The following is a 72,089-nucleotide window of genomic DNA, read 5'->3' on the forward strand; positions in this document are numbered from 1 at the left end:
GCATCGCCGCTAAAGGCCCGGGAACGAAGTATGATTTCATTGATTGGAGATTTGGAGATTAAGGTGTAGCGATGACGTCACGGGAATCAAAGCCTCGAAGGTATGATTTCAATTCGTTTATGTTAGTCGACGAGTATGACCTAATTTTCTTTTTGCAAAATTTAATTTGGTTTTTAGGCATTGTTTGGTATGAATTCTGCACAAAAGTATGATTTCACTTTTAAATTCTTCATTGAATTTTTTTGTTTGTCGGTAGTTTGATGATGAAATTTGTACACTTCATTTTTACCCAGACGCTTTTCTTCAATATTTAAACTGACCATTTCTTTGGAGATTTTTATTATTATTAACTGTTTTTGAGAGAAAGTGTTTTGTGTTTGTCTATAAATTGCTGTCTTAATAAAAATTTAGCATATTGGTAATGATATCTATTGAAAACGAAATATTTGAAGTTATGGACATAAAAACATGATCGAGAGCTTTGCTTCAAGGCTAAGAGGGCCTTAAATTTCGATTAAGTAGGTTCGATCATTTTGAATTTTGATACACTACTTTTGTTTTGTTTATTATATAACAATTGTATTCGTATTGTGGTTTTTTGATATATAATTGACGAATTTATATTATAAGGAGGAGGCCCTAAAATTTTCTCGCACAAGGCCTAATTTTTTTTTATCATTCTTTGGGACGGGCCTGCATCAGAGATTCGCAGTCCACTTATTTGTAGTCACCGGATGTAATTCCGTCGGAATTGTCGCCGGATCATTAGATTTTATACGTTTTACCGGTTCACCGGGTCCGGTCCGATCACAAACTGTAAGAACCGGCTGGGTTTTTAGAAAACGGCCAAATACCATGAACCGGATCGGTGCTTGTTCCGGACCCCGGTCCGACCATTGTAGTACATCAACCGACATCGACTCATCCCCATCTTTAAGGAAGAGATCGGCGACCACAAGTTCTTTTACTTCATTCAGAAAGTCTTTTCTGCCACCATAAACAATATGAAATATCATTTACTCTTTACTGGCTAAATATGTGTACCTGCCACCACCATTGTAGATCACCTCTCCCCTGTATATACGTACTCTTGCCACCTTCATTCATGCCACCTTCATCTTCTTATCACAATACGTCCTTTAACATAAGCTATCATAACTTATAACTCATAACATAAACATATTCAATTCTCTGTCATAGCCATGGAAAACCAAACAGAGATCTGCATTGACAGCCACTGAAGAATAATTATGCTCCCGTTGCCGTATGGTGTGCTTGAAGTAGTTATAAAATTATTAACAAAATTAACTAAAAATAAACACTAAGTAATAATTCTAGACTCTTAACTTAACTAAAACTACTAACCGGCAAGTGAACCGGTCGACTCTAGTACAGCTAAGTAAGTCCGGATATCAAATCCACGAGACTCTTTAAATTACGGTTATTAGCTAATTAGACTCGACTACAAAACACGACTTATTATTTATATTTGTTTTGGGGGTTTTTATTTAAAATACTAATTTAATACTATAATTAAAAACTAATTAAGAAAGCAAGTAATTTAAACGAAAACGAAGTTTGTTTATGAAAATAAGATGATGATGAGAAAACTACCTAGGCTAGACTCCCCTAAATTTCAGTAGTGAATTGACTCGGGAAAGTATTTATTTATGGACTGGGATCGTAAAACAGACACTTAAAAGAAAAAACCCGAACAGGACCCCTGACCCTTCTCAAGAGAAACCTATGGATTTCTAACAAGTTTTAACGCACACCAGTATTAAAAATCAAGTTCGCTTACGGTCACCTAATTAATTACAAACTAATTCCTTTATACGAAATCCTATCTTACAGCGCGGAAATCAAAGGCAGTCTAATATATTCAATTGACTCGATAGACAAAGTTAACCAATCAAACCTAGACGGACTCCTTACGAAGAACTAAATCTAGTAATCCTGATCAACAAAGACCTACCAATAACCTAGCACCTTACAGCTATTTAGGTTAGCAGCACACTTAAGTTTATTTAATTAATAAGTATTATTCCTATGATCTTAGTGCACATCAATCATAAAATAATCAAAAACACAAAGTAATTTACCTAATAGCAACATATCATAATGACAAACAATAATCAAGGCAACTATGGAATAATAATAATTAATCAAACAATCCTAAATATCCATATGCATCAATTTAGTATAAGTAAACCTTTTACTAGTTCATAAAACCATAACGATAAATAAATCCCAAATCAAAACACAACGTCAAAGTAGGTTCATCATAAGCCTAGACAGTCTATAAAGTTTAGCCTAGCATCTTAAAATTGAACAAAACAATAATAAACGAAATCAAGGTGAAAATAAATAAGAACGGAATAATAAAGGTGATAAAACCCGGAATCTTCGTCCTTCAATATTAAGCACTTCGCCGGCTGATTCCTCGAATCCAAAGCTGCCGAAAACTGACCTCGGACGCCTCAGAACTCACCAAATTCGTCTGGAACTTCAGGGTATGATTAAGGGTGAGTTTAGGGGTCTTTTTATAGGCAACATGGGTCCAAAAATAGGTTAAGACGGCTAACACATGGAAGATTCTAGAAGTTGGGCACCGCCATCACCACGCCGCGCGGCGGGCTCCCCCCTCCCCGTCGCGCGGCGCTCCGGCCTAAGGGGATCTGGTTCATCCTAGCTGGTCCGGTTCACTCCTGGTTCGGTCCGGTTCGTTTTCTGATGTGTCGGTTCTCCGGTTCGGCTTGTTTTTTATCGTTTTTCGCCCTCTTTAACCACGAACAAATCCCGGAACCTACATTATTCAACTAAATTAGTAGTATACAAATCCTAACAAAAACCGAACATAAACGTTTAAAATATTATATAAAATATACAAAGGATTAATATATATTTAGCCTTATATCACCGTATCAGGACCATATAAACCCGATGATTCAGCCGGCAAATCTACTCCACTCAAAAGGCCTTACCATCACCATCCTTGCCACCAACTACCCTCACTTCACATTCAAATTTGTCCTCGACAACAAGGATACACATGATGAACAACGTGATTCCAAACCATCCTTAGATGTCTCAGCTGCTTTTTCTAAGATGAAGTCATTAAATCAACACGTTGAAGTTCAATTACGCCACCTATTAGAGCTGGAATTGGCAGCGAAAGACGAACCACCCGTTGCATGTTTAATAGCTGATACACTCTTGTACTCAACTCAACAGGTCGCGAAGAGCCTTAAACTCCCGGGACTTGTTCGGAGGACAGGCAACATCTTTTGTTTTTTGATGTATGCCGTAATACCTTGTCTTCAAGATGCAAGTTACTTTAATCCTTTAAATAACATAAGTAAGTTTTGAAATAAATGCCCTTTTTCCTTTGTAAAAAACAAGCACACGTGTGCATATGCAACCAATAATCTTCATATAATCTTCTTCTAAATTCTAATATATAATTATTTTTTTTAAGATACAAAAGAACAAGTGGCGGGTTCCCGGTGCTAAACACAAAAGACATCGTAAAGACGATGAGTTTCCGAAGAGGGGGCGATGACGCTGAACGGGTGATCCATAACATGGTTTAAAAGGGGTTAAACCTCGTTAGTATATGCTAAAAAATAAATGTACACCAACACTTGTATTTTGTTAATGGATTGATTTATCTTTGGTTTCTTTTTTGGTATGGTGTTGGTATACATTTATCTTTTAGCATATACTAACGAGGTTTAACCCCTTTTAAACCATGTTATTGATAACCTCTTCGGCGTCATCGCTCCCTCTCCGGAAGCTCATCGTCCTTATGATGTCTTTTGTCTTCAGCACCGGGAACCCTTCCACTTGTTCTTCCGTATCTTAAAACAAATAATTATATATTAGAATTTAGAAGAAGATTATATGAACATTGTTGGTTGCATATGCACATGTGTGTTTGTTTTTTAAAAAGGAAAAAGGGTATTTATGTTAGAACTTACTTTTGCTATTTAATGGGTTGAAGTAGCCAGCATCTTGAAGACGGGGTATTGCAACATACATCAAAAAGCAAAAAATGTTGCTCGTCCTCAGAACAAGTCCCGGGAGCTTAAGGCTCCTTGCGAACGGTTGAGCGGAGTATAGGAGTGCATCCGCTATCAAACATGCAACTGGCGGTTCATTTTTCGCCACCAATTCCCGCTCTAATAGGTGGCATAATTGAACTTCAACCCGTTGATTTAACGACTTCATTTTTGAAAAAGCTACAGAAACATCTAAAGCCGGTTTGGAATCACGTTGCTCATCATTGTGTGTATCGTTGTTGTCGAGGACAAATTTGAATGTGATTTGAGGGTAGTTGGCGGCAAGGATGGTGATGGTAAAGCCTTTCGAATGGAGTAGGTTTGCCAGCTGAAGCATCGGGTTTATATGGCCCCGATACGGCAGCCGGAGTATAATTATTCTTCGGTGGCTGTCAATGCAGATCTCTGCTTGGTTTTCCATGGCTATGACAGAGAATTGATTATGCTTATGTTATGAGTTATAAGTTATGATAGGTTATGTTAAAGGACATATTGTAATAAGAAGATGAAAGTGGCATGAATGAAGGCGGCAAGAGCATGCACATATAGGGGAGAAGTGAACTACAACGGTGGTGGTAGGTACATATATTTAGCTGACAAGGAGTAAATAATTCATATTGTTCATGGTATTTTGACAAGACTACAACGGTCGGACCGGGCCGGAACAAACACCGGTCCGGCTCATGGTATTTAGCCGTTTTCTAAAAACCCGACCAGTTTGTGATTGGACCGGACCCTGTGAACCGGTAAAATGTATAAAATCTAATATTCCGACGACAATTACATCCGATGACTCTACAAATAAGCTGGAATGCAAATGATAGGGGTGAAAGGAGATGGGGAGACCGATTGAGTCATAAATCTTACCTAAGGTGTGAGATGAAGTTATGGTGCACTCACTCATGGAGAAAAAAGAAGAGAACCACGCTTGTTAGCTTCAGGTTAAAACCATTTATTTTTTATTGCCTTTGGGTAGTAATGCAGTATATTTCAACATTCTATTTATTTTATTTATTTATAATTTAGATAAGTTCCAGATTCAAATCCATCCGTTTCTAATCAGCATCCTAATTCTAGTTTATTACTTATTTATTATTATAAATTGTATTAGTTTTATTTATATGTGTATATATATATATATATATATATATATATATTTATGACGTCATCCAGGTCAAACACCCGTCCATCCTCTCGGGTCGGTCCGACCTTTGAACCGGTAAGACGTCCTGGTCGATGTCCGGGCCGGGTATGTAAACATTGGTAAATATTATTTGTACACATTTGTTTATTAGTTAATCTACCTAATATAAAATAAAAATCAGTTTGTTGTTTGCCAACTGTTACGTATCCATTTATTTAGTGTATTATTTATTAATTTTTTTTAATTTAAATAAGCTTTTAGTTTTCGCTTCTTATATATGAATAACATTTTTATTGCATAGAGATATTCTTTTCTAAAACTCCAATCGACTCGACAATCAATCGTCTACCCATTCATATGGACTAACCAAAATGTAACCATAAGATTTTAGTGAAAGTGATAAAAGAAGACTTCAGATTAAACTAGCGACCTACATTGATAATTTGAAAGGAACAATTTGAAAACTTAAGTGGTTTATCAAGTCTTGAAGTACGTGAAGTTTGATTTGCGTTATCTGATGGGTGATTTTAATTTAAACGGTAATTGTATTTGCTTCATTGAGAAATACTTAATGAATGTCAAACGAGATGATGTTATGACTAGATTTCAAAAAATAAAAACCCGTAGAGAATAACTTTGTATTGTATTCTAATTATGCATACTTAATGACGTTTCGCGTACTTTTTTTAGTTATATGGTATTTTATTTGAATATTTTTTTGTATAACCCGACCCGATTTGACCCGACTAGAAAGGCCGAAATGGATCCAAAAAGAGAAAATTATATACCAAGTTAACCTTACCCGAACGGTCGAACCAAACTGTGTACCAACCTCAAAAAATTCTGACCACTGTAAGAAATTTTGTTGGGTACGCCACTATAGGGGAGGGGAGAGCATACATGCAATGCAATTAACAAAAGGAAGGAGGTAGATATGCTGGCAGCTTTTTTTTTTTAATTGGAATGGAATACACCACTTTCAAATCCAATTTGTTGGAAAAATAGCTGGTAAGTTATTTGTTGTTTCAATTCAATAGTCTTATATGGTATATGATTTATTTTAAGTTTTGTTTGCTGCATATATGTATTTTGGAGTTTGAGCTTCTGATTAAGATGTTGCTGATGGGCTTTCTGGTCTGATGGGCTTCGTGGACTATTGGGCTGAGTCGGGCCCATGTTTGTAGCTGCTAAAATGCCTCGAGGCTGGTTTGGTGGTTATAACAAATTGAAAACTATCAAGTCTGGAGGGTATATTAAAAAAGGGTGTTACGTTTTTGGCCATACAGTTTTTGCAATCAAATTTATAGCATCAACTGTATATAATTTCTTTTCTAACTAGACAAAGTATCAATTGCAGTCGTACATCTTTTGTTAATTAACGTTGTGTCATTAGGTCTGGATCTATCAAACTATCACCATTGTTGATTTGTTTCCTTAAAAGTAGAAAGTATACACTTAGAAAGAGATATATTCAGTCGTACAACTATTATTGATATGCAAAGTGTACATTTCAAACAAAACACTGTGGGTAATGGCATACAACTATTATTGATATGCATCTCTATAAAAACATTTTATATTCAGTCGAGTCGACATCTGTAATGCGTGCATACACTCAATTAATCTACCAGCAAAGAACAAACACAAACTACATTGTTAAAATCTCAGTCATATAACAATGATCAACAGAATATGACAGCCACATTAGCTGGCACAAGCTTGTTCATATAAAAAAACTAACATTAGAAACTGCCTTAGCTTCTTTGGAAAGTCATCTCCTTTCGACCTTTTGCCTCAGTAGGAAGTGCTTCATAATGCTGAAAAAAATTATCATCTTGTGATAAAAAGTTAAACGGTAAATAAATTTATAAACCGATAAAAAAACGCATAGGTTGTTTTTCATATTTATCGGTGTTCTGGGTTGAAACTTGAAAGAAGATATTTGTATTCGTCAAGAATCTGTTTTTAGGTAAAAGAAATAATAATAATTAGTGATCTGTCACGAAACTTGATTGGTGATCATTCACGCTGTTTTAACCGATGCACATATACTATCACCAGCAAAATCCCAAATCTGATGTGTTTCTAGTTGAGGTGAATAGAAATGGTGAGCTTGACAATATTGTTAATAGCATGCCCATTATATTATCTTTAACACCAACATTTATCAAATATATATTGTAGCAACGAAATTATAAACAATTGAATAACCAAAAAGAAATACAGAAGGTAATAGTAATAGTAGTATACCTTTTACATCCAAAAAAACCGCATATCAGGCAGGCCCATGCGTTATTGGACGAGCCACAAACTGCACTGATTGGCTTACCGTCCCGCTGCTGACAAAATCCATAGACCTAACACAAGGAGCATCAAAGATTTCAATTTTTATTTTGGATTCGGTTAAAGGTTTTCTGTTTTTATTTTATTTATTTTTTTGATTCGATATTTTCATTTGTTGGGTTTGTTTCAGCATTCTGGATTTGGAATTTTCGTTTTGGTTCGGTCTCTGTTTATTAGGTTTTTAGTTCCCATTTCAGTTTATTGGTTCTGTCTAGTTTCATTTTAGTTCGGTTTTAGTTAATTTGGCTTTTGGATGGTTGTTTTGTGTCAGTTCAGATTTTAATTACGTTTCGGTTACGTTTTGATTTTTTGTTTCGCTTTGGTTAAAGATTTTCAGTTTTTTATTTCTGTTTATTGGTTTTCGGTTCGATTGTTTCGTATCAGTTCTGATTCAATATATTCGGTTTTTGGATCGGTTCGGTTTTAGCTCAGTTTCGATTTTTTCGGTTTTTTGTTTTGCTTCGGTCAAAGGTTTTCAATTTTTAATTTCTGTTTTTTTTTTTGGGTTTTCGGTTCGATATTTTAAGTTGTTGGTTTTGTTTGAATTTTTTGGTTTTTGGAACTTTTGTTTTGATTCGATCTCGGTTTATTAGCTTTTAGTTTCGGTTTCGGTTACCGTCTTTTAGTTTCATTTCAGTTTGGTTTTAGTTTATTCGTTTTGCGTGTCAGTTTGGTTTCAATATATTCGGTTTTGGATCCGGTTCGGTTTCAGATTTTAGCTCAGTTTCGATTTTTTCGGGTTTTGGTTTCGCTTTGGTTTAAGGTTTTCAGTTTTTTATTTCTGTTTTTTTTTTGGGTTTTTGGTTCGATATTTTTCAGTTGTTGGTTTCATTCAGTTTGGATTTAGTTATTCGGTTTTTGGTTTTGGTTGTTTCATGTCAGTTCGGTTTCAATCTATTCGGTTCAGGTTTTAGTTTCGTTTCGTTTCGGTTGAGTTTTGACTTTTTTTCAGATTTTTGTTACGCTTAGGTTAAAGGTTTTTAGTTTTATGTTTATGTTTTTTTGTTGGTTTGCGGTTCGGTTTCAGTTCTTTCGTTTCAGTTCAGTTTCAATATATTTGGTTTTTGGATCCAGTTCGGTTTACCTGGAGGTGCGTAAAGCTGAAATGAAGCCGTCTGGAAGCGAGAAGGTGGTTAAGAAATGATACCTGCAAGATGGATTCAACAAAACATATTCATGAAGTCGATCACAATAATATTCATCAGATCTGAGTAAAATGAATACTAAACAATGCTTAACAAACCATGAAAAAGAGTCTTGAATCCTTGCCAAGGGTGATAACATGAGCCAAAGTATAGCAATGCTCCTTGCAAAATCAAAATATAGTTCAACATAATGAAACTTATGGCAACACAGATATCATTACGTGTAACTCTTTATAAAACAGCAAAAAAAATTATGAATTTTGAAGAAATAAGTTGAAGACTCAAAATCCACAAGTTTACTTACACTAAACAAATAAAATAAATAAGAAAGTCCAAATCAAAACTTAAACCGACCAGATTAAGATTTATTCGTTTAGTTTCATAAGTGCATCGTGAAGAGACGTAATCATTCAAAAAGAAGTTGATGTTTGTTGAAACCATTTTATATGTGTACACCCCTACTTATAACTTATATTTACTGGAAAAAAAAATAGAGAACAAAAGCATATTTTAATTATACTTCTACTTAAAAGCACATTCCACAATCGCAAACCTCTATAAATCTCAATTGGCATAATAACTTCCTACCACCGGGCACCAAAAAATGATGCAAAACTCGTAAATTACAGATATGCATGTGCATATACAACTCAAGAAGTTTGCATTAATTAAATGTGTTTACAAAAATCATACTGGTAATTACATGAATAAGGTGACAAATTTTTAGCAAAAGACATTACAGTATCACAGATTTGACAAAAAACGCCCAATAGAAAACGTAAAAGAAAACATAATACAAGAAAGAAAAAAACGAGTACCTGTCATAAAGTATCTGAGAGCAATACATTCTCGAGCGAGGGCGCCTCCAGATCATCAAAACCCTATACATATCAATGAAGAGTTAAAGAATTTATAAATAATGTTTTAAGAATAAGCTTCGAATTATCATCACATTCCCTTACCAAATGATTTCACATTATAAATCAAACTAAATCTTTGCCATTGATTTCCCTGCATTGCATTTGCTGCACGCCTGCGCCAACAAAAGATAATTTAGACAACAAGTTAATAAAGAATAAATAATCACATAAACACCTAACTATAGAACTGTTGGTGGTGGGGAAATGACATAAAACATGAACATACTTAAAAACCTTAATCAACACGAAGCATGAACACAATAAAGAAAATAGATTACTTGTGGGAAAAAAACCCACAAAAAATAGTAATATTTGCATAAAGAAACAAAAATAAACAGAGATAATTTCAGTGAGAAAATGTTAAGCATTAAAAGGTACCGTTCAACCCGAATAGATAAAACATGACCCGAAACAATTAGGAAAAGAGGGATTGTAGCATGTATGTTATTTTTATTTTGTTAGCATTTAAAGTTATTATCATTATCATTATCATTATAATTGTAAGTTACAGTCTAGGAAACAAACAGCTTCAAAAGAAGAATCATACCTCACAAATAGTAGCTTGGAACTGCAAAATCGTCTCGCTCAAAGCTTCCGTTGTCTTCCCTGTTTCTTGAAAGTTCAAGGCAGGTTCCTCACTTCCATTCACAAACATTATGTGCAGCTACATAAAAGAAGCAAAAAAATAAAATAAAATAAAGAAGATTATCTCCTAGTGGATAGGGCTTAAATCATCCAAATTTTCCTCAACAAAAACTTTTACTTTTAGTATGTTGCTATATATCAATGTTCAAAGTTCAAATCTTATCTGCTAATTTTGGTAATTGCAATAGCTTATTTTGCTATGGTCGACTTTCAACTTGTTCAAGCTACTTCACCCGTCCCTTTTAGCCAAGTATTATGATTTGACAGTTGAAATGGAAAAATATCAACAATGGTGAACCTGAGCGTCAAATAAAGCTATCAAGCTTGAGCTCGAGCCTTGTGCTTTAGTTTTACTCCTTTTAGACGCATATGTTATAGTTTATATTACCTAGTTGAGCATGAGCCGAGCTTTGGCTCGTTTATGGTAGTCGAGCTCGAGCCTAGTCAAGCTCCAGCTTGGCTCGCTTACAATACTAGTGTGTTGGACTTTGAAGTTGAATGATATATCTAAAACTGATCCTATAGTAAATGTTAGGCTGCCAGAAAGTTTACCTGCACCCAATGCTTTCAATAATGATATTAGCTGTAATGTCACACAGTCAATCCTATTAAGCGATATTAGGACCTGTAATATAAAACCAATTGAATCGGTTACTCCAAACCTGATAATGCAACATTTAAACTTGCGAGCCAGCTCGATAAGTGAAGCTCATGCTCGGGCTCTATTTAAACCGATGAACCCTAAACTGATAGTAAACAAAAAAATGTGTAATTAATTACCGTTATAGTCATCCAACGGTACGTGCCGGTTTCTGCTGTCTACCAACACTGCAGATGACAAACTAATTTGTTTTATCCACGAAACTCATACAATATAAAATAGAATACTTATTATAATCAACTCTAAACTTTACCTTGTTGTTTATGCTACTAAAACAATTGCTATAAGCAACAAATTCAGCCCCAAAACACTCCAATAGGTTTTATGACAGAACAACAATGCAGTCCATAAATCTTGAGACTAAACTGCAAAAACAGTTGACGGCACATAATGGAAGGCCCTGGTACAATGCCAACTATGTCAACAAAATCTTTTATGATCTAACCAAAATCAAGATGAAAATACCTACCAATAGTTTGGCCAATCTGCAGTCAAAATATCAAAGTCTAAAAATCATTTTGCTTCTCTTGTGATTGCAGCTGCAGCTGGAAATGACAACAAACCTGTTTAGATACTCCGTAATAACAATACCTACCAACAATAATAGCATGGTTAGCTGACCAGACCCACTACCTTTATATAATTGTTTTTGAATGCTATGTAACCTCCATTTGTGTAGTATAGGCTTACACCTACTGTTAGTTGTGTACTCTATATACCAATGCCACCAAATGTTTTTAGTTGAAAACATTATTGATTTGTAGATGCTTATACCGGTCTTCAAACGGGTTGCAAATATTCTTGACTTGTTCTGATTACTGAAAAATATTGATTTGTAGATGCTTGCAAGTGTGAAAATACGTGTTTGCAGGTTGGCCTAATTAACCAAAACCTGTAAAATAAAACTAAAATCAGCCTAAATAACAAATACGCTTATAAAATCATGTAGAAACAAATGTGAAAATACGAACATTGAGCTAAGGATGTAAGCTCGTGTATTTGTGGATCGTTAGGTTGTTTGGTCAACGCCTGGCGTGTTAACGAAAATTTTCCATTCTTGAAAGTTTGACACAAATGACTTTTGTCTGTGAGTAAAGCTTCTATGATGTTATGATCATACTGAAAATTGCAGTCAAAACTTATTTGTGGTCAAGTTTGAGAATTCATTACAGATTGTTATGATCAAATTGCAGTAAGGGGTATTTTCGGGATTGAGAAATCAGAAGTTTTAGCTTAAGTACAGATTTTGCTGTTTATGCATATGCAAAATATTTATATATTATTTATTTATTTTTATCATATTTTATATATAAAAAATAATAACAATTTTAAAAATATGTAATTCATACATTAAAAAAATACATAAATAGCATACTCGTTTAGGCTCCTGAGCCTACTCGAGCTCGATAAGTAAAGCTTGGGTTCAGGCTCGATTATTAAACCAGCTTATCTTTGTTTAATCATTACCTTCACGAGTATGTTCTCCAACACCAGCAAATACAGAGAAGCCGCCTGGTAAACAAATAAATAATGGCCTATAAGAACTGTCAAGTAGATCATGGTCTTAAAATGTATTGCTATTTCTAAAATATTAAAGTTACTAACCATTGGCCTTAGCAACATTGTTAATAAGCTTCATAATCCATAACAAGAACAAGTTTTCCAACACCAGCACCACCACACAGACCAATCTTTCCTCTTTGAATCTTTGATATGGTGCAAGAAGATCGACAACCTACAAGAGATCAAAAAGAACTAGTATGTTTGAGGTCGTGTTCGAGTTCAAATTCTTACACGGTTTTCGGGTTCGGGCCGTGTTCAAGTTCACATCTGGTTGAACCCGCCAACACGAGCCATTTAACTGATGATAAGCATAAGCTACGGGCGTCGCCAATGTCAAAAACACGTAACACTCGATATTATCATGACACAATTTTACTAATATATGGTAAAATAAGGACACATGGCAAATGGTCCTAAAATTAGATGAACCAAAATTAGATGAAGTAAAATTTCCATATATCTCGGGTTGATTTTTTTTAATATAATAGTATTAAGAAAGAAAAGCGCCTTTTCAAGATCTCGACTTTGAAAGTTCTCATCACTATTTGAAGATGTAAATGGTCCTAGCTTCTCTTTGGCAGATTCATAAATAGAGTTGAAAATAACAAGAAATTGTTTGTTTGAGAAATCAGTAACAATGAAAAATCTGAACAAACACACGGATAAGATCACCTGCTGGAAAGGCATCCTTGCATCATATATGCCCATGGTTTTTGTATTAGAATCATCAGTGACCAGAAGTATATCACCTGGAGGAATAGCAGCCCTGCTAAGATTAGTGTGTTCTCAGTTAGCATATAATCATTTTATGCTTTCTAGACTACATAGAAAAGCTAATTTTAATTATAATATATCAAATAGCATTAATCTAACTTGTTGAAATAATATGAAGCTTAGCTCACTTCTTTAAACTTGAGTTATGCATTTACGCTTCGGTTAAACTTCGTTGACCAAGATACTTCCTGCACATATTGCAAAACATAAGGTTAGTTGATGAAACACATTCATCATATTTTAACAAAAAACTTTATACCAACTGTGTTATAGCAACTATTAAAAAAGAATGAACTAACATGAAATAAAAACACGTTGAGCATTTCAAGATCCGTATCTAGTTCCAAATTAACAAAATTGAAAAAGAAGCAGAAAAAAAAACGAAACATATAAACCAAAACTCAAAATACAGTTTACCAATAAACAGAATGCAAAGCTTCACAAACTGTGGATTTATCTCAAACAGGCCAATTAAAAAGTTTAGCTAAAAGGGACACGCTCCATGTGCATATGCAAACATGGATAAAAGATTTAGTCTTGAATGGGCCATTTTCATAGAACAGGTCAAACTAACATGGGAGATTTTCTTCTTTTTTTTTTAAATCAGCAGAACAGGTTCAGTTTTCTTAGTTTCGTTTCAGTTCCGTTTTACTATTTTAGTTTATTTGGTTTTCGGTATCGATTTTTTTTTCGTTTCATTTTTGGATCGATCTGTTTTCAGTTTATTCAGCCATTGTACACTATGCTTCAATTGATTGTACCTCAGAGATTTTTGGTAAATTACTATTGTTATTGTTGTGCCGTTCCTATATGTATTATAATTATAATATAGTATAGATATAGATATAGATAGGCATAATTTAACCATCAAAAGAAGTCACTATATACATACTCATTTATCTTACATCATAATTTCTCTAATTAGTCACCACAAAAATATCAAATATAGCCATGCATCATAATACACAGTACACACACGCACATGTTGAAACATATTGAATTATTGAGTCGTGTTAACTATGGGTGATCCATTGGCGAAGCGTCTTTAGGACCAGGGGTGACCACACCCCGGCCATGTTTTTTGCCCGGTATGTAAATTTATCAGTATTTCATCCAAGAATTATTTTAAATTAAATAAAATTAATTATAAATTAAATTTTATCATTTTTCATATAAAAACTAACTTTCCAATTATGAACAGACAGATTGATTCATTCACACTCTCATGTCACCTCTTATTAACAAATAGAGTATTCTTACAAACTAATAGCTGGATACCACTTTCTTTCATTTTTTTCCGTTAGATTGTGATATACCCTTAACATATTCAATGATAATTAGCAATAATTTATCTGCAATATACTGGCCTCTTAAATTGTTAAACGTGCATAGTGTTTTGGATATACTTTCATAAGGTCAAGCAATTTAAGAAGTGGATCACATTAAGTTGTCTCAGATATCCGAAAATCTGAGACAAATATTAGTTGTGGCGGAAATAGCGATTAGATGTTGAAGAGAAGAAGGTGCATGTCTAAATAACAATGCGCGTACAATACATATTCATCTTTCCAAAAGTTCATAATTTGACCATGCAAAAGTCAAACAACAAATCTTAAGACAGTTTTTAATTTAAGGGCAGTTTGTAAATTTGGCTGTAGGCAGATTGCTTCAGGTTTATGACATTTGTTTACAAAAAAAAGTATTGCGACTTGCCAGGATTTTTGTTATGGGCTGAAACTGAAAGGTACACGTCAAACACTGAGGCTTTAACATACAAATCTGTTGAAGATTTGATTTTTTTAAAGTCAAATAGCTTACTTTTAGAGTTTGCTTTTGAATCAGCATTGGGTCATTTACCATAGTCGGTCAATTGACCTCTGTAACGGGCCAAATTGACCCATTTATAAAAATTAGATTTAAGAGGCTATGAACATTAAAATACACATTGGGTAAAAATAGAGGCATGCTTGATATAAATAAGATTGTTGTCACAAACTTGGTTTTAACTCAGAAATGCGCGCATCAGAAAAACTCATTTTGACTCATAAAAAATGAAGCATGAAGAAAAATTATATTTTGAGATAGAAATACCTACAGCACATCAGCAAACCGTCTCTTAATTTCTCTAATATCTTACTTCTAAACAATGCAAAACTTAATTAATAAATATTCAGTTGTTTTTATTGATCAATAAGTAAAACACATTAACTAACCTAAAGCACTTCAATACCAGATTTTGGTGCTGCAGCATCTTGACCAAACTGCCCCTAGAACCAATTTTCTGTTTTAACCTGTATTCTGCCGTTTGACGAAAATACCCTTGCATTTAGTTTTAAATAGTGGATATATATTCACTTGTGGATAGTTATTAGGCTATTAGCTATCACATTTGCTTTTAAATACGCAGTTTTATATAAACAGTCAAATTAACAAATTATAAAACTTAAAATTATGTTTACTAAACTAAAATAAGAAAAAGTAAACAGGTCAACCCAACCCATACAGCAAATGTCCCGTTGCGCAACCGAACCAACCAGAACCGACCCTGCGTAATATGCCATCTCAAGCATGATAATAAAAAATTGTAGCTTCTTGCCATGAGTCAAGTGAAGCAGCACCATGGCAGGCTCAGGCTCAAGCTCAAACTAAAACCTGCTAGCTCAACTTGTTTATTTTAACAAACTGAAAAGTCGAAGTCGAGCCAACTCATGGCCCGTCGAGAAAGCTCGTAAATTTCTTTTTGCATCTTTATTAACTAATCATCTTTATAACTGATATTATATTACAAATTGTACCTGAATACCCATGCGCGTAAACCAGCAATTATGAGTTCCTTGTACATGAGAAGCATTGAGCTGTCCGATACTCGCCGCCTATAACACTGTAAAGACAAAAATGCCCCTTCTTCAGCCAACTTCTTATGATTGGTTGGGTTACCCAAAACATTTTGTGTCCAGATTTTTATAAACAATTGATGTCATTTATGATTAAAAATGAAAGTATTATTTCAATCATTATCATTTTTTAAAGTTATGAGGTTTCATTTCTTAAAAAATTCCTTTTGAGCAACCTTTAACCAGCTCAAGACTTTTCTATTTTATTAACATTTGATAAAACATAACCCAATTGACCCAATTCACATTAAAACATTACTAAAACTTGAGAGTTTAATACCACTTTGCACAAACACAGTTTTTACTTTACCATAGAAAATCAAACAAAATAGTTTAGCCACTGTTTTAAAAAAAATAAGAAAGCTAACTGTTTTTTAAAAGGGTCATTTTGGTTAAGGTTAAATGGCCGATTAAAAGGGTCATTTATAACTATTTTTATATATATTGTTAAAAGGGTCGATTAATCGGGCATTTATAACTATTTTTATAACTATTCAGGTTAAAATGTCGCTGATTAATCAGGCATTTATAACTATTTATATATATATTGAATATAACTTTAATAGATAAAATAGCATATAGTATTTAGTTACTTTTAATAAAGTTTTATATATAATATTAAATATTACAAAATATATATTTAATAAGGGCTCATTTAGGCTTGCGACCCAACTTGAACTCCATAAGTCAAGCTCGAGCTCAGCTCGTCTATTACGTATTAATTAATTTATGTACTTTTGTATCTTACTTGTTATATATACTAAGTATAACTTTTATATATAAAATAATATATGTTATTCAATTATTTATAACACAATTTTATATATAACATTAACTATTACAAAAGCATATTTATAGTAAAGCTCACTTAGATTCGCGAGCCAGCTCACACTCCACAAGTAAAGTTCAGGCTTAGACTCACTTAAAAAACAAACGTATTTTGAGGCTTAAGCTCGTTTGTTTTGATGTTTGCATTAAACATCAATAACACAATATTAAACAAAACAAAAACATAAGTTACAGTTGAGAAACATGAGTTAGTTATTTTACCTGTTTGACAGAGGATTACAATGAATCATTGGTGAGAATCCGAGGTTTCAGGTACGGGTTTTCACGGGTTAGGCTTCGGGTTTCGGGTAAAAGTGACAACCCTAGTTTGCTACTTCTACATGTAGATAAGCAAAACAAAAGCAGCGTGCAGAAATGGAAACTGATTCCACTATGTTATCATCTCAAAAGACTTATATTATTTAGATCAGTCTACACATACGAAATTTAATATAACTTTTGTAGGTATGCAATATACTTATATATACAAATGTTGTACACAAAATATATATTTAGCTTTGCAAAAGATATCTAGCAACCGCTACCGTCATCACACTAGCTTCCTTTGTCTTGCCTATGCCATTGTTTTCGCCTTTAGGCTTTTTGTTGGTTTTGTTTCCGTCATGTACAATGTGGAAAACAAACCGTTTTTAAGTTAGACCTGAACACCCAACTATTACTCAATAACATACAGACTTATAAACTAATAACATCACTATGTAGAAAAATAATGGCTTTTTTTAGATATGGCCATTGCCAACGGCTCTTTTTTGAAAAGCGAGCCCTTTTCCAACGTTGTTTACACAATGTTTATCATCAAAATGCAGCCGAAAACCCGGGGGGGGGGGGGGTTCCTCGGAATTTTGAGCCAAAAACGCCTCCCACAACGTCCCGACTACGCATAGTCTAGGTACTTCAAGATCCAAGAGTCCCCAACTCCCCAAGAAAATACCATCAGACAGCCCACAAAGTCCTAAATTACGACAATCAATAGCTGTAGTCCCACAAGGTAATTATTACCTCTACCTACCACTTATATATTCCTTACCTAGAAATTGCTAAGTGCTAGCCACATACATAGAATAGCAGTTTGTGCTTTGAATACTCAAGCTGGTTTAAAACTCGACCCAATTTGAAAAAAAAACATGCTTCTTTTTTCCTTCACAATTTTGTGCATGGATTATGAGGAGTTTGATATTGGCATTCATCATTAAGATCATTGTTTGATCTAAGTGAGTATTAATCAATTATCATTCATGCATCATATGGTTTGGTCCAAACAGGAACCAAAACAAAGCTTTGCAAGTATTCATCATCAAGATCATTTCAATACTTATATTGCCATAAAATTGAAAATATCCCAATCTAGTGAAAAAAAACAAAGGAGAGTGGTACCCAAACGTTTTGTTTGTATAGGGTCTTGGGATTACCCTTTCTTTTGAATTGTATGAGATCTTAATTTGTAGTAAGAGGTTACGAGAGTTTGATTGAATTTACTTTACCCGTCCGGTGGACGGGAAAATTAATGCCTAAATATGGCTACTAATTAATTCAGTAAGGGGGCGAAGTGGCCTCGGGGAGGTGTTCGATGCTACACGACCCCTGCAGGAACACCATCCCACCACCTTCTGCCTTGAAAACAAAAACCCGATAGGGGTGTAAATGCCAAAGACACCGCTCCTCCAACGGTCATATGACCGTGTTAATAGTCAAATTTAAAAATTTTACCCTTTAAATGCAACCCCTCAATCATTTTTAACACAAAATTTCACTCATCCATCTAAGCTCCCTCTCTTAAAACTCACTTGAAATTATCAAATCAAACAAATAAGTGGAAGTGTTAAAATTGGTCAAAATCAAATTGTCAAAGCTGTTGCTATTTGTTGATGTAACCAGAATATTAGAAAACTTTTATACAGCCCCAAAAAAAACATGAAATATTTGTTGTACTCGAGTCATACGAACTTATGCAATTTGTCTTGATGCAATGTTGCTTCTCTTACATCCGAGCAAAGACCCCGCTATCACATACCGGAAATTTTATGTTGCAACACCTTCACATATCAAAGTATCAATTCCCACAAATGTTAATAAGAAGAAAATATTACCCGTTTCAAGGTTAACTTTTTCCCATTTAATAATACCAAACCTTTACATACTGAGATAAATTAACCCATTAATAACGAATGTTGTCTATACCTGTTACCCGTTAATGATACCAAATTTTATACCCGTTACAGGGATAATTTGACCCTTTAGCTAACCCATTAATAAATAACCTCTTTTTAGCGTAAATTTTACCCGTTAATAAAACCTTTTGAACCCATTTTTTAAAAACACAGTTGGAACCCGTTAATAATAACTTTTGACCCGTTCTTTATAACACAGCTTCGATACATAACCTGTCAATAATACCAAACCTTTAAACATTACCGGGATAATTTTGGCCCGTTAATAACAAATATTGTTATGCCTTGCAACCCGTTAAGAATACCATATTTCTAACCTGCTGCCAGGATAATTTTGAACCGTTAATTATTTTTTTTAAAAAAATGCCTGTTTCGGGGTTAATTGTTACTCGTTAATAAAAACCTTTTGACACGTTCTTGAAAAACACAGTTTCGACACATAACCCCTTAAAATACCAAACCTTTAGACATTACCAGGATAATTTTGGTTCATTAATAACGAATACTGTTATGCACTGTAACCCATTAAGTATACCAAATTTCTAACTCGTTATTGGGATAATTTTGACCCGCTAACTAACTCGTTAATAATTGAAAATACTACCTATTTCAGGTTAATTTTTACCCGTCACTTGTTCTTGAAAAACACGGTTTTTACATGTAACCCGTAAATAGTATCTTATTTTTTTAGCTTCACAGTTCCTTCTTTAATTTCTTTATCACATAAAATCACCGTCCATGAGATCCCTAACTCTTTGGTTTGGTCAAAGTGCTTGGTCAACCTTTTATTCACCATGAACTCTGATTCAGCTTTACATCCCAGCACATGCTCACCAGCTTAGTTGCTAAGATAAGTCATCCCCAAATATGCTCACTAAAGTTGTGTATCACTAGCTTGAACCATCTTAAAAACCACACAAATCATGCTATTGAGATTTATTGATTGAAATTATATATATTTGTAATTGCAAAAACAAATAAATTATTTAATATTGAAGATCTTAGACATATAACGTCATTTTTACCACAGGGCATTTCCATTAAGTACCAGAGACAGCTCCTGGAAGACCATGTTTCTCAGCTCCTTTTATCGGTGACTGGCGAAGACTAGTGAGCCCCTAAAATTTAAAAGATATATATTTGTAAATTAAGCCGACTTAACAATCAGTTAATAACGTGACAATGGTTGGATAATAATAATAATAATAATAATAATAATAATAATAATAATAATAATAATAATAATAATAATAATAATAAAAGAACTAAAGTACTAAACCTCCAAAATTTCACTTATTACATCTTTCCATCTTGCTTGCAATGGGGTTATCCAATGTAAAGACAACAATACCTGCAAGTATAATTTACAATATATATTTTAAAAGGAAATTTCCACCTATGCATTAAAAAAACATTATATTACCTGCATAAAGCTTCTGGCTGGAACCGACAAGAAATCTTTAATTCCAAATCTCACACTCCTAGCAAAACCCGTGGGAATAGATACAATAATAAAGTTGGATAATTATCCTAAGTGTCACCCTTACATGGATAAGATACTCTCCTGATGTAAGTATTTCATTTCTTAGCATCCATGGACTGCTTGAAAAGCTGCAAAAAGAAAAATAAGGCCCACAAGTGAGCATATAGCATTAAGCTAAAATGTTAAATAAAAGAAATGCAAAAAAAATGAGGAAGTAACCTTAGAGTTATAGTGACGGGGGCTACTTCAAGAACTTTAACGAATATTGTCTTCTGAATTCGTGCTAGGTGATAATTTTTCTGCCAAGGTGCTCTAATTGGCACAACTAATGGAAGCAAAGGGGAGGTTTGACTTTGACTTTCAACAAATGTAGAACAATCTCCATTTGACTTTTGAGTTTGATGGGTGTCAGAAAATTTCCATGCAATATTTACACTGAAATTTGAGGAGAGAGGATGCATGACTGAATCCTTACGTGGCATTGCTTAGCTATGGAACATTGAAGGTACTGTCTTATAAAAGTCAAACAGGCCTAAGATGACATCTTGCTCCAGCTCAAGATGAAAATATGTCATTCTACAGTAGAAAAATAAAATTTAAAATTAGTCATTCGTACAAGTGGAAATCTCAACCTACTTACGGATCAATTCGGATTATATTTATCACTACTGGGTCAAACATGCCGTAATGGTCAAACAGGTCAAAAAGCACCCAAATTGTAATTTAATGCAAATAAAACCTCATAAATAATTTAGCTTACTGTTAATATAGTGTTGCTTTAGTGATCTTATTGGAAACACTAATTAGCATAGAACTATAATTTTGGACAAAAATCAATTCTGGGCGACCAGGCCCATCACTCGCAAGTAGCAATTTCAACCCATTTTACTATCAAATAGTATTTATTATAGCACACACCTTAAAATTTTATGATCCAACGAAAATAACGCTCCATCTTTATTCCTCCACTTTTCAACGGCCAATGACAAGGCTCACATGAACTGTCGGATATGAACTGTTACATATGTCCGCATTTTACCCTCAAACTGCCATCTTTAGTAATAACCTGAGAAGTTGAGATTTGCTTGTATTCATCGTCAAAAGATACATAACAGGGTTAGGTGTGGTTAGAAGTTGGCATGGTTTAAAAAAACGCTGTGAGGCGGCGCCTTGAGGCGCACCTCGGTACGAGGCGGTTGCAAAACGAATTTGAGGCGGCGCCTCAGGGTTTAGAAATACACGTACGCCTCTTCATGGCCGAGGCGGAAAAAAACGTCCGAGGCGGAAAAAAACGGCTAAGGTGTTAAAGAGGCGGGAAACCCTAACTTTTTTGTGTGTTTTAATGTTTTAGACTTTTGGTGTCAGTTTCAAGCTTATGTCTTTTATTATGGTTTAGACTTTGTGTGTTTCTCATGACTAGTGAATCTGATGATGAAATTATTTTGGAAAGTTCTTTGTTTGATGTTAAGTATTTTTTTTAATAAGATATATAATTTTTATATCCATTTTTAAAATCTGCCTTGAGCTTACACCTTGTATCGCCTCGAGGCTTACGCCTTGAGAGGCTGTGGGAAAACGCCTCGAGACACGATTCCGTACTTTTAAGCCTTGGAAGTTGGTTATCAATTTGCAAAGAAAACATAAGAACATGACATCTAGGCAAGAACATATACTCGGGCCTACAAAATTGCAAACATTAGAGTACACCTGGTTGTGATAGGAGCCAAAGTGTACATAAAGTGGTGATAAATTCACTACTGAGAGTACGTTAATAGTTGCAATTTCAATATAATCAATAAGACCTTTTTTTAGTATCAAAATCTTAATAGCTAACATGTCAACCTCTTTACTAAGTGGGTCAACCCGAACACGGCCCATTTATTAAATGGCCAATCCGAACACAATGAAAAACCCGTTTCATTAACTGTTCACATGTTTGATCGTTTGTATGGTTAAGTTGAACAAACGAACATGAACATGTTCCATTCGTGTTTTTTCGGTTCATTTACATAATGTGCACCCACCTCTAGTATGGCAACAACTAAAATCCTAAAAAATAATGTACACAAGGGTTAAAGGGCTTAGCAGAAGAATATAACGTTTAATTCTGTTTTTGCATGATCACAAAAGAAACCCTAAAATATACAAATATAAGATATGATCAAGGTGAATAACATACCTCTTAAATTGAAACTACGGTCAGGATGCAAGTTGCTAAGAGCAATCCGAAGAGATGTAAGGGAAACGACTACTTTTGTATCAGTTGAAGCAGAGTTTCAATCACTAAAAATATCATACAAAGCACGTGCAACACATGGATCACCAACGTGAAGATAATCACAAGTAGATGTGCCTAAAAATTCCTCACAAAACCGTCTCAATGCTATAAAGACTGCAACTGAAGAATATCAGAAATCATTATATTTGAGATGAATAAAGGAGATTGGTGACACTTGAATTTTGGAAAAATAACCTGTATAATTATTTTTCTTGCCTATTTTATTCGATAATAGCTTGATCAAAAGAGTGTTCAATCTGCTATAACCTTCTCCTTTTCGGTTTCCTTCTTTGACAACCTAAGCACACTTTTAGCTGATCTAAATTGTAAGATAAATCATTTGAGGCTGGTAAAATATATATACTTAACAATTCCAATTACCACTCAAAACTTTAATTGATGTTTACTTTTGTTTGCTTACTAATTTAGAGAGATGAAGAAACACTAACCGGACCCCGGGCAGATTACGGGTAACCTGGGGGTTAGATAGATGTTTCCCACGAGGGGTTAGACCCAGAAAAGATGGTTCTTCTGATAACCTGCAAAACAGACACCGTGAGCTTGTCACTGAGAATGGGGGGGGGGGGGGGTTCCTCCTTGTGACCACCCTCCGGCGTGAGAATCAGACTAGATTGCTCTTTAAATATAAATGTATATTAAGAGATTGCTAGAGCAGATATCAGGTATAATATGATGATAATGTGATAAGATATGATGATCATACCATTTGGGGTATTTATAGCCGAAGGTAGGTTTCCAAGGAGGTGTGGCCGGCTGAATAGTATTCCTGTTCTACCAACTGTGGCCTACGCACGTGCCCTGCTGGTAGTTGGTGGGTAGGCAGCGGCTGATAGTGACCAGGCCTGCTGTGTACTATTCCTTTTCCACCAACTGCCGGCTATGCACGTGGTATGACAGGAGTTGGTGAGTAGGCAGCGGCTAACAGTGACATACAGTACAAGAGCATGCTGCTCGCCATACTGTTGTCAATAAGCTGTCGTATCTTTAGTCAGATCTTTTGCCCATACCTCGTCAGGTACAGTACAGAAGATCTTCCCGTATCGTACGGACTGGCTTATTTGGGCGGGAGTATTCCCCCTCCCGCCCTTGTGCGGGATTGTTCCCGGCTTTGCTCATTCCTTCAGGTGACACTGAATGATTTGAGAGCTAAGTGCCTTGTGCGTGTAGCCTTGCTGCGCGGGTGGCCTTCCCTGATGGCTTGTATCCGCAGCTGCGGGAACAGGCAGAGTACTTCACCATTGGGAGGCATTTCCTGCGGGAACAGCTTGCGTACTGCGCGTAAGGACGTCACGTCTCTGAGCATGGTGGGTCCTGCGTATCCAGTTGGTTTCTGCGCAGACGTCTCTTTTGAAGGTGAGTATTGCGGGTCCAACTGGGCTCTGCTGGGACCTACCTCTTCAAGTCCCCCCAGTCCAATGTTCTTCTCATGAGTGTTTAATAAAGTGAGGTGAACTTTTGGACTTAAGCAAAGGGTTTTGAAAAGGGTTTTTTAAGGTTTTCCATGGGGATTCTTCCCGCGGAAGTCCTTGTCACTTGCAGAAATTCCCGACTTTCCTGCTTGATCTTTGGGTATGATGCGGGTAGGTCTGTAACCTCCTCGCAAGTCAGGAGCGTTGAGTCCCACTTGTGTGGATTCTCCATGAGGTTTTGGTAGTTTTGAACATAGTGATCAATTATGTTAAAACCACCAATTCCATCCTGGAGCTTCAAACAACGTAGTTCTCGACGTTCCCGCTATGCGGGGATGTTATTTCCGTTTACGCAAGCATTGTCCAGAAGATCCTTCTTGGTTTCAATTCTCTGCGGAGCGCTAGGTATGTGAAGGGTTTTGCCTTAACACTGTACCCGCGCTCGTCTTACGGTTACTTTACTTCCAAGGTATTCCTGGCGTCCATTCCCTGCGGGTGCTAGGTATGTGAAGGGTTTTGCCTTAACACTGTACCCGCATCCGTCTTACGGTTACTTGGTTGCCAAGGTATTATTGGCTTCAATTCCCTGCGGGTGCTAGGTATGTGAAGGGTTTTGCCTTAACACTGTACCCGCATCCGTCTTACGGTTACTTGGTTGCCAAGGTATTCTTGGCTTCAATTCCCTGCGGGTGCTAGGTATGTGAAGGGTTTTGCCTTAACACTGTACCCGCATCCGTCTTACGGTTACTTGGTTGCCAAGGTAAGGGGTATTTTCCCGCTTACTTTTGAATCTTTTTGAATTTTGAAATTCGAAGAGTTGGTGAAAGGATAAGAACAGTCCAAACCTCTGAAACGTCGTGCGACGGTTTCTTCTGACTGTGTCAGGACGTGCAGGAAGTTATGGTGACGTGACAGTACATGGTCATTCCATACGCCTTTTCAGGCGCGTGGCCGCGAAATTAATGGTACGCGTCCTTTCAACAGCTGTTGCCAGCTTGCTTTTTGCCACGTGTCATAGTTTCATTGCACCTTCGATTTCTCTCTCTTCCGCATTAAATGCATCGCATTAATTGCGATTAGTATATAAAGGGGGAGAGGGTTCTTTGTAATCCACACTTTCACTTTTCTCTTCATCTTTAAAACGATTTCCGGCGAATACTCATCTTTTCAGTCGAGTCATTCCCTTGAAATCGTTTTCTTCTTTCATCTGCAAGATGTCTTCTCGTGATCTCGAATCTACAGCCCAGGAGGCTGGGGTGTTCGCCGATGACAAGAGTACTGCTGGCGAGTGCCAGTGTGCTCTGCCTGTCGATCTGTATCAGTACATCGTCAGGAAGTTCATGCTCGAGTCTCTCGAGCCTGAGTTTCCTGAACCCCATCAGACGGTGTATGATGCCCCCAGAGGCAAGATCGGGGTATATGCTGCATTCTTTGTTTATGGGAATCTTAGGTTCCCATTGACAAAGTTTGTGTACCGTGTCCTGGAGAGGCACGGTGTACACCTGACCGAGGTGCACCCGATGGCGATCGCCAAGATTCGCCACTTCGAGTGGGTGTGCCGGATTCTGGGCATTGAGCCCTATGTTGACCGCCTGATGACCTTCAACTCTTGGAGGTGCATCCAGGGGTGGTATACGCTGATAACCCGGATTAAGGGTTTGAAGAGTTGCGCAACCGAGCGCAGTCTTCGCTCGTGGAAGCGGGAGTTCTTCTACATCTCCGCTCGCGCCATCCCCCTTGCCATGAAATTCAAGAATGGGCAAGCACTTCCCAGCCGTCACGCCTCAAACTACCAGGAGGCGGAATGGTTCTCGAAGATATCCCGAGTCCAATCTCCGGTTTACCGGTTTGCGGAGTCCGGGATGGTGATGCTCGGGATGAGCCGGGTGTGGAAGGATGCGGATGCGCGAAAGATCCCGATCGTCCTCGAATACGGTTCGAACTCTGTTCCTTACGGTATGCTTTGTTTCTTTTTGTTGATTTAGAATCTCTTCTAACTTCTTTCCTGTTTATTTCAGGGGGGAACGACTTGCAGTCGCTCATGTACCCGCGGGAGGCTGACGGTCCCGCTCGGATGGGTACTCGCGCTCTAGACGAGAACGAGTTGCCCATCCTAGAACAAACGGCGGATCGGTTCGTGGAGGTCTACCCGTTAGGCCACGAGATCCTTAGCGCCAGGCGTCCAGGTAAGGCGCTATTCAACCCTCGACCCCTCAATATTGAAACCTCTGCTGGAATTCCTCTAATCTTATGTTCTGATGAGGAATCCGCAGATGGTCCTCCGTTGGTGCGGAAGAAGAAGGCTGCCGGCGGGAAGGGGAAGAAGAAGGTGGCCTCCACTGCCGATCCGGTGCCTCGGTCTGATTCGGAGACCGAGAGCGAAGAGGTGGCGGGGAATCCCGGTGGTGATAAGACCACCGCTCCGGAGGCTGCGACAACTGTCACCTCCGGAGATCCCAGGATGACAATGGTGAGCGGCGTGAAGAGGCCGGCTCCATCGGGTTCATCCCCGCCTGTCCGTACATTTAGGCTCAAGAAAACCCGTAAGTACAAACTTTATTTATCTTTTAACTTCATAGCTTTCTATCATTAACACTTTATCTTCTTTGTGCAGGCGTGGATGTTGACGCATTCCAGGGTGGAGCGCAGAGGAGTACCCCTCCGCCCATGACGGTAGGCTTGGTCAGCCTACCTGAGGCGACGACCCAGGCGGCTGCGCCTGCGCCTGCTTCCGCTGGTTCAGTTGCTCACTCCGTTGAGCCGACTGTTCCAGCTGTGATGACGTCACCGCCGGCTGTCAGTGCCATTTTTACCGCATCTTTCACTGAGCCGGCGGTTACTTTTGCTGCGGATTCCGCAGCGGTGACCGCGGCGGCTGTTACCATGACTCCGTCATCGGCAACGACGGCCGATCCTTCAGGTATGCATGGGGCTTATCGCCAACCTCTGCCTCCTTCCCATCTGCCTGACCTTTTGGATGGATTTCCTTTGGGTTCAGGTGATGGGTTCGGCGGCTATCGGCCTGTTATTGACCCTACAGGTGCGTAGGGTTCTTTTGGCCTATATTATTATTATTATTTTTTTTATATATATCATCTTTTCCTAACTGCTCTTTGTTTTTTGCAGTGTCGGATTCCAATGAAGTGTATTTTCCAAGATGGAACATCCGCCGAGGAACAACCCTTCGCACGCCTGTGAAGTGCGTGGACTGGGCTCGTCATGCAGCTCCCAGCGGTGCGTTGGGGGAAGCCATGGCTAGCTACCAGGAGGGTAGGCTAACCAATGAGCTTCGGGTTCTCCTGGCCCGGATGCAGCCGCGCGTCGAGCTGCTTTGTCGTGAAAACGACAAGTTAAAAGCAGCTCGCCTTCAAGAAGTAGCTCAGGCTCGGGCTGTCCGGGAGGAGAACAAAAGACTTACCGCAGTGGCTGCGGAGAAGGAGAAGGCCTTCAAGGCCCTCGAGGTTGAAGTTCAGGCCCGGCTCGAGGCCCGTTCCAAGGCTGCCCAAGCTGTTAATGAACAGCTTCGGCTGGCTAAGGAAACTGCACGGAACGCAACCGAGAGGGCCACCAAGGCTGAAGCTGTTGCTGAGCCTCTACGCGTGGAGAATGAGGAGCTTAAGGCCAAATTAGAGGCTCTCCAGCAGGCTCATGATGCCTTGGCGATGGAAGACGCCAAAAAGCTCCAGGAGATCTTGGACCAGAGGGGGGTGCTTGACCATACTGAGCGGAAGCTAAAGGGCGTCGAAGAGGCTGCTGCAAAGGAAGTGTTGCTTGCCAACCTCAACAAGAGTGAAGCCGAACGCGCCCGTAACGAAGCTCAAGCTACCCTCCAGGAGGCTCTGGTTGCCAAGGAATGGCTTCTTCGAGAAGCGTTGTCTCAGGTATGCTTTCCATGTCTTTACGCTTTTCTTTGTAAATAGAAAAGGTTCTAATACTTGTATATTTTCTTTTTTGTAGGTTGTGCATCGGGTCTTCACGGAGACGTCTTATGACGATGCTATGAGCGCAGCCCTCAACGCTTCTCACGAGGATGGGGAAAAGGCCGGCTTCCTGCTTGGTCTAGGGTTCGTTGAGAAAGGCATCCCGCCTTCCAACTTCCCTTTATTTGATGTAGATACTGAAGCTGTATACGACCAAGCAGTGAATCAGTATGCCGCCTTCCCGCATCCGGTGGTGGAGAAGGTAAACGAAGTTACTGCTGCTGATGATGGGCTAACTATCCTTAAAGCTTTCCTTGAACTGCCACGCTCTACTGATGGTGCTGGTCCAAGTGGAAGTGGCCCTGAAGCTTGATCCTGAAGATCCCTTCCCACTGCTAGGATAGATTTAGCTTGTATAGATTTATTTTCTTGTAGGCGGGTAGTTACCCGGCCATTCTTGTAATGAATCATTGTGAAATATAAATCTTTGTGCGGGTAAGACCGCTACTTTCTCTGGATTCCTTGCTTTATAAACGTTATATGACTTGCATACTTTAGTTTAAATTAGCAATTTTCCAAGTGTAGAATAAGTTAACCTTTGAACGTAGTAGATAATAGGTTGAAGTTTTGCTTCCTCTTTCGTGATTGTGCGGGTAGGACCGTCACTTGCACTTAGTAGGATGGCTAAACTTTACCTACATCTGACCTGCGTGGAGGTTTTCCTCATCTTTTTTGAAATTTCTAAGTGTTTAGGATAAGTTAACCTTTGAACGTGGTAGATAATAGGTTGAAGTTTCGCTTCCTCTTTCGTGATTGTGCGGGTTGGACCGTCACTTGCACTTAGTAGGATGGCTAAACTTTACCTTCATCTAACCTGCGTGGAGGTTTTCCTCATCTTTTTTGAAATTTCTAAGTGTTTAGGATAAGTTAACCTTTGAACGTGGTAGATAATAGGTTGAAGTTTCGCTTCCTCTTTCGTGATTGTACGGGTAGGACCGTCACTTGCACTTAGTAGGATGGCTAAACTTTACCTTCATCTAACCTGCGTGTAGGTTTTTCTCATCCTTTTGTTAGAAATTCTCTGTTTTGAATAAGTTAACCGTTCGACGCGCGGTTGTCAATAGGTTCGGTTTCCTCTCATGATTTGTGCGGTTAGGACCGGCACTTTCATTTAGCTGACCAAAGTTTACCTATGACTGACCTGCGTGAAGGTTTGCCGTTTTTTGGGTTTATGCGGGTTTTGCCGCCTTCCCCACGCAACGACTTTCCACGTAATTATGCGGTGAAAACCGGCATATTAGTGTTGAATAAATTAACCGTTCGACGCGCGGTTGTTAATAGGTTAGTGTTCAGTTTCCTCTATCATGATTCATGCGGATAGACCGGCACTTTCATTTAGTGGGATGACTGAACTTTTCCCCTTCAACTGACCTGCGTGAAGGTTTGCCGTTTTTTGGGTTTATGCGGGTTTTGCCGCCTTCCCCACGCAACGACTTTCCACATAATTATGCGGTGAAAACCGGCATATTAGTGTTGAATAAATTAACCGTTCGACGCGCGGTTGTTAATAGGTTAGTGTTAAGTTTCCTCTATCATGATTCATGCGGATAGACCGGCACTTTCATTTAGTGGGATGACTGAACTTTTCCCCTTCAACTGACCTGCGTGAAGGTTTGCCGTTTTTTGGGTTTATGCGGGTTTTGCCGCCTTCCCCACGCAACGACTTTCCACGTAATTATGCGGTGAAAACCGGCATATTCGTGTTCAAAGTTCATAAAAGTATAAATGTGAAATCATCAGCGTCGATGTTCTAAGGAGAATCATTTCCATTAGAAGTGGCTCTGGGCCTTTTCTTTACAAATTTGGAATTGATCTACATGCAAACTGTGTAATTGAGCTCCCTTCCATGTTGTTGGGATGGGAGTGCCATCGAGCCGATATGCACCTGGTTCGGGATCTCGTTCTTTACGCAGCATGTAGTCTCCACATTGAAGCTGGAATTTTTATTCGTGTTTTCCCCAGCTGGGGTTCTACATGGATCAGCCTGCTCAGCGTTCATTGCGCCACGAGGTGCGCGAGCGTCCCATCTCTGACGAATGCTTCGACCATGTCCTTTACGTCTGTGCATTCTTCAGTGTTGTGGCCTTTTGTCCTGTGAAAGTCACAGTATTTGCTCCGATCAGCATTGGGACGATGTCGGATTATTGGAGCCTTTGGCCATGGGAGCTCCTCGGTGGCGAATATCTCGGTGACGCTTTTGGTGAGTGGCGTCCATCTGGAGTTATGGTTCGACCGTACGTTATCCCTTCCGCCTAACCGATGTTGCAAGCCGGATGAGGTGTCAAAGTTTACCCTTGACTGCCAAATGCCTAGCTTCCGCTTTTTGTTTAATCGGGCGGTAAGGACGTTGTCTTCTCTTGTTTTCTGGGTGTAGAGGTTTGTGCTCTGTGGGAGATCTCTACCCAGTTGCTTCTCCGTTTCCGCAAAGCGTTTAGCTGCTGTCATGATGGCATCCCATGTGGATGGCATGCCATCTTTACCCGTTAAGGTGCGGATGAGCTCTGGGTCGTTCGCGCCCTGGATGAAAGCAGCGCGAACAAGATCTTCGCTGATATTACCCAGACTAAGCTTCTTTGAGTTGAAGCGAGTGATGAAGTCTAGCAAAGATTCATCTTCCTCTCGAATGCATTTGAGAATTGTCCATTGCTCCTCGGTATACTTTCGTTGTTGGCTAAGTGATGGCTAAACTTCTGTTGGAAGTCTGCCCAGTCGTAGATGTGGTTGACCGTTAGACGATCGAACCACGCTCTAGCTGGCCCAACAAGCGTCATTTGGAACATGTAACACCACGTAGGTTCCGTCCAATTGCTGACGGTTGCCCCCGCTATGAATCTGTTCAAATGATCGTCTGGATCAGATATACCATCATAAGTGCCGATGTTGGACATCTGTTTGGCACTTTTTGGGGCTATTGCTTCCGCAATGTCCCTTGCAAATTTGGACGTTCCCGCATTTGCCACAGTTGGTCTGAATGTTTTGGAGAAGTCACGTGGACTTCCACCTGGGTTTTTTGGTTTGAAGGCTTCTCCAAAACGCCTTCTCGGTTGGGAGTCCGTTTCCTTACGCTTCCCTTTTGCCCTATGGCGAGGGTTCGCGTCGGTGTCGGATTCCTCCGAGTCATCGTCCAAGTATTCTTCGAATTCGTCAGCCTGTTGGACGGAACGCAAGCGTTCGTCCAACTCAGCTTGGAATTCCTTCTGACGTGCCTCCGCCCATGCCTTAACTTCATCGAGTGTTTGGCGGGGGAACCTTGTTCGTTTCTCTAACTGGGTATCGGTGAATCCCAGTGAGCGATTATTTATTGCACTTGCCCCAGCTTGGGTAACTGGGGTAGTGTTCGTAAAATTTACTTCACTTGCCCCGGCTTGGGTAACCGGGGTAGTGTTTGTAAAAACTGTGTAGTCGCCGGTATTCCCCCCAGTAGCTGGGGTTGTGGTTACCGGAGTTTCTTTAACCATCTTTCCAGAAGTTTGAAAAAACTGAAAAGAAATGAAGTTCTAGCTTTTATCCACGGATGGCGCCAATGAAGAAACACTAACCGGACCCCGGGCAGATTACGGGTAACCTGGGGGTTAGATAGATGTTTCCCACGAGGGGTTAGACCCAGAAAAGATGGTTCTTCTGATAACCTGCAAAACAGACACCGTGAGCTTGTCAATGAGAAGGGGGGGTTCCTCCTTGTGACCACCCTCCGGCGTGAGAATCAGACTAGATTGCTCTTTAAATATAAATGTATATTAAGAGATTGCTAGAGCAGATATCAGGTATAATATGATGATAATGTGATAAGATATGATGATCATACCATTTGGGGTATTTATAGCCGAAGGTAGGTTTCCAAGGAGGTGTGGCCGGCTGAATAGTATTCCTGTTCTACCAACTGTGACCTACGCACGTGCCCTGCTGGTAGTTGGTGGGTAGGCAGCGGCTGATAGTGACCAGGCCTGCTGTGTACTATTCCTTTTCCACCAACTGCCGGCTATGCACGTGGTATGACAGGAGTTGGTGAGTAGGCAGCGGCTAACAGTGACATACAGTACAAGAGCATGTTGCTCGCCATACTGTTGTCAATAAGCTGTCGTATCTTTAGTCAGATCTTTTGCCCATACCTCGTCAGGTACAGTACAGAAGATCTTCCCGTATCGTACGGACTGGCTTATTTGGGCGGGAGTATTCCCCCTCCCGCCCTTGTGCGGGATTGTTCCCGGCTTTGCTCATTCCTTCAGGTGACACTGTGATTTGAGAGCTAAGTGCCTTGTGCGTGTAGCCTTGCTGCGCGGGTGGCCTTCCCTGATGGCTTGTATTCGCAGCTGCGGGAACAGGCAGAGTACTTCACCATCGGGAGGCATTTCCTGCGGGAACAGCTTGCGTACTGCGCGTAAGGACGTCACGTCTCTGAGCATGGTGGGTCCTGCGTATCCAGTTGGTTTCTGCGCAGACGTCTCTTTTGAAGGTGAGTCTTGCGGGTCCAACTGGGCTCTGCTGGGACCTACCTCTTCAAGAGAAGAGGAGGATTATCAGTTTAGGGTTCATCAGTTTAAATAGAGTGATTCATGGTTGACTGGTTAAGTAGGAGATCACATGACCAAACCGAGACTTTCATCGTTTCATATGATCTACTACAATGTTTAGAACCAACAACAGTTGAAGCAAATACGCAAATACCACTACTTTAAAAACTCAAGCAAATACACATACCAAATGAGTTGCGAATAGTTCCCAATATTGAATCCTGGATGAGTTGCCAATAGTTCCCTGAGCACGGGTTTAAAATCCACCTATTGCAACTATAACATGTAAAAATATCATATAGTTACGGAAAAGAAAAAAAACTATAACGTGGGAACAAAATCGCACCTTAATCTTCAAGGACCAAAATCACAAAATTCGATGCACTGCCTTAACCGTAGTAGAGACCTGCTGTGAAGGGAAAAATCGAACATTAACAAACACATTTGTAACAATCAAGACTCCAAAATAACTAATGGTGAAATCAAGTTAGTGTGAATAGTTAACCCGAGCCAACCTGTTTAGACCCAACCAAATTCTCTAACATTCTCAACAACATTATTCATTATCACACTTAACACTTTTTTTTTTTTTTTTGCATACTTTGTATTAATTATTACTATTAACTAAGAACTTGTTTTGGGGGCCGACCAATGAACCAATTCTTTTAACACATAATCCTTTTTACCGGTTTAACATAGTGGAAGCGAAAGTAAAACTTAGAAAGAAAAAGTAAACATTTAATATCATAGGGACTCCATGATGGGAAGCAAGCAGCAAGACGTTCATTCAAGCAATCTGATGCAGTAACTTGCTCTGCAAACCCAAATTTAAATAATAGTCAGAAACATATAAATTCTATGCTAGACATTTCATCAAGCATTTGGCGTGCAGTCCATAAATCAGTTTAAAAATCAAACCTCATATTGTTTCAATAAATAACACCGAACAATTCCCTCTAACACATTAGCAACAACACCATCGATCCAATCAGAGGAAACTTATTGACCGAAGTAAACCTAAACCTAAACGCCCTCTGTTCATTGAACAATTTCAAGTGCACCAGAGAGAATTCCGAAAGGCAATTGAGTTGCAAAAGTTGATCGGGGGAGTTTTATTGGATTTATAAAACTCGATTTTTGTCTCGACATGTTCCAAGGGCAAAAAGGTAAGTTCCAATATTTATTTATTTATTATTATATATACAAAATTAATACTATGTTGATTGTTCTCGTCATCATCAAATCATCTACTTCATCAAACAATCTTCAACCCTGACCCACCACCACTTTGACCAGCATTGCCACCACCTGTAACTGCCACTTACACTACCGCCACCAACACACAGATCATCAAACTTTTTTTTTGAACGGCAAACAAAAACAAAATATTATTAGGCATAATAGAAAATACAACAGACAACCAAAATAGCCCAGTAAGTTACTAGACTCAACCTGGATACACCAATATGGACATCAACCCCAACCTTTATACAACAAAACGGACCCAGTCCGTCCACAAAACTGAAAGCCCCTTTGATCTATTACTTACCCAAAGGAAGCTTAGAGTCTTTGCGTTATCCACCACCGTACCGACTGTTACCGGCAACCCATCATGCACCATTTCATTTCTAGCCTTCCATAAATACCATAACGTAACGAGACAAATCGCATGAAAACGCTTTCGCCTTTCTTTTAGAGAACTTGGTATACCTATACATATCAAGAATATCTCGGACGCTAAAAGCAAACATCTGAGGGACATTACACCACATGGATATCGCCTGCCACACAGATTGAGCGAGACTGCACGAGACAAAAATGTGCTCAGTCGTTTCATCCAACAAACCACACGCCAAGCAACCCAAAGACACTACTGCAATATTTCTTTTAGCCAACAAAGTTAAAACCGGGATCCTATCCATCTCCGATCACCAAACTAAGCCTCCATTCACAAAGCATCCTCTCAAATACTTCAAATATAGGGTTCATTATTAATGGAAAAGTGAAAAAAAGATTCATGCAAAGACCCAGCTGGACCACGCTGCTCAGTTGCCCTTGCATAAATTAGTAGTAATAATATCTAATATCTCGTCTCATCACCAAACGCAAAGTAACCAAATATACCGAAAGACGCAAAAAATAAAGCAATGAAAGCTATAGTTGCCCTCACATGTTTGGCACATGCCAATACCTAACTGGATTATTGGATGACCGTTAGTGTAAAGGACAAAAAACGAGCAAAACAAGCAAATAAAGGATAACGAGTGAAACTCATTTTGAAAAGGATCCGATCCATAATTTTACATATTTAAAAGGACAAAATTTGTAATTTTTTCTTATGAATTTAAATGATTTAAGATTACATAATATCATAATGTTTTTTATTTGTGATGCACAAACTTAGGCTCACTACATAACCCAACACATTTTAGCGCGTGTTGGAAAAGCGTACAAATTATATATCATATGGCCATAATAAGAGTGTTACCACATTCTGGGTTGATTCTGGCCGTTCAAAGTCTCCATCATTTGATCTCATCCATTTAAACTCTAGACTCAACTGTTGAGAGCAGTTGCGTCAGGCAGTTGTTCAACCCTTATTAAACCATTAACAAACCCAGGCTGAACCACCCATAAAAAATCCACCAAACGCCTAGAAAAATTCACAAGACGCCAGGTTTTGAAATAACCAGGCGGAGCCGGAAACATTTTTGTCAGGCGGTTAGAAAAGGAGGCAGCCGGCGGAAACATTCTGGACAGTTTTTATACACATGGTGGTCGATAACTGGCGTAGAATAAATAGGTGGCCCGGTTGGTTTTGGGGTGGACATAGTGAAGCCGGTGAGGTTTGAAATTTTGAATGTACATTTTGCGAATTGTGTTGGCTAAAGTGGACATTTTGGTCTAAAAAATTAGACATTTAAGCGTAATACCAGTAAAACTGTTAAAATCATATTGAATTTATACATGGTTCTAACGTTTGCACCAGCCATGTATAAAATTCAGATAGCTAGTTGAACATAAACCTTTGCCTTCTTGCAATCAACAAACAGTAAAGAAGATTCAACTAAAAAACCTATTTTTATATGAAATAAAACCAAAGTTTCAAATGTGTGTAATTGCCACGTAGGATACCTCCTGATAAGTGAGTCGATTTATCTTCATTGCTAAAACCGAGTAATCATATCTTTCGAGAAGTTTTAGTGCCAAAACATTTGCAACTTCTATCTTGTTTATGTCTTCCTGAAAAAAAATGGGTTGGCCAGCAAATGGTCAATTGCATATTTTTCTAAGCTTTATCCAACATGTTATTACTATGCTGAAAGAGAACCTGTCTTTTATTGATGTTCTCGTCTTGTGTTTCTTGCAATTCTTAGTACAATACTAGCACCTTAGATCTACAATGCCTAACACAAACATGAAAATAAGATCAGTCAGCTAAATGTTCAATTAGCAAATTGTTCAAATATCTGTATTAAATATAGCATTATCAATCACACGCAACCTAAAACGAACAACCAAATAAGACTCATGGAGCAAGAATGTTGAAAAATGAACGTACAGCTTCTAAAAAAAAAAGCAAACAACAAAAATCAGCATCAGAGGCATTTTGTTGAACAGGCTGTGAGCACTCCTTAAAAAAAACCATAGCTACTACAAACAACCAAACAAGGCTCGTCGACCAGGTTGTGAGCACACCTTAAAATAAAAACCATAGCTAATACAGGCAGCCAAATAAGGCTCGCCGAACAGGTTGTGAGCACACCTTAATGTAGTCAAAATTCAAGAGGTGCCATATGGGTTGATTTATGCCAGCTTACCATTTTTGTGGGTGGTTCGACCAGGGATGGTTGTTGGTTCAGAATGGCTCAAGTCGTTGCTTGAAGAATTCCTAGAAAGAATGGTTCGATTAGGGATGGTTTTTTCTTACCATTTAGCCTTTTAATGTTTTTACTTTTTAACTTTAAAATTTCAATGTTGATATTTAAACCATTTGTAGTGGATGGAGTCTCTGTAGGGTGTTATGCCTTAATAAAAATGCCTAAGCTTTGTGACCTAGACACGTTCTTATTAATTATTATTATTATTATTATTATTATTATTATTACTACTTTTATTTATGCATATAATAAAGATCACTTGATTCAATTAATGCAAACCCAAATAATTTGTTGTTCAATCTTGCAAGCTAATTACATTATGAATTAATGTTATATAAATATTTTAATTTTTATGTTTCATTGTCATTTTATGTATTGACTGACACTTCAATGTATATACGTAATCAATGTATTTTATATAAAAGATATGCAAGCATTGTGACCTGACACGTTAATAAGATAACCATAAAATCTAGTAACAGAATATAATTGACAGGATGATAACGTAATGTTTAAATGCAAAAATATCTAATTAGGTGCTTTTTAGTTTTAACTAGCATAAGTCTTAAGGGGTTAGGCCGATTGGCAAAAATATATTTTTTTCTATACTTTCCTAAATATTAGACCAATGTTTCCAGATTATTATGAAGAATCAGTGCCCGAATATCCACTTTTGAAATATAAAGACATCATAAAGATCACAGCCAACCCACAAGGTATGGGGGAGTTTGCTACCAACATGTTCAACCAAAGGAAGGCGTCATCGGGGATAATATGGAACACCTTCAGAGAACTCGATGAATCTACTCTAGAAGGACTCTCCCAAGATTTTCCGGTTCCAAGCTTCACTTTAGGTCCATTCCACAAGTATTTCACAGCGGTCTCAAGCAGTTTGATCGAACAAGACCGAACCATTCTCACATGGCTAGACAAACAACCTCCCAAATCAGTAGTGTATGTTAGTTTTGGAAGTGTTGCGTGTATAACGAAGTCAGAATTTCAAGAAGTGGCACATGGGTTGATTAATGCCAGCTTACCATTTTTATGGATTGTTGGTTCAGAATGGCCTGAGTCGTTGCCTGAAGAATTTCTAGAAAGAATGGGTGTAGGGGTCAAATAGTAAAGTGGTCTCCCCAACGAGAAGTACTAGCTCATCCCGCAACAGGATGTTTTTGGACTGATCATAATGGATGAAATTCAACATTGGAGAGCATAAGTGAAGGAGTTCCCATGATTTGTTTCTCGTGTTTTGTCGACCAACCAATAAATGCTTGTGTGAGTGACACTTTGAAGATTGGCATTTGGAGGATGGGTTTGAAAGGGTGGGCATCGAGTTGGCGATTAAACGAGTGATGGTGGGTAAAGAAGGAGAAGAAATGCGTGAGAGAATAAGTTGTTTTAAGGAGAAGGTAAACCTCTCCCTCGCTGAAGGTGGCTCTTATTGGTCGTTAAATAACTTAGTCGAATATATTTCATTTTCTTGAGTTGCAAAAGTCAGTTGCTACTCCATATATCCAGGAAGAAAAACACAGGCGATTATATCCATGTAACCATTTTGTTTTATGTGATTAACGGAGAAAGCTGCGAACGGAAGACTTGTAATATGTATCACTCTTTTCACTTTTTGCAACAAATAGTAATATTAATTGTTTACTTTTATTAGCAAAAAACTAGACAAAAATATCAAATGAATTAAAAAAAAAAAGGTATTCTTTCCTACGATAGAATTGTTCAAACCGAAAAAAAATGTGTAAAAATATATTTTTGTCTATATTCATCAAATTAAATTAGGGATTTTTAGTTGGAAATCCAATAATAGAATAATTTGGAGAAGACGATAAACAACCGCAATATCAGAAGAGCAGTATAATCAAACACGCTGTCTATTACAATAAGATACACACACACACATAAGAATTGGAATCTTATTCTGAGAATATATTTAATTATAATTATATGAAAAATATAACTTATGAAGATAATATCTCAATCTTTGACTAGCCATGATTCATGAGATTATATTGATTATTATCTTTGATATGTTGCAAATATGTAGGAATTTGCGACCCAAAATTTTACAATATTAGAACTTTTCATAGGAAACCATCCCCTTTTCTAGAATTGAACCGATCAAACCGTTCAAACCGATTCGTTCAAACCAAAAATAATATACGGTCTGATTTTTAATTTGACGATTTATAGTTTGAAACTAGTTGTGCAAAACAATCCGGCCAATTAACATTTATTATTAATTATTTATTTTTATTTTATAGTAATATAAAGTAGATACTGTATTTTTAGGTCACGTTAAACCACTTATATTTTAGGTCACGTTTAAACTTAGTTGGGTGACCCACACTTTCCGGTCACGTTAGTCATACTCAGCATTCCTATTTTGACAAGCCAAGCGAAACAATTTTTTCAAAATAGAAAAAGTAGTACGAGCCATCATCACGTGATGTGTTCTAGAGGTAGTTGAAATGTCACTTGCCAAAATTCAATTTGGATACAAGGACTTATACATGTTATAATATGAAGGTAAATTAATATGTTAAAACCAATCATTAATCCTTCCAATTCTTCTTGGCTCTACTTTGAGCCTTACTGAATATGGAGACCAATGGAAGCCACGGTATCACCGTCCGGTGCAAGCGAATAATATTGTTTCCGCTACCTTTTCAAGGTCATATCAGTCCCATGATTCAGCTAGCAAACATACTTCACACCCATGGTTTCAAAATAACCATTATACACACCGAATACAACTCTCCTAACCCTTCCAACTATCCTCACTTCATCTTCAAGTCCATCAAGGACCGGTTTTCCGAGATCACTGACAAGTTGCCTGGTAACCTCGACACTAACTATTTTCTTAAGCACCTAAATGAAAGTTGTGTAGATTCGTTTAGGGACTGTCTGGCTGCGTTGTTGGCGGAATCAGGTGAAGAAAGGGTTGCTTGTGTAATCACCGATGCGGTTTTCTACTTCGCACAAGCGGTGGCAGATGACTTGAAGCTACCTCGGATAGTGCTTAGGACAAGCAGTATTGGTTGTGTCCTTGCTTATAATGTGTTACCATTTTACTCTAAAAAGGCTTACTTTAACCTTACAAAACAAGGTGTGTCAAATACTTCCATCTCATTCTAATTCATCCCCATATGTAGGATTATTTGCATTTCAAAATAGTACTATTTATATCCCAATTATATCTTTTTGAGTATTTTTTTTTAGTTTATAAATCAACTCTTTAACTTAGCTAGTTTGATTAATGACATATTTTTTTATACTTGCCTAAATGTTGGTCGACGATTCAGATTCAGATTATGAAGAACCAGTGCCAGAATATCCAACTTTGAAATTTAAAGACGTTGTAAAAATCACAAACAACCCACAAGGTATGGGAGACTTTACAAGCAACATGCTTAGCCAGATGAAGGCATCATCAGGGATCATATGGAACACCTTCAAAGAACTCGAAGAATGCGAACTAGAAACTCTCCCCCAAGATTTTCCTGTTCCAAGCTTCACTTTAGGTCCATTCCACAAGTATTTCTCAGCGTCTACGAGCAGCTTGATCGTGCAAGACCGAACTATTTTCTCATGGCTAGACAAACAACCTTCCAAGTCAGTGGTATATGTTAGCTTTGGAAGTGTGGCATACATAACCGAGTCAGAATTTCAAGAAGTGGCTCATGGCTTGGATAATATGGGTTTACCTTTTTTGTGGGCGATTCGACCAGGGATGGTTGTTGGTTCAGAATGGCTTGAGTCGTTGCCTGAAAAATTCCTTGAAAGAGTGGGCGAGAGGGGACGCATAGTGAAATGGTCTCCTCAACAAGAAGTATTAGCTCATCCAGCAACAGGATGTTTTTGGACTCATAATGGATGGAATTCAACATTAGAGAGCATATGTGAAGGTGTTCCAATGATTTGTTCCCCATGGTTTGTTGACCAACCAATAAATGCAAGGTATGTGAGTGATGTTTGGAAGATTGGCGTTTTGTTGGAGGATGGGTTCAAAAGGGTGGGAATTGAGAAGGCGATCAAACGAGTAATGACAGGTAAAGAAGGACAAGAAATGCGTGATAGAATAACTTGTCTTAAGGAGAAGGTAAACCTCTCCCTCGCCGAAGGTGGCTCTTCCTTTCGCTCGTTAAACAACTTAGTTGATTATATTTCATCATTTTGACTTTAAAAGAATGAGTTCTAACTCCATACATTATGAAAGAAAAACACAATGAAAGAATTTTGAATGAGAAACTTGTATTTTCAAATGATTTTAATTTTAAATAAAATACATTGAGTGATTTCCATCCTAATTTATTTATATTTATTTAGTGTTTCTAGTCGTGACAAAAGTCGACTTTATTTTTGTATGTTAAGTGGTTTAGGAAAAATAAAAATAAAAATGTGTTTATAGGTGGCTTAATTAGGATCAGATTTTAATATAATTTTGGACATACATAAAGAATATACGATGTAATTTGCTCTTGTCTTTATTTGCTATAGCCTAAATGATGTCGCCAACTCATCCACGATATTCAGTATACGTGTCCAACTAACCGCCGTTGATTGATGTGATCAATCGATATCTTCAACTACCTTCTCATAATAATAATAATAATTAATAATAATAATATTTTGAAATCCGAATCAACAACAGTAAGCGAATCTTAGTCCATGGCTATTGTCTCGATGAACTTGAGGTGGGCTTTTTTATTTTTATTTTCACAAGTGTGTAAAATCATCCCAATATAATTAAATATTATAAATATATATTAAGCATTGTGTAAGCGTTACATGAAGGTAAATATCAAGACCCTCTTCACCTTGTCGGCTGATGGGTTTTGGAGTTAATGTGTTAAATCTTTAACCCGAACATGACTAATATATTCATTATTGTCGAACATATCAATCATAATCCACATATATTTGAAATCATGTGTTGCAAACACAGCCCTTTATCCCATTACCCATTGTGCATCTTAAAACTAATGTTAAATACGTAAAAGTTATTTTTTATTAGATTAATTAGTTTTATATATTTATACTTTTACAAACCTTAACAAGTTTATATAAATATAAATTTTATAAATACGATGACTCGTAGATGTGCACCCATATCTTCGGCACATAGTAACTTTTTTTTGTTTACTTTATAAAATCCACATTAGCAAAGGGGAAACAAAAACAAAATTTACATAATCAAAAACAGTTTTTCAACCAATCAATGAAATCTATTCTAGCTTTAGAATACCTACTAAAATACTATAAAATGACTATATAATAATATCATTAAAGATCTAAAGAATCACGTTTATTTGAGCTTGTAGCTAGCTGTTTACACTTTACGTACATGTAGTCTATATGATCATCTGCATTACATATTAATGGAAATTTTTCATAATACTCTGCGCTCCTATTTTGACACGAGAAACTCATGAAAATAACACGAGCAGTCATGTTATGTTTTCGGCCATCATATTCAATTTGGATACAATCACTTGCACATGTAACATGTTAGTATGCTACCACTGGTCCCGTAAGGGGCGCAATATTTAATGAATACATACTAATATGTGAAAACCAATTCATTAACTTGATCATTTTTCTTGCTTCGGCTTTGAACATTTTGAACATGGAGAATCACAGAAGCGTTAGCCGAAGAATAATATTGTTTCCGCTACCTTTCCAAGGTCATATCAGTCCCATGCTTCAGTTAGCAAACATTCTCCACACCCGTGGTTTCAAGATTACCATTATGCACACCGAATACAACTCTCCTAATCATACCAACTATCCTCACTTCACCTTCAAGCCCATCAAGGACGGGTTTAGCGAGATCGCTGACAAGGTGCATGGTACTCCAGACCCTACCTATTTTCTTAAGTACCTAAATAAAAGTTGTGTAGATCCGTTTAGGGAGTGTCTGGCTAAGTTGTTGGCAGAACCTGGTGAAGAAAGGGTTGCTTGTGTAATCACGGATGCGGGTTTCTACTTTGCGCAAACGGTGGCCGATGAGCTGAAGCTGCCTCGGATCGCTCTCCGGACAGGCAGTATCGGTTGCACCCTTGCATATGACGCTTTACCCTTTTATTCTAAAGAGGCTTGCTTTAAGCTTACAAAACAAGGTCGGTTAACTCTTAATTTTACATACATAAAAGTCGATGTCCATTGTTTTTTCAATATTAAACTAGAAGATTGTTTTGTAATATCCATCTTTTATGACATAAACTTGAAAAATGTAATAATGTTTACATCCTCACAATTAGGGCTGGCAATTCGTGTCTTAACATGTTTAACAGGTTTGAAGCAACGCGCTTAACAAAAGTATCAAACATGAATACGACTCGTTTAAATACTTTATATGGCATGATTATAAGACAGTTTTAAGTTTCATGTACCAATAAAGGAAAATGATTGAGTCTGTCCTACTAATTTTAATTAATTAAGAAAATAAAAAAATTACATACAGCACTTTTTTGATTAGGTGTCTTTAGTTTATAAATCACGTTAGTTAGCATAACTCTCAAGTGGTGACAAGGTGAGCAAGACTCTGGCATGTTATTTTTTGACCTGTGGCCGCGCCTTCAAGAAATTCGGCCACACTCGCCCGATGGTTAACTTGACCTTGTTAACAAATTACAAAAAATACTCGTGTACTAATAAGAAATGCGCGCGATTTATATGCCATCAAAACGGATATCTAGAGAGATTTGTTTAAATCATTTATCTATCATAAAAATAATTCATACATTTATATTGGAGTTTTTTACATAACTAATACCGTTTAAGAAATTCTTTTCACAACTAAGCATGGGTTTGAAAAATAATCAAAATTAATGCAATCTCCGTTAGTAATGACAACTTAAAGAAACCCTATAGGGTTAGTCAGGGAATGTAAGACTTACTCTATTGAGAATGCATAAGTTGTTATTACCAATGGCAACTTCTGACAGGTTGCCATTACTAATGGCAACTTCTGCCATGTTTTTGTCAAGTTGTCATTACTAATGGCAACTTCTGAAAAGTTGTCATTAACAATGACAACTTCTGACAGGTTGTCGTTACTAATGATATCACTTCTGATATCGTTACTAATGGCAATTTCTGATATCACTTCTTTGCTTTAATTCGCGGGTGTTTTTGTTTGGAGTCATACTCAATAAAGTTAAAACTAATGTCATGTGCATGCATTTGTACCAATAAAGTAGGTAAGGTGTGTGGTGTGGGGGAGGGATCAATTTTCTAAATGCAATGTGAGCATGGTTATTGACTATCCAGGTATGCTGGCTATGATTCCGTGGCATTATTCTTTTGGTTCACCAAACACATACGGTCAGGGGCGGACCCACATAGGTCCGATCGGGGTCCCGGGACACCGATGTTTTTTAAAAATTACTTAGAGACGGTATATTAAATTTTGTAAGGACCCCATAAAAATTAATACTTGGAACCCATACTATTAGGATTGAACTGGTACAGTGGAAAGTCCCTTGTTTTACTTGTGAGAGGTTGTAGGTTCAAGCCCCACCATACTCCTTTTTTGTTGTTTTTTTAATATCCTAGTCTTAGTTATTCAGTTAGGGTATTTGTGCTTTTTGTTAGTTTCTTTCATATACTCATTATCACCATGCAACATATATAATGTTAACATGGATTTTGCATATTCTTTTATTATTTACCTTGTGTATGTATATTATAATTAATCATTTATTTGTGTTAGAGTTATTTTTTCATGTTTTGGTCAATTATGTAAGACCATATATATAGATTACGTTCATGTTTTTCGGGTATAAATTAAAAGTGTATGTTTCATCTAGTTTCTAATTTAGATTCTTTCTACTTACTCGTTTCCAATGACACCATAGTTCCGTGTTTTATTATGTTCCTCGCCTCGACCCGACCCGAATAACGACCGACCCGAAAAATTTTGTAAATCGAAAAAATTGGGACCCCATTGACAAAAAATCCTGGGTCCGCCACTGCATACGGTTTCATAAATGTGGGGTTAATGTTTTCAGATTCAGATTATGAAGCATCAGTGCCAGAATATCCACTTTTAAAATTCAAAGACATTGTGAAGATCACAACCAACCCACAAGGTATGGAGACAATACTCACCAACATGCTTAATCAGATGAAGGCATCCTCAGGAATAATATGGAACACCTTCAAAGAACTCGAAGAATCTGCTCTAGAAACTATCTCCCAAGATTTACGGGTTCCAAGTTTCACTTTAGGTCCTTTCCATAAATATTTCCCAGCATCTTCGAGCAGCTTGATCGAACAAGACCGAACCATTCTCTCATGGCTAGACAAACAGCTTCCCAATTCAGTAGTGTATGTTAGTTTTGGAAGTGCCACATGTATAACTAAGTCAGAATTTCAAGAACTGGCACATGGGCTGGCTAATATAAGTTTACCGTTTTTGTGGGTGGTTCGACCAGGGATGGTTGTAGGTGCAGAATGGCTTGAGTCATTGCCTGAAGAATTCCTTGAAAGAGTGGCTGATAGGGGTCGTATAGTAAAATGGTCTCCTCAACCGGAAGTACTAGCTCATCCTGCAACAGGGTGTTTTTGGACTCATAATGGATGGAATTCGACATTAGAAAGCATATGTGAAGGAGTTCCCATGATTTGTTCCCCATGTTTTGTTGACCAACCAATAAACGCAAGATATGTGAGTGATGTATGGAAGATTGGCATGTTGTTGGAGGACGGGTTCAAAAGGTTGGGAATCGAGAAGGTGATTAAACAGGTAATGAAGGATAAAGAAGGAGAAGAAATGCGTGATAGAATAGGTTATCTTAAGGAGAAGGTAAACCTCTCCATCGTTGAAGGTGGCTCTTCTTGTCGATCATTAAACAACTTAGTTAGTTATATTTTATCGTTCTGATTTGCAAAAAATAAGTTGCACTTAATTTGATGTTTTTATGAATTTTCATATTTACTTTTGAATTTAAGTAATTTACAAGATTTTAATAAATAGTGTTTTATTCAAGTATTTTAGATCAAATGTAAAGGGGAAAATTAACGTACAAATTAAATTAAAATGCTAACTGTGAGAATCAAGTAGTGTAATTATATACAAGTATTGTAATTATGTAATTACATCATAGTGTAATTACACTATTTGTAATTACACTACGTTATAACTACACAATACGGTGTGTGTATATAAATATATATATATATAATTACACTATTGAATTATCACAATTAACACGTGAATTTAATTTGTACTTGATCCAAACCCAAATATAACAATTAGTTATTAATTAACAACAAAATATAGGTCATTTAATGTGTTTTTATTGCCAAATGTACTTGTTGAATCTTCTTAAATCACATGTGACACTCCTTAAATTACATACATGCATGCATACTACATACATCTACATACATTTATCCGTACGTATGTATATATATGTATTTTTAAATTGCATGTTCTTGACCCCAAATCCTCATAACGTGTCGCACAGCTCGTATATAATTAGGTTTAAGACCTCATATTGAATCGGATCAAACATATTGAAATCAGACCAGATATTGTGAGTCATGTGCGTCGGATAACCCTATAATAATGACCCTCACAACTAAGCTTTAAATATAAAACGAAAATCCTAAAACCACACACAACCGGCAAGTGTACCGATCGCAAGTAGTTTAGACCTAGGAAGTCCGAGTATCGAACACGTGGACACATAAGACGCTAACGATCACTAACCCTAGACAATACCTACCTTAGAATAATATTATATTGATTTTTGAACTCTTTTAACTTAACTGAACTAACTAGACAGACTGACAAAAGTTACCTAAAATAGAAAACTTAACGACAAACTAACTGTGTTAACTTAGGATGGAGAAAAACGTCTACCTAGGTCTGAATCAAATTGTAGGCCTAACAAGCTAATGGATTGAATGACTTCAAGACACCGGTCCCTAAAGATGACACGACTAAGGATCGCTCGGGCTCACTGGATCACCTCTCGGTCTCACTCAACAAGCCTAAACTACTCAAAATCGTCTAAAACGACCAAACCGGGAAACAATTGCTACGTGTTCTAATGAAGGATCACCTCTCGGTCTCACCAACACTCGACCCTAATGGCTATGAATACTACACAACCAAGGATAGAGGAACAATTCAACTTAAACCAAAATAGATCAACTAGTCGCTCAAAACACCTAAACCTGACAAGAAACGAACTCGCTCTCGCGCAATCCTTATTCTAGCATGCAAAGGCAATGAGACAACCCTAACTTCTTATCACCTCTCGGTCTCAAAGAAGGTGCCTAACCGCTGTACTTAATCCAATAAATCATGCAACAAAACCCTACGGTGGTACATACCGCAAACAAACCCTAAACACCAAGTCTAGAATCAAACAATGCACCAATCAATCAATACAAAACTAATCAATCAACACACGGGGTTTATGCAATAAATTAACCAATATTTCCAGTCCTTAAACACAACCTATTCCATGTCTAAATCAAACTTTACAATAGCAATTAAGGTCTATCAATCAAATAATCCATAAAACCTATCAAAACCTAACAATTAACATCATCCCTAGGTAGAACTAACAAGTTTAGCCGAGAATCATAGTTGGACAGCCATGAACATTTAATAAAACCATTAATAAACTCATCTTAAACATCAATTCAAACATTCAATAATCAATACTAATCAATAACAAGTCAATATCTCAAGTAATTGCAAAACTACTAATCAATTGAACAAGTAAATCAAAGTATATGAACAATGAAAAAGATGTAAGGATATGGATGTTTATGGGCTGCTCCCAGCTAATGTAAACTGATGGAGAATGATCACGAGCCTTGATTCTTGTGTCTTCTTCCTTCCCTAGCCGCCAAGAACACCAAACTCTAGCCGACAAAACTTTTTTTTCTCTCTTTTTCTTCCTGCTGCCTTGCTATCGGAACTCAGCTGCTCCCCTTAGGGTTTTAATTTTTTTTATATTATAATATAATAGTAGGCTTGGGCTTTTCCATGATGTAACGGACCGGGCCTTGAGTTTTACTTGAAAACGTATGCGTAAAAGGCTCGTAAACTGCTCCAAAAGCTCGGTTTCTTTCTTTCTTTCACCCAAAACCTACAATATGAATGAAATTATGTAAAACCCATCTAAAACAAGTTAAAACACATAAAATATAATACAAAAACGTAGATAAAAGGTGCGGAAAATACGTGTGTTTTACAACAGTGAGTGTATGTAGATTGGAATTAAATAGAAATTGAATTTCTTATAAATGACATTTAATACTAGTTACACATGAAGAAGTAGACGTTTGTTGTGGTGCACTCAAATAATTAAACATGTTTCCAAAAATCACTTATCATTTATCCAAGGGATATACCCCATTCTATAACGACACGTGAAAAATCATAGAGCAGTTCAAGATGAACTCCTTTTTATGGATCACAAAAGATGCAAAATTTCAATATATTTGATTACTTGTATTGATTGATTTAGTTTGAGGTGTAATTGTAGTAGGTGTACTTCTCATCTTAGCAACTTGCTATGATGAGGCTTTTTATAGAACATAATTATAATAATTATTTTTCTACAAATGTATTTTAAAATAAAAATGACATAACTTAATATATCAATGATCATTTAAGTGGCACTTGAATGGCCAATAAGCTCATATGGAGTTATAAGAAAGAGATTTGGTGCTTCAAATGATCCAGGTTTGATTCATGTTTCATCATTTAGTTTCAACAACACCAGATATTACGGAAGACTAGGCGAGTAGGGGGTGTCACTAGTTGGATTCTTGAAATGAAAGAGTTTTATCTCACCGCACTGTTGTGTTTTCATACAAGTGTTCACGGGTGTTGGATTTAGGTGGGGATTTTCCCAGACGAGTATTTCCCGATATAATGGATTAAATTACTTGTTGACCAATCGATTTATTACCACAACATTGCAACGACTAGATTAGAGTAGAACGTAACGGTCCAAGTAAAGTAGCAAAAGCATTAACAGCCACGAGCAAATTTTTAAATAAATAAACAGAAACGAGTGAATTGTAATGTCAAAGTAGTAGAGACAGTTAACTAGTAACAAACTAGTCATATTGACTATATGAGCTTGCAAACTACTTGGTCCAGTTAGTCTTTTGTAAAACTAACCGAGACGATGCATTTCGTGAGTCAACTACTCGGGTCAGTTAGTTTGTAAATTACTCGTCCTTCCGAACATCAAAGATCTACTCGTCGTGATGAGAACATTTATGCAATAGTCGTGGATGTTATTACCGAGACATGCATTTTCTTTGCTCGTGGCGACTAAACCAATATGAAACGTACTTGTTTCGGTGAGTTTATGGTCACGTGACGTATTTTTAGTGGTTATGTAAACTACTTGTTTTGTTGCACAAACCACTCGTCCCGACTAGTTTTTAATGCCTATTTTTGAAATATAATAAAAAATGTATCTAAAATATGAAGTTAGTTTCTTAAAATACTTATTTTAAGAAATTTCCCTACAATAAAGTCTTCTGTTTCTAAGAACCATATGTGATCCAATGCTAATAGTGAAAAGTGAAAACACCACTTATTCTTGTCTGATGTAAATCTACGTAAACAAATTGACTACCGCTTGTCTTGAATCGATAAACCAAATATTAAATGATATATCAGCATTTGCTTCGGCTGAATTCTGAAGGGCACATGTTTCTTACCCTAAGCTACCTACCCGTCATTTAATAACATTTTTTTTAACGACCAACAGCATTTATTAAAAAAAACAAATGCAAACGAATCGGGTCTAGCAAGATACCAGATCACGGCCCGAGAACCACCACCAAGAAACACCATAAATACAAGCTCATCCATTATTTTTTAAATCTACATCAATCATCTCAAAACAAGTACGCGCTCATCCGATCTAATTCTAACCCAAAGGTAACTAAAAGCCCTTATGTTTCCCACCACCCCATCCGGTGTTACTGCCAAGCCGTCAAAACACCATTTTGTTCTGAGCCTTCCATAAACACCACAATGGCACCACACAAACCGCGTGGAAATGCTTCGTCTTTTTTTCTTGGAAACTTTGTGTATTTATAAAAATCCAGAATATCTAGAATGCTAAACCCGAAGATAAATGGCATGATGCCGTTCTTTTTTTTTTAACTAAAGAAGATTTCTATTTAAAAACAAATTGATTATAATAAAACGGCAAGTAAACACCCATATTCATGGGTTCCTAAACCAGAAAGCTTATTTAGAATTAAGTCGAACCCGCTCCACCTATTACAGCCTAATTTATTCTTGTAATTTGTCATTTCTAGACAGGTAGATGATTTAATGCCGATTGAAATCAAACTACATTAGCTTCTTTTATGCATAAAATTCATGACATTAAATGTAATCAATATATTTAGGTACATCTACCTTCAAGAGATCAAACAGTACACACACGTGGTTGTTTAGCTTAAATGTTTATAAATAAGGCAAACAAATGTAAAGCAAACCAAGATCATAGCCATGAACAACCATGAACCATCAGCGACCGTGCAACCGCGGCCAAACACCCACAGGCTTACGACCTTAATTTATTATGTTTGGCTTATTTTATTATATGGACTAATACAATATTATTGGGCTGAGGGAGTTTTGTGGAGGTAACCCTAACTGGGCTAGGCCCATTAGGGTACCATGATGGTGGCCATGAGGCTCCCTATATAAGGAGGTCCCCACCTCCTTATTAAAGGTTGTTGTTCTCAATAAGAGCCACCACCATATTTTTGTGTCTGTAAACAAGAGATCCTCGAGATTTCTTAGCAGTCACTTCCACACCCCCAAAAACCATTGCAGATCTGAGCGGATGAGAGCGAGGTTTGGTTACATCATCCTGTAGAAGACGATCCGAACTATGCCTGGTACGTTTCGTGTTTCTTCATTGGCGCCATCCGTGGGACGGTAACGAACCACACCTCAATCTTCCCCGTTTCAGGTCCAGATCTGTGTTTCTAGAGTGACGGAGGTTAGATCTGGTTCTAATTCCTTCAGATCTGATTCCGTTTGAGCAACAGTTACGTTCGATATTCTTGTTTCTCTCTAGATCTGCGTTCATACGCAATGGGTGCCGGATCCAGATCTGATTTTTCAGTGTTCAATGCTGGAATAAGTTCTAGATCTATAGTCACAAAGCAAAAATTGGGTGTAAAAAAGGAATACACAGGAGAATGACAGGCTGTGTACAGCCTCAAAATAATACACAGATAGACTCCGCCTCCTTCTTCTATTCAGCTCCATCGGGGCTGTCTTCGCCATCAAGGCGCCATACATGTGCGCCGCCGTGGATCTGCACCGCGCGGCCATCCATGAGCCCTGGCGTGAATCAACACCGCGCGTCATTGCGGACCATATAAGCGCTCTGGCTTTCCAACACCACCACTGTGACGTCCATTCCGCGCCCATAAGCAACAGTGCGCCATCATGCATGCGCACAGTCGAACACCCCGATACAATATATGAGCGCCACTGCAGATCGTCGCCGCGTCACCATGCATGCGCGTCACCACGGAAGAACAACGCAACACGCATGTCTGTTACCGCGGCACAACACTTCGCCACCACGCATGCGCCACCGCGATTCAATACATCGCCACCACGCGTGCGCCACCGCGATTCAATACATCGCCACCACGCGTGCGCCACCGCGATTCAATACATCGCCACCACGCGTGCACCACCGTCGCGGATTAACATTCCGTCAACATTCATGCGCGCCACGACAAGTGAACCTCGCCACCGCGTAAGGTCATTGCGCCACCACGCGTACACGCCACCGCGGATAACCATCTGGCCGCCATGGTGCATGCCACCATGCATGAGTTCCACCGCTATGAAGCAGCAGCGCGCCATCACGCATGCGCGCTGGCACCGAGCACCGCACCACCGCGATCCAACACCTCGCCACCATGCATACGCGCCATCGGAGATCAAGTCTCCGCTTCCATGCATGCACACCGTTAAGGATCACCCACCACCTCCGCCGAGGAGCCGCGCCTCTAACTTGTTAGATCCACGGAGTCCGCTTGTCTGCACCGCGCTTGATAAAAAGCAAATTTTACAAAGTATAAAATGTCCAAGAAAGTTTGTACACGTGCGAAGGAAAAACCCGTTTATAACCGCAATCCGGGTATCAACACCTGCGGGAAGAGAAGTTAATGCCTTCCATGCATTAACACCTGCGGGAAGAGAAGTTAATGCATTCCATGCATTAACACCTGCGGGAAGAGAAGTTAATGCATTCCATGCATTAACACCTGCGGGTTGGCAATCCCATCAACACCTGCGGGAAAAGAAGTTAATGCATTCCATGCATTAACACCTGCGGGAAGAGAAGTTAATGCATGCATTAACACCTGCGGGAAGAGAAGTTAATGCATTCCATGCATTAACACCTGCGGGAAGAGAAGTTAATGCATTCCATGCATTAACACCTGCGGGTTGGCAATGTCATCAACACCTGCGGGTTGGCAACACATGCATGCGCGCCCGCGAGTCACCACTCCGCCGCCATGCAAGGGCACTGCGGAGGATCAAGATTCTGCTACCATGCATGCGCGCCACCGGAGATCAAGTATCCGCTTCCATGCATGCGCAATGCCGAAGATCAAGACTTCGCCGCGATGCATGCGCACCCGCGAGTCACCTCCCCGCCATGCATGCGCACGCAACTCCCGCCATGCATGCGCGCTCAACTCTCCGCCATGCATGCGCACGCAACCCTTCGCCATGCATGCGCGCTCAACTCCCGACATGCATGCGCGCTCAAATTTCTGCCGCTATGCATGCGCGCCCGCGGATCACCACTCATCCGCCATGCATATGCGACCTTGGATCATCATCCCGCGCACATGGAATGCAGCACAACTTAGAAAATGTTTCATGTAAAAGTTGTCAAGTTCGTAATCAAGGCTTTTTTAAGCCATTATGAATAATGATACGCTCTATTTTTTCTTAATATGCGTTCTATTACCTTTTGCATACATGTTTCACACTTCCATTTATTAATTTTGAGCAATATGACAACATTGTATTGACATCAAACTAAAAATAAAACGAAGTAAAACATACATGCGCGAGCTTCAAGCTCAGACGCGTTAACGAGTTTTAACTCTAAAACGTCAGGGCCTTAGCCCAATAATATGAGCCTTAACTCAAATTACTCATAGCCTCCATCCTACGTATTGCGCAGCTGGACCATAAAAATACCTAAGCACAACTAAGGCAAAGCACATGCCAAAGCATAGTTGTTAAGGTCTCAGGTCGGGGCCGCGCATGGGATTATAATGGATATAGGCAGAGTAACACATACTGACACGTAAAGGCTAAAAAACTCATTCATAATTTCCTATAATAAATGCACGATAACGTCGCGCAAAAGAGGAATAATGAAATGCCAAGGCACATGTCAGCATATTCAGAATATCGCAAAATAACTTGAAATATGACAACTGTTAAGGATTAAGTAAAAATAATTTCCTTACAACCTTGTTCAAGTTTCAATGGCGTCAGGAGTAGGTCCTTTGGCCACGCCAGAGCCGCTAGCAGAGGTAGCGTTGCCCGCGCCATCATCATTGCAACCAGTCCCTTCATATTCATCAAGTAATTTCTTTAAAGCGCCAAGATCGGGCTGGTCAGCAAGCGCGGCTATCTGCGCGCTCAACTCTTCGCCATGCATGCGCACTCAACTCTCCGTCATGCATGCGCGATCAACATTCCGCCGCCATGCATGCGCACTCGCGGATCACGATTCCGCCGCCATGCATGCGCACTGCCGAGGATCAAAACTTCGCCGTGATGCATGCGTGCCCACGAGTCACCACTCCACCGCCATGCATGCACACTGCCGAGGATCAAGATTCCGCCGCCATGCAGCGCACTACCGAGGATCAAGATTCCGCCGCCATGCAGCGCACTGCCGAGGATCAAGCTTGTAGCACTGCCCTTGATAAAAGGCAAATCCAAAAGGTATAAACTATGTCCAAAAAGTTTATACACATGCGAAGGAAAGATATGCTTGTACGATGCAGTCACCCGCGGGTCATAACCGCGACCCGCGTATCAACCTGTGGGATGCCAATGCCACCCGCGGGTCGAAACCGTGATCCGCGTAGCAACATGAACACTTCGCCACCATGCATGCATGCGTCCCCGCAGATGAGCATTCCACCATTAAGCATGCACGCGCCGCGGATAATGCACTACCCCGCCATGCATGCACGCAGCCACGGATCAACACTCCCTGTGGAAGACTTTGCCATCATGCATGCATGCGCGCCCGCGGAAACCACCATGCGGGTCGGAAGACAACTCCATGTCCTCGGTTTTACGCAGAAGACTCCGCCTCAATGCATGCGCGCCCGCGAGTAACCGCTCCGCCGCCATGCATGCGCACCGCGGATCAAAACCCCATGCGGGTTGGAAGACGACCCCATGCGGGTCAAAAATAGTACAATATGAGCTTGGAAGACGACACCATTCATGGGCGCCGTGCTCCGACATAACAAACTCTGACCAAGGCGGGTCACCTGCAAGCTCCGCAGGTAAGCACCCGACCACCGTTCATGTGCGCCGATGGGTTTCAACAATACGTCACCATACATGCGAGCCAAGGATCATCGCGTCACCGTGCATGCATGCGTGTCCCGCTGATCAACTCTACGCCGCCATGCGTGCGCTTCCGCAGATGAACAATCCGCCGCCATGCATGCGCGCCATGCACATGTTGAACTCCACCGACATGCTTGCGCGCCGCTGCTGAGTGCACTACGCCTTCATACATCATGCGCGCCACCGCGGATCAACATTCTGCCACCGCAGTCGCAGATCAACCTTTCCGCCACTCTACACGCGCACCGCCATGATGCTTGCGCGCCATGAGAGAGAGAAACAAGTAATAATCAGATCTACGCTCACGCGCCCCCACTCGCAGGCGTAGGTCAACATAAGCGCGACACGTGTTCCTGACACTGTATGAGGAGACGTGAAAAGCCACTGTAGCACCTCGAGCACACGAAAGGTCTGACACATAACGTCTCCATCTCTGATGCATGTCAACACCAACCAACCACGTGCATTGACGATTCGTTTTAACCAAAGGGATGGAATTTCGCGCAACGCGCGTACAAGAAAAGAAAAAGAATAAACAAGCCCTATTAAAAAAGCAAACTATTAAGTCTAATATCTATCTTACCTCGCTCGCGCGAGACAAGACACACATTAGACTGGGGGGGCTTGAAGGGGTATGCACCCGCCTTAACATCGAGCGAGGCGGGTCAACCCACAAGATATAGACGAGGCTTGAAATCAGGATGTCATGAAGACACAAAGCCAAAACCTATGCGCAAGCGCATGAAACATCTGCGCGTGGCGCATATCACATATGCACACAACACACACATTTAGTGAGAATAAAGAGAAGACCTTGCGCATCCCCGGGATAGGCGCATAAAGACCGCGCGTAAGCGACACACAACAAATGAGCAAGAGATTTCGTGGCGCAGCCTTTTTCTCCAGTCCTCATAAACCCATAGGCCACGACCAAACTTAAAGGTTGGGAATCCTTATAAACCCATATGGCCACGCGCAAAACATAAAGGTCGGGAGCCTAATAATATCCCACAAACATAAAGGTCGGGAGCCTAATAATATCCCACATTGCCACGCGCCAAACATAAAGGTCGGGAGCCTAATAATATCCCAAACGGCCACGCGCCAACGTAGGTTGGGCACACCTCATAATTTGCCCGAGGATGGGAACCTTGTAATACATCCACTTTTAGTTAATATGTTTTTGCAGGTTCGGCTACGAGTCGCACAAGCACCTATGACATTATTATTATTATCTGGCCGTTTGTGCCTCCTTTATTATTTTGAAGACAAGCCGGGATAGTCATCCTGTGTAGAAGAGGCCCTTGTGGGCCAGCCATTATCATCATATTATAGCTCATAAGCCGCAACTCGCGCATGCTTCATTATTTTATAGCTCGTAAGTCGCCTCGCGCGCAAGCTTCATTATTTTTATAGCTCGTAAGCTACCTCGCGCGCAAGTTGCATTACATTATTATCGAGATGCGCACTCTATCTTTTATCAGGCCCCGCGCCACTATTGTTATGATGCGTGCTATATCTTATTCATGCCAGTGCACCATTATTATCACAAGGATCACAACATGTCACCATCATGGAGAAAACCTCTCAAAACTCAAAGACAATAAAGACAAGGCCGAAGAAAAGAGAAAAAACCGCCTCATATCCTAGCACACCTTATGAAGTCCAGCGCTCCACCTAAACGCTTGCACGCCTAGGAGCAACACTGGACTTGGGGGGCTTGTAGGGGTATGGTACTAAACCCGGCTTACGACCTTAATTTATTATGTTTGGCTTATTTTATTATATGGACTAATACAATATTATTGGGCTGAGGGGATTCTGTGGAGGTAACCCTAACTGGGCTAGGCCCATTAGGGTACCATGATGGTGGCCATGAGGCTCCCTATATAAGGAGGTCTCCACCTCCTTATTAAAGGTTGTTGTTCTCAATAAGAGCCACCACCATATTTTTGTGTCTGTAAACAAGAGATCCTCGAGATTTCTTAGCAGTCACCTCCACACCCCCAAAAACCATTGCAGATCTGAGCGGAGGAGAGCGAGGTTTGGTTACATCATCCTGTAGAAGACGATCCGAACTATGCCTGGTACGTTTCGTGTTTCTTCAGAAATCAAACTACGTTAGCTTCTTTTATGCATAAAATTCATGACATTAAATGTAATCAATATATTTAGGTACATCTACCTTCAAGAGATCAAACAGTACACACACGTGGTTGTTTAGCTTAAATGTTTATAAATAAGGCAAACAAATGTGAAGCAAACCAAGATCATAGCCATGAACAACCATGAACCATCAGCGACCGTGCAACCGCGGCCAAACACCCACAGGCTTGTGCTCTTTCCATTACCATTTCAAGGCCACATAAACCCCATGCTACAATTAGCAAACATTCTCTATACCAAAGGCTTCAAGATTACCATCATTCACACCGATTTAAACCCTCCGAATCAATCAAACTACCCGCAATTCGCCTTCGAGTCAATCCCAGGCGGGTTGATGTTTAAATCCAAAGAAGAGAGGCTAACTCTTGGGACTAGTAACTATGTCATCAACTTCTTGAACAAAAGTTGCATCGAACCGTTCGCGGTCTGCATGGCTAAATTGCTAGACCGCGAACGCGTGACATGCTTGATCTCAGATGCATTATGGCATTTCACTCAGCCGGTTGCCGACAGTTTGAAACTTAAACGAATTGCGTTAAGAACAAGTAGTTTATCTTGTATTCCAGTTTATGCAACTTTTGTTCTTGGTGAAGCTAGTTACTTCAAAACCGCAATTAAAGAAGAGCTTGTGTTGATGACGAAAACCGATATAGAAAAGATTCAGAAAGACGGGTCCGAAAAGGGGAACAAGGAGTTGATAAGTAACATGATTAACGAAACAAAGGTGGCTTCCGGGATCATATTCAACACTTTCAAAGAGCTAGAAGATCCTGCATTTTTAGCCTTGTCCCAAGATTTTAAGATCCCGAGTTTCCCAATCGGTCCGTTTCACACGTACTTCCCCGCCTCATCGAGCAGTTTATTACATCAAGATAAAAGCTCGATTTCGTGGTTGGACTGCCAACCGGCTAGCTCGGTGGTGTACGTGAGTTTTGGGAGTATTGCTCAGATGGGTGAACTTGAGTTTACTGAAATGGCTTGGGGGTTAGCAAATAGTAAGCAGCGGTTCCTATGGGTGGTTCGACCCGGTTCAGTGTCCGGCTCGCAGTGGCTCGAGTCGTTACCCAAAGGGTTCAAAGAGGGAGTAGGTGAGAGAGGGTGTATTGTCAAGTGGGCCCCGCAACAAGAAGTGCTAGCTCATCAGGCTATAGGGTGTTTCTGGACTCATAATGGATGGAACTCGACTTTGGAGAGTATTTGTGAAGGTGTTCCTATGATCTGCTCGCCTTGTTCCTATGATCAACCGATTAATGCACGTTACGTGACGGATGTTTGGAACATAGGAGTTATGTTGGATAATAAGATGAACCGGGAGGAGACCGGAATCGCGATAAAAAGGTAATTATGGAAAAAGAAGGTAATGAGATGAGATTGAGAGCTAAATCACTTCAAGAGAAGGTGAAGAAATCACTACAAAAAGGTGGATCTGCGTATCAATCTCTAGAAAAGTTAGTTGACTATATCCTCTCTTTCTAGTGTGTAAGTATTTTTATCGTTCGTGTTTTTATTTTTCAGAATAAACCAATGGAAAGTTTCACGTGTGTGTGATGTAACTGGAAACATATATATATTACAAATTCAAAAAAGTTAATTTGCAATGGTGTTAGGCTTAATTACACAAATAATGTCTCATGTAACGTAACTAAGGAAAAAACGTGACATGCCAAAAAGATATTATTGACACGTATGGTGTATATCATACTTCACATTTAATTGACCTACAAAAGGTAGTTATACCTTTCATTCATATCTAGATGCAACCTCTACTATTCACTTGTTGGTCTACAAAATAAGGCCAACTGATCACTGGCACATCTTTAATCAATCAATCACGCTTTTGAGATCGTCGAGTTTCATCCACTTTGCGTTAAAAAGCCATTGATAGCTCGATGAGCCAAGACCTCCTCTTGTAGAGCCCACTCGACTAAATACTCTCTGTAACACCTAGGAAAAAACCCATATTTAATTTGGACTAAAGTTGTCAACTTTGAAAGTTGAAGGATTAAAAATATTCTCAAGATAAGTCATGGAAAAAATGAGATAAGAAAAATAAAACATTTTATGTTAAGAAAATAAGAAAAATCCATCCCACATGGAAAGATGGAAAAAAAAAGGGAAGCATTCCCCATAGGTATAAATAAGAAAGAAAAGTTTCATCCTATATGGAAATAAGAAAAGAAATTGAAGCTCTTTATAAGGAAACAAGTTTCTATAGAAATGTTTTAATATGACTAATCACTCTTTATAGTCTTAGCAGAGGGTGCAAAGCACCCGACGCGCACTTTGATGGCGCACTTTGCACTACGCTCGCATCGCCAAGGGCCGCTTTAGTATTTTTGGAAATGGAAGTATGATCAAGAAGTGGCAAGTTGTAACACCCACAAAATTTTGATCCAAATTTGACAAGTTTATAAAGATAAAGGACTAAAAATATCTATGAGATAAGTAATAGGAAGAAATGAGAGAAAGAAAAGAAAGAATTATATGTTAAAGGAATAAGTAAGGAAACTCCATCCCACATGGAAAGTGGGAAGGAATTTAAAGCACTTTATAAGGAAGGAGTTTTCCATGGTAATGTTCTTGTATGGCTAACCACTCTCACTAGTCCTAGCGGAGGGTGCAAAGCACCCGACGCGCACGGACTCGGACTCGGACTGGCGATGGGCGTAATGTGGCGTTTTGCACGCTCGCATCGCCGCGAGCCGCATAAGGGTCGCTTTAGTATTTTTAAACTATGTCAAGATGTGACAAGCTACCAAAGACCAATGACTGAAAATGAAAATTTAGCACCTTCGTAATACGCGAAGATGCATGAAGTAATCTCACCCGGTGCTGACATGTGGCAGGCCTAGTGGTTGACTCAGCAAGGCTATTAAGCAACTTCGCGATATGCAAAGAATCCTTTGCGATACGCGAAGGAATATAATATTAATTGCGGCTACATTTGTCCTTCGCGATACGCGAAGATGCACGAATTTTTGCCTATAAATAGCCGGCCATGGGATAAAGTTCCTATCACATCACCTCACATCTCATATCACACTTTACCTCGGTTTTCGTGCCAAAGTCCCGTCATTCCCGATACGCTCGTTGTCTAGAAGTACGTGCAAGTAGGAGCGCTACCCACGTGAAGTTTAAGCATTTCATAGATAAGCCATACAAGGTAGGGGTTTTGCCCGATTATTTTATTATATGGCTTAGACCCTAGTCAGGGGTATAGTCTATACCTTGATTAAATAATAAGTGAAATGTAGCTTTCATAAGATAAGAGTATGAATAAAATATAATTCTTTATTATAAATATTTATCTTATGGATGAAGAAATGAATATACGTTTCTTCATGATAAAGAAACGTAGTATATAAATGTTTTATAAAATGAAATGAATATCAAGGTAAAGGTTATGCAAATAGACTTAAGGTCTAAAGCTAGATCATAGATCTAGTTATTTATAGAATGTTGTTCTCGTACTATAAGTCCGAGATAAAGATCAGACATCTGTTGATGAGAAATCTTGAAATCAACAAAAGGTGAATACGTCCAAACCTTTTTATAGTTTTATGACGTGAATACGTCTATGTACTGTATATTTTGAAAATATATTTACTCTTTAAAACTATGGACTGTTATCCATATGTAAAAGAGTTATGGAAATATTTGCATGAGGGTGGGTTCAAATCCTCTAAAACATTTTGATACAAGGTAGTACTAAACGCTCAGGCTAAAATACACATGTGTCTGGATCCTTACATATATGTACTGTAGTAGGCACACTACAGACATACTGACCATGAGGCAAGTGACTGTCTTTAGGGCGAGTGAAGTCCGATTATGTGGTTTGTGCGTATGTTAGTTCCGATGAGATGGGATTGAGACCCACTGTGTCGTTGAACACTATTGGTGTTGTGTCATTACGAATGGTGAAAATGTTTTATTGAGTCAACGTATTCACTAGCATATAGCTGACGTATTTTCAAACTGTTTTCAGGTAACCAAGAGTAAGGTATAGAGAAGAATATGCCAGTGAAGATAGAAGATCACTAGGCATAGAATGCAGCTGGTGGCTCAACTAATTTTGTATTGAGGCATATATATATTAAACTTGTTTTTTTTAAACAAGTAATTTTGTAAAACAAACAATGGTATTTAATTCCCTATGTTATGAAAGTAAATATTTTAAAATAACATTTTCCGCTACAAACTTTGATAAATTGACAAAAGTGGTACCAACTGTGAGTCACACGCCTAGGCCCGAAGGCGGGGTGTGACACAAGTTATCAAAGACGTGGGACTAAAAATAAAAATCTGAATTCTGAAACCCGTCGCGCTACGGGATGAGCCCAAACGCAGGACCATCGCGTAGGATGACGTAGCAACACGTGTCGCGACAGGGGTACACGTGGCAGACGCTAGGGCTGAGTCAGCAGCCACGCGTCAATCCCCTGCCATCGCGCTACGCGATGGCTTAAGACAAGGGACCATCGCGCTACGCGATGGTACCCAATTTCGGCTATAAAAGGGAGGGTTCACGGCATTCACAACTCACACCTCAAACACACACATTTTCACATTGTTAGCCTCGGTTTGCGTGCCGACCTCGTGGAACGTTCCAAGCTCCGAAGCTCTGACGGTTTAAGATGTAGTACGCAATATAGAGTAGCAGTGCCGCTCGATCAGTGTTAGCCAACTAACTCCAAATACCCGTACGAGGTAGGGGTTCTGATTAAATTATTATTTTATAATTATAATAATAGCTTAGACCATAGTCGGGGGTATAGCCTAAACCTTGATCACTGTTAAGTTTAATATAAATTTTCATAAGCAAAGGTTATAGTTAATTATAGTTTCTTCATGATTAAGAAACGCAAGAGGTATAGTTAAAATAGTATTTCTTGATGATTAAGAAATATACTATTCATTCACACATGTTGTAGTTAAAATAATGTTTCTTCTTAAAGAAGAAACCTGGTTTAGATGTTTCTTTTCGAAGAAGAAACCTGGTATAAATGTTTCTTCTTGAAAAAAAAACATGACATAAAATTGATAAATAAACAAAAGGACTATAGGTCCAAATGTTTTATACAAACAAATAAATTGTCAAGGTTACAGCTATACAAAACAGACTACGGGGTCTGAAGCTAGATCATTGATCTAGATATTTATACAAATGTTAATCTCGTACTATAGGTCCGAGATAACAATCAATCAGGAAGCTGAAAACAGAAACAAGAATCAGTAACCGAAACTGATTTACATACAGGGGTCAGTAACCAAAGCTGATCAATATACAGGAATCAGTGTCACAAACTGATTACAATCATAAAAGGTGAATACGCCCTAAACTTTTACAACTCTTTTAGAGTCTAAACTGTTTGTATAGAATTTACGAATCCTTAAAACTTTGTGTTACAATAATAAGAAACGGGCATACTCGATTAAGAGTATACATGTGTCTGGATCTATTCATACATGGTGACTCGGAGTTCCTCGAGGCCATGCATATCATCAAACACGCCTCTGGAAGTCTACGGACTGTTCAGAGAAATGATATTGTCTATATGATTAATTGTACATGTACTTAGGGTAATTTTAACTCAATTGAGTTGGGTGCCTAATGAGTAATGTCACAAAGGTATTGTTGTTGTTTAACACACTGGTATTGAAACTGAGTCAGCGTTATTCACCAGCCGCGTGCTGACGTATTTTTCCTCCACATTTCAGGGAAACTGAACAGAATAGAACTGACATGCAAGGCAGATAGAAGATTGGAGACACAGTCATTAGAGGTGATCTGATGGCTCAGATATTTTATTTAAATATTGTAAAGAATTATATTTTGAAATGACAGGTATTTGGAATATCAAAACGGGAATTAAATTTCCGAATTTTCAATATAATAATATTTTATCAGAAACGACTTTCCCTGATATTTTATTATACAATATTTAAACGGATATTCTAACCCGACATTTTATAAATGAATATTATAATTTAAAAGACTTCAGCTAAAACAAACCGCAACTCTAATAAATTTTCAAAAACATATACCAACTAACAGGCGTCACACCCAGGCCCTAAGTCGGGGTGTGACACCCTCTCTCCTCCACCCCTTTTGAGTTTGACAATTACAATGGGACCTCATATGGAATATTAGTGATGTGAAGAACAACGTGTTGATAATAAACAAAAACATACATTATTATGTCCGTTCATTTAACTAAAGGGGTTTTCTACAACCACCCCCCCTTTTGCTAAAAAAAACCAACCAATAAGCCGCATATAGTTCTATACGGTATTAGTTGGTTTTTCTAGAAAAAACCATTAATTTTGCCTTATTATGTGTTTTTGTCTAAAGATCAGAAGGGGCGTATAGCCCTATACGCCGCCTCTAATATTTATTTTTTTTAATTTATTATTTGTTGTTGTTATTATTATTATTATTATTTATTATTATTGTTGTTATTAACATAACCGGGGTTCTAAATATCCGTTTGGATTGATTCCAGCGGCATTAAGTTTGTTTTTACTTATATTATCATATCTCAAAGTTTCAGGTTCTGATTATTATCTCGTTCGACGCGTTAGTGGACGACTCGTTTAGAATCATAGTTTGTTTATTATAATTATTAATCACTTGCCTTCCATATAAGGTGAGTTTTTTCATTCCCCTATTTTACTAACTTAATGCTGCTGGAATCGATCCAAATCGGATGTTTAGAACTCCGGTTATGTTAAATTAAACGTTTAAGCGAGCTGATACTGACCAGAATCTGAACAGCGAGTCGGAAGTCGGGTTTTGGTCAGTAGACTTAAAATTTTGTTACAAAAATAAAAGTCTTCTAGACCGAAAGTCGGTTCCGACCAGAAGCATGAGAAATTGACTAGTCAAAGATGTTGACTTTAGCATGTAGTTCCCGAAAATGCGATTTTTTGCCTTTTTAAGCTATTTTAAAGGTTTCTAAGGGACATTGGCATAATTGAAAGTTATGAAATTGTAAAATAAGTTAAACCAAGTTAAATACCAATAAATACAAGTTTTAATAGTTCAAAATATCCGAATTACGATCCCGAATCGGTTTAAACTTAAATGAATACAAATACGAAAAATCCGAGACGTTACAGCACCCTCATAGGAATTATAACAGCAATAATAATAATAACAACAACAATAATAAATAATAACAATAATAATAAATAAACAATAACAACAATAATAACAGTAATAATAATAACAACAACAACAACAATAATAATAACAAATAATAAATTAAAAAAATATCAGAGGCGGCGTATAGGGATATACGCCCCTTCTGATCTTCAGAGAAAAAAAGCATAATAAGACAAATTTGGTGATTTTTTCTAGAAAAACCAACCAATACGCCCCATATAGAACTATACGCGGCGTATTGATGGGGTGTGGGGGTGTTCCTAGCCGGACCCTTAACTAAATGAACAAAATTTTCTGTTCATATGAATGAACTTCCGCTGATCAATAGTTCATGAACAACGTTTGATTCGTTTACAGGCACATCCAAGACCTAGGGAGTTTTTGGACACTTGTACGTAATTGGTTAATTTTTTTGCAAGGTAGTCAATGACCATTCTTGTAATTTTTAATAGTACTCAGTTATCAAATTCAATTTGTTGAAAATTAAGCCAGTTATCAAATTCAATTTGCATACAATCAGGGACTTTTATACATGTTGTCAATGGTCAAAGAAGGGACTTAATAATATAAAATACAAACTACTAGCAAAAAAAGCCATATGCCATATTTTCATTAATCTTATTCTTCAGTCACCTCACCTTTTGAGTCTTATTGAGCATGGAGACCAAGAGAAGTGTAACCGATCTTCCGAGAATAATATTGTTTCCGCTACCTTTTCAGGGTCATATCAATCCCATGCTTCAGTTAGCAAACATTCTACACACCCGCGGTTTCAAGATCACCATTATACACGCTGAATACAACTCCCCTAACCCTTCCAACTATCCTCACTTCACCTTCAAGCCCATCAAGGACCACTTTTCGGAGATCGCTCACCAATTGTCAACGAACCGAAACGGTGCTTATTTTGTCGAATATCTAAATAAAAGTTGTGTAGATCCTTTTAGAGACTGTCTGGCTGGGATGTTGGCAGAACCCTGTGAAGAAAGAGTTGCTTGTTTGATCTCAGATGCGGGTTTCCATTTCACGCAGGTAATGGCTGATGATCTAAAGCTACCTCGGATAGTGCTTAGGACAAGCAGTCTCGGTTGCGGTCTTGCTTACGGCGCTTTACCCTTTAACTCTAAAACAAATTGGTTTTACTTGACAAAAGAAGGTTGGTCATATTTCGTTACATATATAACTGTTACTGAAAATTAGGTGGTATTTGTTTTTGCTTAAAACATCTGCAGGAGGCTTATGTCTGTGGGCGTGCAGACATAAGCTTCTGGAGACTGTTTGTTTTTTTTTTTTTAAATAAGATTTGTAAACTGCTTTTATGGTCTTAAAAAAGAAGCTATTGTTTAACTTCTTCACACATCTTCACACTTCTTAACATCCTACCAACATCCAATGTCCAACACCACCACCCATCATGCGCCGCCACCACCACCCACCGTCCACCACCATCCACCGTCCGCCACCACCACCGTCCATCACTCTACCCACCGTCCACCACCACCATCCACCACCCACCACCACCATCCACCACCCACCACCACCGTCCATCACCACCACCCACCCGTCGGCCACAACCATCGTCCGCTACCACCACCCACCGTCTGCCACCACCACCCACCACCTACCATCCGCCACCAACACCATCCACCACCACCGTCCATCACCACCACCACCATTCGTCACCACCACCACCCACCCGTCGGCCACAACCGTCATCCACTACCACCAACCACCACCCACCCGCATGCAATGATATCTTATTAAGTAATATACACCATCAAAATAATGGTGTACGTGTAATCTATATGTCTACCTATACTAATAAACAAAAATAATGATGATGATGTGTTCTAACCATATTTAATCTTAACTTTAATTTTCCTCATATTTTCTAATCTTCACTCTCCTTAATTCATGCCGTCCATAGGTATGGGTTTAATTAGTATGACCCGTTAGTCGTAACACATATAGAAAAAAAGTATTTAATGTAATTTAAATAACAATAACTTATACTAACCTATTGTATCTAATTTTACTATTACATATAGAAAATTTGACCATAATTTCTAAAAAAAAAACATATGAACTATTGAATATCTATAATAAGTTTAAAATCAAGCAGTGGATTATTAAATTAGTTAAATAATGATTTAGGAACCATTATCATATAATAATTAGTGACATATGTTTATAATAGATATTTAGTTATGTGCGTACTTCAAATTTCGTTGAATAAATACAATATTTAAAATATTGCGATCTGTAATACACTATTTATTACATTTGTATTGATCATATAAAGTATCTTTAATATGTTTAGGTACCAATAATTGATTTTATGTCATTTTAAAACATTATTTCAATCTTAAGAGCATGTAAAATTTAAATATGTAACATTTGAAGTGTCTGTGATTATATTAAAATTAATTTATAAATTCAAAAGAAAATCCCTAAATTACATATGATTAAATACCTAAATTTCGGTCATTTGGCAAATCTCGTGTAATACACGGGTTCAAAAGCTACTAATAACATATATGATATTATTTTATAACCTATGTTTTTTAATACATGACTACTTGTTTTGTAGCAACTTTGCCAACTCATATTAGACCTTTTCACCTTCTTTGTTGGTTCAGATAAAAAATATTGCTTATGGTTCATTTTAGTTTACTAATATCTCAATTAAGTTTAATAATATCCCAATTAAGTTTTGTAAACGTCTAACTCATACACATTCTATGACTAATTCTAGATCTATATTATTGTCCACCTTAAGTAACTAGGTCCACTGACATTTAAGAAAGAACATCTTACTACACATCTTCATACCGCTAGCTAGACTGCAAATCGTTAAATGAGTTAAGTTGTAAAGAAAAAAATGTTATCAGTTATTGGCGGAAACAAGTTTTTACAATACAATAGTTCATCATGTACAAAACGAACCTTGTATACAAATGCATTTATACCGGTATGATCCTACAATTTTCCATTAATCTAAATGTTATTACCAAAATTATAGCATTTCATTAAGTATATTGATGGTTTTCTTCAAACAAAAATGCTTGTTAACATGTAAATAAGCATGTGGTGACTTTGCTATATATCCATTTTTATTATTCTAGTTGACTTGCTAAATTAAAACATACAATTATATGATGCACTTCCCTAAATGTTAGATTGATGTTTCCAGACTCAGATTATGAAGCATCTTTACCGGAATATCCACTTTTGAGAATCAAAGACAATGTAAAGATCACAAACTACCCACAAAGCATGGGAGACTTTATCACAAACATGCTTAATCAGATGAAAGCATCATCAGGAATAATATGGAACACCTTCAAAGAACTCGAAGAATCTGCTCTAGAAACTATCTCCCAAGATTTCCCGGTTCCAAGTTTCACTTTAGGTCCATTCCATAAATATTTCCCAGCGTCTTCAAGCAGTTTGATTGAGCAAGACCGAACCATTCTCTCGTGGCTAGACAAACAACCTCCCAAGTCAGTAGTATATGTTAGCTTTGGAAGTGTTGCACATATAACCAAGTCAGAGTTTCAAGAGGTGGCACATGGGTTGGATAATATCGGTTTACCGTTTTTGTGGGTCGTTCGACCTGGGATCGTCGTTGGTTCAGAATGGCTCGAGGCGTTACCTGAAAAGTTCTTAGAAAGAATGGGAGACAGGGGACGGATAGTGAAATGGTCTCCCCAACAAGAAGTACTAGCTCATCCTTCGACGGGTTGTTTTTGGACTCACAGTGGGTGGAATTCAACGATGGAGAGCATATGTGAAGAAGTTCCCATGATTTGTTCTCCGTGTTTTGGTGACCAGCCAATAAATGCAAGACATGTGAGTGACGTTTGGAAGATTGGTGTTTTGTTGGAGGATGGATTGGAAAGGGTGGGAATCGAGAAGGCGATTAAACGTGTAATGATGGGAAAAGAAGGAGATGAAATGCGTGTGAGAATAAGTTGTCTTAAGGAGAAGTTAAGCCTCTCACTCGAAGAAGGTGGCTCTTCATCTCAATCGTTAAACAACTTGGTCGATTATATTTCATCGTTCTGATTTTGAAAAAATCAGTCACGCGACTCCATATGTCATAGGAAAAAAAACACACTAAATAATTATATCCATGCAACTGGAGAGTTTTAAATTTTAATGAATTGAAGAATTGTATCCCCTATTGAATTTAATTTCAAATATAAGAAAACTACAAGTGATTTCGTTCTTAATTTTCACTTATGTATTTGGTATTTCTGAGTGACATAAATTTTTCACTCCTAGCCAATATTTGAACCGATATTTTGCTTGGGAATCGATAACCAATATATCACCGGTATCCCACCGAAATATCGTCGATATTAACTACATAGTTGGAATTGTGGACTTCAATGATTCTCATGTTAAGGGTGTTTCGTATATGATCCCGGTTCTATCCCAGTTCTATCACAACACAATATGTAACTATTTACAAACCATAATACTAGTGAATCATATGTCAACTCAATGGGATATCAGCATTTGATTCAGTCACATATAAATTACTAGATACCACTCGTCCAGGACCTCTTTTGGTATGAACCGGGAGGAGACTGGAATCCGGGACCTCTTTTGTTGAACCGTGGAGGTAAAGAGGCCAACCATCCCTTCCGGTTTTCACTTGTGTTATGCTCTCTGCACTATATGCATATAATATGTAAAACATGTATCACAAAACCAATGGTTCAGATTTTTATTAATAGTAGCATCCGTAGCGTTACAAGGCTTAGATTCGGTTACAAAACAAAAAGGTCATTTAAAACGAGGCTAGAGTTCATACCATAAGACGACCGTGTGTTTTCATAGCTTTAATGTCGTTAACTAGACGCTCCAAATTACTATAAGACGATCCACCTTCCATCAAGCAGTCTTTTGCAGATTTCGCCATGTCATCAGCCGATTTCCTAAACTCGTCTTTCCTAGTATCCATCAACTCTCTCACCGTCTTCTCGACAATCACTCGGTCACAAGTATCCTTCATATCCAACCCCAACTTCCACACTTCTCCAACAAACCTACTATTCACTTGTTGGTCCAAAAAATAAGGCCAACAAATCATCGGCACGCCTTCAATCACACTCTCAAGAGTCGAGTTCCACCCACTATGCGTTAAAAACCCACCCACCGCTTCATGGGCCAAGACCTCCTCTTGCGGGGCCCACCCGACTATATACCCTCTCTCCTCCGTCCCTTTAGCCAGTTCCAACGGGACCTCGGAACCATCACTGGTAACCGAGTCGGGCCGTATGACCCACAAGAAACGGGACCCACTATTCACCAACCCATACCAAAACTCCATGTATTGCTCCTTTGTCATAACAGCAAGACTTCCAAAACTAACATAAATAACCGACATCGGTGGTTGTGAGTCCAACCATGTAATGCAACTCATATCTTCTTTCCATAAACTGTTTGAAGAAGGAACTGATGAGGACGATTGGCCCGCTAGCCTGTACTTAAGATGCGAGTGAAGCGGGCCAATTGTGTATAGATTTGGACAGTATGCGCGTATTTGTGCTAGTATCGGGCCTTCTAAATCATCAAACGTGTTAAGTATAAGCCCATGGGCTCGTGAGTTTTCGGTTATTTCAGGTAGGTACAGGTTCACATTCGGGTCTGATAAATCACCCGAACGACAAAACATTGGAAGATCACGCCGCCTAAAGAAGCCTTCCACACCCGGTATACTCTTTATCGGTGTATCCAAATCATCATCTACTAGAAAGTAATTAACAAAATAAATATATAACTTTGTTTAGGAAATTAAAAAACTTCGATAAGCGATAACTAGGGGTGGCAAATGTGACCCATGGGTTGTAATAAAATATATATAATGGGCCAGAATGGGTCAAGATAAAAAAAAGAAAATGATTGAAACGGGTCAAAACGGGTTGACATTTCTTGAGTGTTTTTTTTATTTTTTATTTTTTTTATGGAACGAGAAAAATGGAGGAAACTTTTTAGTTTTTTTACTTTTTTAGTTTTTGATTTCTATTTCGAGTTATGATTTTTTATTTTTTATTTTTTTGAATTTTTTAATGAGGGATTTTTGAAATAGGTCACATTGGGTTGAGATTTCAGAAACCCGTCACTAAAATATTCAAAAAAAGTTAATTAAAAAAATCATAACTCGAAATATAAATCAAAAATTAAAAAAGTAAAAAAAAACTATAAAGTTTTCTTCGTTTTTCTCGTTCCATTAAAAAAAATAATAAAAAAAAAACCCTCAAAAAATGCCAACCCGTTTCAATTATTTCCTTTTTTTAGCTTGACCCATTATATACATTTTATTACAACCCATTCAGCCCATGGGTCACATTTGCCACCCATAGCGATAACTAATAACGGACCTGAAAACGGGAGTTCACCCGACTCAATAAGCTTTGGAAGACAAAAGAAAACCCAAAGGCAACAAGCACTGATCGTCCGGACATAAACAATAGGCAATCCCACATCATTAGCAACATCACAAGTATACCCCATAATCCCATCCGAAATCATACACGTTACAGGTCGTCGTGATTCCGAATTCAATTTACCAGATGTCAACAACTCTTTAAGAAGGATCTTGGTTTTGACTTTCAAAGAGTCAAACATTTCCATAAGCTGCGCACCAGACCGAGGGTGGTCTTCTGCAAGGCCATCAGATATGGTTTCTAAACGAAAGCCAGGGTAAGCATCGAAGCGGGATTGGATGTTCGAATATTTGAGCAGTCGGGTGTGGATATGATCAGTGACAAGGAATGTGACGTCGAGGCCCGATAAGCATAGAAGCTCAGCTAGTTTAAACATAGAGTTAACCGGGCCTTGTAATGGTAATGGGAATATTAGTACATGAGGTGGGAGTGTTTGTTGATCCATGTCTCAAACTGTTTCGGTTAATGCTGCAAGTCACAAATGTACCTGAAATTAGAGTCCAAATATTGATTATACAGTTATCAGATTATACAGTTATCAGTTCTCACTCTATAACCGACCATCTAGGGATGAGCAAATACCGAACCATAACTGAAAAACGTGCGGTTAACCAAAATTAAACTATGACCGAACAAAACCAACGGTCATGGTTAAGTGAATATGATTAACCGACCATTCGATATTTCGATTACATTTATGGTCAATGGCGAAGGTTGATTAGGGCGCTGGGTGGCCCCGGCCATTGTTTTTTTACAGGGTGGTGTGAATATACCCATTTTCGTCCAAAATTTTTTATACGTAGTGTAAAATTTAGCCATTTTCGGCCGAAATATTTTATACGTAGTGTAAATTTAGCCGTTTTCAGCCGAAAATTTGAGCACGGCCCCCTTCGTTTGTGAAATTTTGTATACATTTTGAGTCCGCCTCCCCGGTGTCTTAGTCCAAGCTTCGTCACTGGTTACGGTTAATGTGTGTCCGACTGTCCGTTTAACCGATTTTAACCAAAACCAAACCGAACCGAACCGTGTATGTTTAAGTTTTTCCAAATTTTATACCCTCTATTTCCATCTTTTATAAATCTATTCCAGCTTCGAACATTTAAATTTAAATTTATGTTGCAACTGTCTATAACATAACTTGGAACACCATAAACGAACCAATTTCAACTAAAACAAAGGGGAAAAAAATCATACAAAATACATTGGACAATTAACCGACCCGACCATTCGGTTATGGTTATGGTTAAGAGCCCAAAACCGAACCGACTTTGCACACCCCTAACCGACACAAAATCTATAGAGGTTGTAGTTAAAATCTAACATATTTGACATATGGATCTGATTCTAATATGTAACTTAAAGCACTAATTGGGAGGAATAGCTTGATTAAAGTTTAACCAAAAAGAATAGAACTAGCAAATCATTAAATCAAATAATCATCTTCTTAACTAGAAACTAACTAAATATTATTATAACTGAAAACCAAGGTTACCTGGAGGATTCAACGCACCAGATTGATGAAGATTATATTAATAATGGAGAAAGACCAAACCTTAACAAAATAAATAGTGGTCCCCTTGGGTGGGTCCAAGGACACATGATTACATAAAGACAAAACATTATTATTATTTTAAATAAACTTTTAATTATATCCTATTTTGCATAAAATAGTTTGTTTAAAGGTAAACTGCAAATAAATAATCTCACTTTTTTGTATTGGTTGATAATAATTTTATATTTAAGAATTATTATCAATGGCCCCAAATTTCACCTCTTTTTCTCATAATGGTCCTTTATTAAAAAATACTTAACGTCATTAAGTTTTTTATAAGTTTCAAATCGATGTTTTAGGGCTTTTGATAGAAAGAAGGATACGAGTCGGCTGATGTAAAACTTATCTCG

General features: G+C 38.4%; 4 protein-coding genes and 3 pseudogenes across 5 annotated transcripts; 5 read left to right on the forward strand and 2 right to left on the reverse strand.

The window, feature by feature from the left end:
- Positions 1–3,744: 3,744 nt before the first annotated feature.
- LOC143560356 (UDP-glycosyltransferase 76G1 pseudogene) lies at positions 3,745–4,482 on the reverse strand (annotated as a pseudogene).
- A 32,876-nt stretch (positions 4,483–37,358) lies between these two features.
- On the forward strand, positions 37,359–37,850 carry LOC143560357 (UDP-glycosyltransferase 76G1 pseudogene; annotated as a pseudogene).
- A 1,479-nt stretch (positions 37,851–39,329) lies between these two features.
- LOC143560346 (UDP-glycosyltransferase 76B1-like) lies at positions 39,330–40,944 on the forward strand. Its single transcript, XM_077048664.1, has 2 exons — positions 39,330–39,848; positions 40,045–40,944. Exons 1-2 carry the CDS (start codon positions 39,341–39,343, stop codon positions 40,917–40,919), a joined length of 1,383 nt encoding a protein of 460 aa, XP_076904779.1. The 5' UTR covers positions 39,330–39,340; the 3' UTR covers positions 40,920–40,944.
- Positions 40,945–42,301: 1,357 nt separating this feature from the next.
- On the forward strand, positions 42,302–45,647 carry LOC143560327 (UDP-glycosyltransferase 76B1-like). Its single transcript, XM_077048652.1, has 2 exons — positions 42,302–42,861; positions 44,755–45,647. Exons 1-2 carry the CDS (start codon positions 42,369–42,371, stop codon positions 45,627–45,629), a joined length of 1,368 nt encoding a protein of 455 aa, XP_076904767.1. The 5' UTR covers positions 42,302–42,368; the 3' UTR covers positions 45,630–45,647.
- Positions 45,648–56,673: 11,026 nt separating this feature from the next.
- Positions 56,674–58,037, forward strand: LOC143560328 (UDP-glycosyltransferase 76C2 pseudogene; annotated as a pseudogene).
- A 6,343-nt stretch (positions 58,038–64,380) lies between these two features.
- Positions 64,381–67,797, forward strand: LOC143560329 (UDP-glycosyltransferase 76B1-like). Its single transcript, XM_077048653.1, has 2 exons — positions 64,381–64,885; positions 66,923–67,797. Exons 1-2 carry the CDS (start codon positions 64,387–64,389, stop codon positions 67,795–67,797), a joined length of 1,374 nt encoding a protein of 457 aa, XP_076904768.1. The 5' UTR covers positions 64,381–64,386.
- Positions 67,798–68,544: 747 nt separating this feature from the next.
- Positions 68,545–71,709, reverse strand: LOC143560330 (7-deoxyloganetic acid glucosyl transferase-like). 2 transcript variants are annotated; one of them, XM_077048655.1, is made up of 3 exons: positions 71,680–71,709; positions 70,122–70,674; positions 68,545–69,486 (listed from the first exon to the last, which is right to left on the reverse strand). In XM_077048655.1, the coding sequence occupies exons 2-3, from the start codon at positions 70,630–70,632 to the stop codon at positions 68,546–68,548; spliced, it is 1,452 nt and encodes a 483-aa protein (XP_076904770.1). In that variant the 5' UTR covers positions 70,633–70,674; positions 71,680–71,709; the 3' UTR covers position 68,545. The 2 variants fall into 2 exon arrangements, with proteins under 2 accessions (XP_076904770.1, XP_076904769.1); XM_077048654.1 differs by having other exon boundaries at positions 68,545–69,489.
- Between the last annotated feature and the right edge of the window lie 380 nt (positions 71,710–72,089).

This window comes from Bidens hawaiensis, unplaced genomic scaffold, assembly GCF_021521415.1.
Source record: "Bidens hawaiensis isolate Kalapana, Puna unplaced genomic scaffold, B.hawaiensis_p1.1 tig00020325_1, whole genome shotgun sequence".
Lineage (NCBI taxonomy): Eukaryota > Viridiplantae > Streptophyta > Magnoliopsida > Asterales > Asteraceae > Bidens > Bidens hawaiensis.

Excerpts from the sequence above, each read along its gene's own strand:
- LOC143560346 (XM_077048664.1), top strand. The coding sequence starts at position 39,341 with ATGGAGACCAATGGAAGCCACGGTATCACCGTCCGGTGCAAGCGAATA. Across the intron at positions 39,849-40,044 it reads CTTTAACCTTACAAAACAAG|ATTCAGATTATGAAGAACCA; the intron begins GTGTGTCAAATA and ends TCGACGATTCAG.
- LOC143560327 (XM_077048652.1), top strand. The coding sequence starts at position 42,369 with ATGGAGAATCACAGAAGCGTTAGCCGAAGAATAATATTGTTTCCGCTA. Across the intron at positions 42,862-44,754 it reads CTTTAAGCTTACAAAACAAG|ATTCAGATTATGAAGCATCA; the intron begins GTCGGTTAACTC and ends TAATGTTTTCAG.
- LOC143560329 (XM_077048653.1), top strand. The coding sequence starts at position 64,387 with ATGGAGACCAAGAGAAGTGTAACCGATCTTCCGAGAATAATATTGTTT. Across the intron at positions 64,886-66,922 it reads GTTTTACTTGACAAAAGAAG|ACTCAGATTATGAAGCATCT; the intron begins GTTGGTCATATT and ends TGATGTTTCCAG.
- LOC143560330 (XM_077048654.1), bottom strand. The coding sequence starts at position 70,632 with ATGGATCAACAAACACTCCCACCTCATGTACTAATATTCCCATTACCA. Across the intron at positions 69,490-70,121 it reads GGGTGAACTCCCGTTTTCAG|TAGATGATGATTTGGATACA; the intron begins GTCCGTTATTAG and ends ATTACTTTCTAG.